Raw genomic sequence first — 71,035 nt, forward strand, 5'->3', positions numbered from 1 at the left:
CCATTCAATGAGATCATGGCTGATCATCCAAATTCAGTACCCTGTCCCTGCCTTCTCCCCATATCCCTTGATCCTTTTGGCCTTAAGAAATATATCGAACTCCTTCTTGAATATATTTAATGAATTGGCCTCTACTGCCTTCTGTGGTAGAGAATTCCACAGGTTCACCACTCTATGGGTGAAGAAATTCCTCCTAATCTCTGTCCTAAATGGCTTACCCCTTATCCTTAGACTGTGACCCCTGGTTCTGGACTCCCTGACCATTGGGAACATCCTTCCTGCATCTAGTCTGTCTAGTCCTGTTAGAATGTTATAAGTTTCGATGAGATCCCCTCTCATTCTTCTAAATTCCAGCGAGTACAAGCCCAATCGACCCAATCTCTCCTCATACGTCATTCCTGCCATCCCAGGTATCAGCCTGGTGCATCTTCGCTGCACTCCTCCCATGGCAGGAACATCCTTCCTCAGATAAGGTGACCAAAACTGCACACAATACTCAAGATGTGGTCTCACCAAGGCCCTGTACAAATGCAGAAAGACATCCTTGTTCCTGTACTCAAACCCTCTCGCTACGAAGGCCAACATACCATTTGCCTTCTTAACCGCCTGCTGCACCTGCATGCTTACTTTCAGCGACTGGTGCACAAGGATGCCCAGGTCTCCCAATCTATTGCCATTCAGATAATAATCTGCCTTCCTGTTTTTGACACCAAAGTGGATAACCTCGCATTTATCCACATTGCATTGCATCTGCCATATCACCCAACCTGTCCAAATCATACTGGAGTTCCTTGGCATCCTCCTCACAGCACACACGTCCACCCAGCTTTGTGTCATCTGCAAACTTGGAGGTATTACATCTAGTTCCCTCATCCAAATCATTAATATATATTGTGAATAGCTGGGGTCCAAGGACCGATCCTTGCGGTACCCCACTAGTCACTGCCTGCCACTCGGAAAAAGAGCTGTTTATTCCAACTCTTTGCTTTCTGTCTGCCAACCAGTTCTCTATCCAAGTCAATACCTTGCCCCCAATCCCATGTGCCTTAATTTACACGCTAATCTCTTATGCGGGACCTCATCGAAAGCCTTTTGAAAATCCAAATACACCACATCCACTGGTTCTCCCTTATCACAGAATCACAGAAACCCCACAGTGCAGATAGAGGCCATTTCGGCCCATCGAGGCTGCACCGACACATATCCCACCCGATCCCTGTAACCCCTACACCAACACATATCCCACCCTATCCCCGTAACCCCACGTATTTAATCCCCCCAACACTAAGGGTCAATTTATCATAGCCAATCAACCTAACCCGCACATCTTTGGACTGTGGGAGGAAACCGGAGCACCCGGAGGAAACCCACGCAAACACGGGGAGAATGTGCAAACTCCACACAGACAGTCACCCGAGGCCGGATTCGAACCCGGGTTCCTGGCGCTGTGAGGCAACAGTGCTAACCACTATGCCACCGTACTATTTTACCAGTTACATCCTCAAAAAATTCCAGTAGATTAGTCAAGCACGATTTACCATTCACTTCGTACCCTGCACTTTGCCTATCTCATTTTTTTTTGGAACACAGGTGCATTTTGGTTAGGAATAAGAAGGAGGCCACACACTGCTTGGATAATAAGTCTAAATGGGGTAGAGGAGCAAAGTTAGATATATTTCTTAAGGCTAAAGGGATCAAGGGATATGGGGAGAAGGCAGGGACAGGGTACTGAGTTTGGATCATCAGCCACGATCTCATTGAATGGCGGAGCAGGCTCGAGGGGCCGAATGGCCTGCTCCTATCTTCTATGTTTCTATGAATGAAAAGGAGGCCACAGACTGCTTGGATAATAAGTCTAAATGGCGTAGAGGAGCAGAGAGATCTGGGGGTACAGATACACAAATCACTAAAAATAGCCACACAGGTTAATAAGGCCATAACAAAAACAAACTGGGGTTCATTTCTCGAGGGATAGATTTGAAAAGCAGATACTTTACAGAATCTTGGTTAGACTGCAGTTGGATTACTGCACACAGCTCTGGTCTCCATCTTATAAAAAATATATCGAGGTGTCGGAGAAGGTACAAAAAAGATTCATAAAGATAATACCAGAACTGAGAGGTTTACTTATCCGGAAAGTCTGAAACAGGCTGGGGCGCCGTTCTCTAGAAAAGAGAAGGCTGAGGGGTGACCTGATCGAAATCTTTAAGATTATGAAAGGGTTTGATAGGGTAGATGTAGCGAAGCTGTTTTCACTTGTGAGGTGAGTCCAAAACTAAGGGCCATAAATATACGATAGTCACTAATAAATCCAATAGAGAATTCAGGAGAAACTTCTTTACCCAGAGAGTGGAAAGAACATGGAACTTACTACCACAGGGAGTGGTTGAGGCAAAGAGCATAGATGCATTTAAGGGTGAGATAAAGAGGGGGTGGGAGGAGGCTCGTGTGGAGCATAAACACCGGCACAGACCAGTTGGGCCGAATGGCCTGTTTCTCTGCTGTAGTCTCTATGTAACTATGTATAGGAACAGGAGGAGGCCAATCAGAACCTCGAGCCTGCTCCACCATTCAACTAGATCATGAATGACCTGCTCCTCAACTCCATTTTACCCGTCTTAACTCCATATCCTTTGATACCCACACCTAACAAAACTCTATTGATCTCAGCCTTAAAAACTCCAATTGTTCCTCAGCATCCACAGCCTTTTGGAGGAGAGAATTCAAGGTTTCTACGACCCTTTGTGTGAAAAACTGCTTCCCTCCTAAATGGCCGTAGCTCTAATTTTAAGATTATGTCGTCCTGTTCTCGATTCCCCCACCAGCAAAAATAGTTCCGCTGTATCTACCCTGTCAATCCTTTTAACATTTCAAACATTTTTACAATTTCTTTTTTTATAAGTGATAATGGGTTCTTCATCCACCACGGTTTCTGGTCGAGCATTTCATCCCCTGAACACTCTGTAACAACATCCCCCTTACCTTTCATTTTATCCTTTTGGTGAGGATCTTAAATATATACCCCTAGTTACCAACTCACTGACTAGTGGAAATAGGTTCTTCCCTATTTAGCTATCAAAACCTTTCATAATTTTGATATAATGCACTGGTCCAACTTCACCGGATTCTATGTGCAATTTCCAAGGGATGAAAGAAATAAACAAAAATGAACTTGGACGCACCAAAGTGCATCATGGCCAATGAATTATTGGGAAGTGTATTCACCGTTGCAAATGTGGCAGCCAATTTGTGCACAGCAAAGGGCCTACAGACAGCAATGCGATAAATGATACATGATAAGCTGTTTTATAGGGGTATTGGTTGAAAGATAGGACAATAGGAGAACATCTTTCAGATCGGACGTCAAACCGAGGCCCCGTCTTCTCTTTCAGGTGGACGTAAACGATCCTATGTCACTATTCGAAGAAGAGCAGGGGAGCTATCTCCAGGGTCCTGGGGCCAATATTGATCCTGCAACCAACATCACTAAAACAGATCATCTGGTCATTGTCACATTGCTGTTTGTGGGAGCTTGCTGTGCGCAAAATTGGCAGCTGCGTTTCCTACATTATAACAGTGACTACACTTCAAAAAGTACTTCATTGGCTGTGAAGCGCTTTGGGATGTCCGGTGGTTGTGAAAGGCGCTATGTAAATGCAAGTCTTTCTTTTTCTTTTTAACATAGAAACATAGAAGATAGGAGCAGGAGTAGGCCATTCGGCCCCTCTAGCCTGCTTCACCATTCAATGCGATCATGGCTGATCATCCAAATTCAGTACCCGGTCCCTGCTTTCTCCCCATACCCCTGGATCCCTTTAGCCGTAAGAAATATATCCAACTCCTTCTTGAATATATTTAATGAATTGGCCTCTACTGCCTTCTGTGGTAGAGAATTCCACAGGTTCACCACTCTCTGGGTGAAGAAATTCCTCCTCATTTCTGTCCTAAAAGGCCTACCCCTTATCCTTACACTGTGACCACTGGTTCTGGATTCCCCGACCATCGGGAACATCCTCCCTGCATCTAGTCGGTCCAGTCCGGCCAGAATTTTATAAGTTTCAATGAGATCCCCTCTCATTCTTCTAAACTCCAGCGAGTACAAGCCCAATCGACCCAATCTCTCCTCATACGTCATTCCTGCCATCCCAGGTACCAGCCTGGTGAATCTTCGCTGAACTCCTTCCATGGCAAGAATATCCTTCCTCAGATAAGGCGACCAAAACTATACACAATACTCAAGATGTGGTCTCACCAAGGCCCTGTACAACTGCAGCAAGACATCCTTGTTCTTGTACTCAAACCCTCTCGCTATGAAGGCCAACATACCATTTGCCTTCTTAACCGCCTGCAGCACCTGCATCCTTACCTTCAGCGACTGGTGCACAAGGACACCCAGGTCTCGTTGCACTTCCCCTTCTCCCAATCTATTGCCATTCAGATAATAATCTGCCTTCCTGTTATTGACACCAAAGTGGATAACCTCACATTTATCCATATTATATTGCATCTGCCATGCTTCTGCCCAATCACCTTACCTGTCCAAATCATACTGGAGTTTCTCGGCATCCTCCTCACAGCACACACGCTCACCCAGCTTTGTGACATCTGCAAATTTGGAGATATTACATCTAGTTCCCTGTCTAGATCATTAATATATATTGTGAATAGCTGGGGTCCAAGGTCTGATCCCTGCAGTACCCCACTAGTCACTGCCTGCCACTCGGAAAAAGACCCGTTTATTCCAACTCTTTGCTTTCTGTCTGCCAACCAGTTCTCTATCCAAGTCAATACCTTGCCCCCAATCCCATGTGCCTTAACTTTACACGCTAATCTCTTATGCGGGACCTTATCGAAAGCCTTCTGAAAGTCCAAATACACCACATCCACTGGTTCTTCCTTATCTATTTTACTAGTTACATCCTCAAAAAATTCCAGTAGATTAGTCAAGCACGATTTACCTTTTGCAAATCCATGTTGACTTTGTCCGATCCTTTTTTCTTTGAATAGTATTGTGGGATCTTTTACACCCACCTGAGAGGGTAGTCAAGACCTCAGTTTATCAAAAGAGAGCACTCCCTCACTACTTGACAGCCACGGTGACTTGCTTAGGTCCTGGAGTGGAGTACCCACAACCTTCTTACTCGGGGTAAGAGTGCAACCAATAGGCCAAGGCTGTTCCTGAGCAGTTAGGACAAGCTATAAGGAAAGAACAGCTTAAGGTCTACGGTCTAGATAGAAGGTTGTTAACAAATAAGTTAATTGAGGTATCTAAAATCTTAAATGGCACAAATAAGACAAACCCAAAATATGGCCCTGAAAATGTTGGAATCATGCCTGTAAAGACATTTGTTTCCTAATCACGGAACTAACACTAAAAAAGAGCAGTGAGTTCTCTCAGTGATCCTCGACAACAGGCCTGGCTCAACCAGTAGCACAGACACAGGTTAACTGTTCAACAAAACATGGACTGCAGCGGTTCAAGAAGAAGGCTCACCACCACCTTCACAAGGGCAACTGGGGACCGGTAACAAAGGCCGGCCTTGCCAGTGACGCGCTCAACCCGAGAATGAATTTTTAAAAAGTAAGACGAGGAATTCTTGCTCCACTGTTGGGGGTGGGTAAAGGAAGCTTTACTCAACAGCCCCTGTGCCGCGCATGGCATGAAGCAGATAGAAATACATAAAAGTTACAATATGGAAACAGGTCATTTGTCCCAACCAGTCTGTGTTGGCATTCACCCTCTGTGCACGGTGGTATTCATAGAATCATAGAATCATAGAATGGTTACAGCACAGAAGGAGGCCATTCGGCCCGTCGAGCCCGTGCCGGCTCTCTGCAAGAGCACTTCAGCTAGCCCCACTCCCCCGCACTTTCCCCGTAGTCCTGCAATTTTTTTTCCTTTGGGTACTTATCCAATTCCCTTTTGAAAGCTACAATTGAGTCTGCCTCCACCACCCTTTCAGGCAGTGCATTCCAGATCCTAACCACTCGCTGTGTAAATTTTTTTTTCCTCAAGTCGCCTTTGGTTCTTCTGCCAATCACCTTAAATCTGTGTCCTCTGGTTCGTGACCCTTCTGCCAATGGGAACAGTTTCTCTCTATCTACTCTGTCCGGACCCCTCATGATTTTGAACACCTCTATCAAATCTCCCCTCAACCTTCTCTGCTCCAAGGAGAACAACCCCAGCTTCTCCAGTCTAGCCACGTAACTGAAGTCCCTCATTCCTGGAACCATTCTTGTAAATCTTTTCTGCACCCTCTCTAAGGCCTTCACATCCTTCCTAAAGTGCGGTGCCCAGAATTGGACACAATACTCCAGTTGAGACCGAACCAGTGTTTTATAAAGGTTCATCATAACTTCCTTGCTTTTGTTGTTGAAAATTTCTTCATCACTGTCACCTCCCCCTTAATGCATGACAGCAAATACACTGAAATTATAGTGGATAATATTTTGTTATAAAGATGATTTTGAACTAACCAAAATATGATTGATTACAAGCTACTGGTTTATATATTCCCATATTTGGAAGTGTTATAAAACATTTCTACGTAAGTTTTGAAATTCCTGTTGGTGATATCAGGATGAACACTTTGGCCCCGATTTTCGGCTTGTGTGGGAAATGGTCGGGTTTCCCCGAATGTGGGGTTTCTGACACACATAAAAAAGTGTCAGCCAGCTCCACGCAATTTTCCCTCAAGTGGCCAATTAATTCCCAGCATGTGGGAAGCCTTGCTAATTGTCCAATTCGAGTCAGAAATCCCCACAGTATGATGTCATCATTCGTGGTGCTTTCAAGGTCCATAGCAAGCACTGCATCCTCTGAAGGCTTCCAAACGAACCATACCGGATGGCAGAGGAGCCTGCAGCAGCTGTGGCCAGTGCCAGACCCCGAGCTGTCTCCAAATTCAACGAGGCTTCACTGCAGGCATTATTGGATGGGGTTAGGGCCCACAGGGAGGTCCTCTTCCCCAGGGAGGAAGAGACCTCCCACTGAGACCAATGCTGCATGGATGCAGGTGTCAGCAGATGCCAACTCGCTGTGAGTCACCAGAAGAACCTTGGCATTACATCTCTAACTCCTTCCTTTACTCCCCCACAGTGCCATCCAGAGCCCCCGTCCTCACTGTGGAGGAGGAAGAGGCTGTGCAGCCAGACTCCTCAGAGGAAGCTCCTCTGAGGGCGCAGCATCAGCAGAAGTAAGCGCACCCAGCACCAGCGCAGACACTCACACCTAGGGGGGACCTTTGGGACATAGAGTAGTGTTGTCACCTGGTGTTTCACAGCTCACAAGTGAGCCTCAGCAGATTCTGGAGACAGGAACAGCAGTGGAGAGTCCTCATCGGAGGGCGCAGGACTCTGCCAGCTCAGCTCAGCTGCGCTGCATGTCGACCCTCTGCCTCTGGGTCCATCCGCAAGAGAAGAGGTGATGGATCTCCATGCACAGATGCAGGAGTCTCTGGCAGGTTTTGTCTCCAGGGTCGCTGCGAGTGTGGAGCGAATGGAGGAGTCCATAGTGACCATGAGCAGAGCCTTTGTGGAGTCATTGGCACATGAACGCATCACCATGGAAAGGTTGGCAACCTCCATGGAGGAGATAACTCGCCAGGGTACGGAAAACATGGTGAGTGCTCATAAGAGAATGACATCTCTTGAGGAGCGTTGGCCATCTGTTGAACAGAGAAACCAGATCTTCATGGAAGTCCTTCTGAGTAGGACTGCCAGTGCAGATACGGGTCCCCATGGCCCCCTAAAGCGCAGCAAGGAGCTCTCAAGCCACTTCCAAGCGCTGGCTCCTTCTGGCCTGTGCAGCTTCAGGTGAGTGAGCAGCAGCCTGGTGCTCCTGGTGCTCATCCTGCTGTTCCTGGTTCTGCTGCTGCCGCCTCTGCTGCTGGAGATCCTCTAATGGCAAGAAGGGAAGGAAAAAAGGCGTCCCATGCTTCTCGTAGATGCCTCCGCTGAGGAAGCGCTGAGAGGGTGGTGAGAGGGGCTTCCCAGGAGATCGCATTGGAGAAGTGTGTGAGGCTCCAACCTTCCACAGCTTTGCCTAAGCCTTGAAGAAGTAGCCCCAAACCTGCAACAACAAGGTCCTTCAACATAAATCGCAGCTTCTCCGATTGACCTGCAGCTGACAGCAAGCAAGCCGGCAAGCTTCACGCCAGGTCTCATCAGCGGGGTTCCCCACAGGTGTGTTTGATGTGGGGAAAGCCCCAAAGTTGCAACGGCCCCGGAGTAACTACCTCAACAAGCTGATAATTGGTAATTAGTGTGCCGACGACCATTCCCGCCAGCGGCGGCCGGGACTGAAGCGGGTCGCGGGGAAACGGCGGTCCGAAAGTCGGACGGGGCGGGGAATCAGGCGGAGGGGGGGGGGTCCTGACCCGCTTTTTCGCCGATTTTTGGCCCCCGGCAGCATGAAAAACCGCCCGATGGCGGCCAGAAAATTGACCCCTTAGTGTATTTGCATTACATTCCTTTGCCCATTATTTTAGCACAGACCTTAACTTGTTTAAGTGTGAAGATGTCCTTTCTAAAATAGAGGATGGAGGAATGCCATATGAAGATGAAAAGTATTAGGAGCGTAGGAACAAGAGGAGGCCATTCAGCCCCTCGAGCCTGCTCTCCTGTTGAATTAGCATGTGGCTGACCTGTATCTGAACTCCATTTACCCACCTTTGCTCCATATCCCTAATCTTACAAAAATCTATTGGCCTCAGTCTTGAAAGCTCCAATTGGTCCCCAGCATCTACAGACATTTGCGGAAGAGAATTCCAGATTTCCACTACCCTTTGTGTGGAAAAATGCTTCCTGATTTCCCTCCTAAACGGCCTAGCTCTAATTTTAAGATTATGTTCCACGTTTCTTGATTTCCACCAGCAGAGGAAATAGTTTCTCTGTATCTACCCTACTGAACCCTTTCAACATTTTAAACACCTCGATCAGATCTCCCCTCAATCCTTTATACCTAAGAGAAGAATACAAGTCAAGTTTATGCAACCTGCCCTCATAACTTACCACTCTATGCCCCGGTATCATTCTGATGAAATTGCGCTGCACTCCCTCCAAGGCCACTATATCCATCCTGAGGTCCGGTGCCCAAACCTGAACGCAGTCACTCCAGACGTGGTCTCACCAAGGCTCCGCACAACTGAAGCATCACTTCCTCCACTTTGTACTCCAGCCCTCGTAACATTCCATTATCCTCTTTGATTGTTTTCTGTACCTGTCTACGAGCTTCAAATGGTTTGTGTACTTGGACTCCCCAATCTCTCTGCACCTCTACAGCTCCTAGTTTCTCACCATTTAGGAAATACTCGTGTTTAACTTTCCTATGTCAAAATTAGATGCCCTCACATTTGCCCACATCTGCTATTATTGGCAACAATATATTTCTTAGCCTGTATCATGTTTTAGATGAGATAGAATCATAGAATAGTACAGCACAATTCGAGTCTGCGCCGGCTCTTTCGAAGAGCAATCCAGTCAGTCCCACTCCCCCGCTCTTTCCCCATAGCCCTGCAAAGTTCTCTCATTCAAGTATTTATCCAATTCCCTTTTGAAGGCTACTAATGAATCTGTACCCACCACCCTATCAGGCAGTGCATTCCAAATCCTAACCATTCGTTCCGTAAAAAGTTTTTCCTCATGTCGCCTCTGGTTCATTTGCCAATCACCTTAAATCTGTGCCCTCTGGTTATCGACCCTTCAGCCACTGGAAACAGTTTCTCTTTACTTACTCTATCTAAACCCTTCATGGTTTTAAACAGCTCCATCAAATCTCCTTTTAGCTTTCTCTGCTCCAAGGAGAACAACCCCAGCTTCTCCAGTCTATCCAGGTAACTGTCATCCCTCATCCCTGGAACCAATGTTCTCTCTAATGTTTTTTGGGCTGCGTGGCCCCTTTAACGGGCTGTGTGGCCCATTCAAAAATCCGCACATGTGAAGTTTGTGCATTTAAAAGCCAGTGAGCTGGCTACGCAGTCTAGAGGGAAGATTGCCTGGAGCCATTCTAGTAAATCTCTACGGTACCCTCTCCAAAGCCTTCACATCCTTCCTAAAGTGCGGTGCACACAATACTCCAGCTGGGGACAAACTAATGTTTTATATCAGTTTACCATAACTTTTTTTTACTCTATGGGCTAGATTTTCATTGAGGAGGCGGGTAGGAGGTGGGACTACAACTTTCGGGGTTGTAGTCCCGCCTCCATCGAGTTGTAGCCAACCCATGCGATTTTGACTTGATTGACCTTGTTGAGCCCGCCCAGCGGGCTCAGCAGGCCTATTAAGGGCCACCCGGCAACAGGTGACGTCACAGATTGATATTTCATCTGTCACGAGCTTTTGACAGATGAAATATCAGCGTTCAACAGCTGTTTGAAGCTGTCAAACACTGACAATCTGTACTCCAAGTTAATTCATTCCTCTCAGGCTGATTTAGAGATCTCTCCAGAACAGAAAGCTGAATGCTGCAATTTTTGACAGCTGGCGGCCATTCTGCTTTCTGTACCAGTGAGATGAGGGACTCCCGAGACCTGAAGAAAGGAAGGCTGTAAAGGTAAGTAAAACTTCTTTAAACACTTTAAACACACCAAACACACTTACCTCTGCACTCATGCACCCATCACTCACCTGAACACCGGACATCTCAACCCCTCCAAGCCCTTCAGCCCGACGGCTCGCCTCGCTAACTTGGCGTGGTTTGGAGCTGTTGGGAATCCCACACTTCAAGAATGAAAATAGGGATTAGGCTAAAAGCTGCCTGTTAACTACCAGTTAACAGACAGTTAATTGGCACTAATCCCCTTCCCGCCTCGGGGAGGCGGGTCCCAGTGCGGGGCGGGTACCCGCCTCCTTTGAAACTGGCATGGAGGTGGATTGGGGGCGGGATGGGTTCATGCCCCCCGATTTCGGGATTTTAACCCCCCACATGCCTCCAATCCCGCCTCCACGGCCCAATGAAAATCCTGCCCTATATGTCTCTATTTATAAACCCCAGTTTCCCATTTGCTTTATTAACTGTTTTGTTAACCTGTCCTGCATCCTTCAAAGATTTGTGCACAAACACCCTCAGGTCTCTCTGTTCTTGCGCCCCCTTTAAAATTATATGTTTTAGTGTGTATGGTCCCTCTTCATTCTTCTTACCAAATTGTATCACCTCACACTTCCCTGCGTTCAATTTATCTGCCATGGGTCCGCCCATTCCACCAGCCTGTCTCTGTCTTCTTGAAGTCTATTACTATCTTCCTCACTGTTTAACTACACTTTCAAGTTTTGAGCTATCTGCAAATTTTGAAATTGTGCCCTGTACCCCCAGGTCCAAGTCATTAATGTCTATCAGAAGCAGTAGTGGTCCCCGTACTGAACCTTGGGGAACGCCTCCATTCCGAAAAACAGCCATTCACCACAACTCTCTGTTTTCTATCCCATAGCCAATTTTGTATCCATGCTGCTGTGGCCCCTTTTATCCCATAGGATTCAATTTTGTTAACAAGCCTACTTTATCAAATGCCTTTGGAAAGTCCATATATACAACATCAACTGCACTGCCCTCATCCACACTCTCTGATACCTCATCAAAAAACTCAATCAAGTTAGTCAAACATGATTTGCCCTTAACAAATCCATGCTGGCTCTACTTTATTAGTCCACACGTGTCCAAGTGGCTGTTAATTTTCTCCCGGATTATTATTTCTAAAAGCTTCCCCACCACCAACGTTAAACTGACTGGCCTGTAATTGCCAGGTTTATCCTTCTCCCTTTTTTTGGAACAAAAATTATCCCCCTTTCTGCACCCATGGAATATCGAGTGAATATATTCATCTTTCAAAAATATAATTGATTGTTATTGGAAAGTAGGTAGCAATTCTTTTTAAATTCATTCTCAGGATGTGGGCGTCGCTGGCAAGGCCAGCATTTATTGCCCATCCCTAATTGCCCCTTGAGAAGGTGGTGGTGAGCCATCTTCTTGAACTGCAGCAGTCCCTGTGGTGTGTCATAGCAGTTTGATACAACTGAGTGCCTTGCTGGGCCATTTCAGAGGGCAGTTAAGAGTCAACGGCCTAGAAATTCATTGTAGCCACTTTTGGGGCGTTAAAGTCGGGCGGCCGCTAAAGTTTGCGCCCGCCGCCAAATCGAGGCCACTTCTCCGATATTCATTAGCTTCACCCTAAGAGTTTGCTCGAGCGCTAAAACTGGTGCTGGACGCCTCTCTTTAGGCGCTAAGCCGGAGGTGCTGAGCGAGAGCGCCCAGGCCGGGCGCAGCGCAGGTGCGGCCATCTCGTGATTGACAGCAGACACCCTGGCGCCGGCCAGCTCTTAAGGGGGAAGGGTCGACTTTGTCTGCTGCCACGCCCTGGATAGTGGAGCCCTCCAGCTAGGCCTGAACACTGCTGCTGGACCCAAATAGCGCCTGAAGCCATGCAGAGGGCCCGTGAACGAGCGCAGCGCTTCTCAGAGCGTGATCTGAGTGTGCTGGTTGGTGGTGTGGAGAAGAGGCGCCATATTTTGTACCCGGACAATGGCAGGAAGGCGCCGGTCCGCGCCTACCAGAGAGCCTGGAGGCATGTCGCCAGCAAGGTGTCAGCCAACAGCGAGGTCCCCAGGACCGGTTTCCAATGCCGCAAAAAGTTTAATGACCTCACGCGGATTGTCAGGGTGAGTACCCTTTCCAGTGACCTCCTCATCCTTGCATGTGCACCTCACATTACGGGCAAAGGGACCTGAAAGCCCTAATGGACAGCCCTCATCCAGCAGCTATGGAACAGGCATGAACATCAATTGCACATTCTGCACTTAACACACTGGCCAAGCTATTCCACCATGGGAGGCAGTGCACACAAGATCAGGGCGACACACTGGCCAGGCTATTCCACCATGGGAGGCAGTGCACACAAGATCAGGGCGACACACTGGCCAGGCTATTCCACCATGGGAGGCAGTGCACACAAGATCAGGGCGACACACTGGCCAGGCTATTCCACCATGGGAGGCAGTGCACACAAGATCAGGGCTACACACTGTACTTAGAGGCCGTCCTTTCTCTTGCAGGCCAAGCTGGCCAATAACAAGAAGAGCCGGACTGCGACTGGGGGAGGCCGACCCCTGATCCAGCTGCTCACCGAGCTGCAACATCGCGTGGAGCGCATCATGGGTGGCCGGGTGATTGGCCCCGTTGCATGTGGAGATGCCGACCCTGTTCTGGGCACCAATGGTAAGGACATCAACGTTTGGACCTCTCTCGTCCCACTTGCGCATCAGATCTACATCCTTTGCCACTGTCCGACCAATGCGCTGAATGCCACCACTCATGCATCCCTCGCTGACGCCCTCTCTTCACTCTAAAGCTACTCTTGTGCTTTCCTGCTTTCAGATGGTGAGGAGGAGGTCCCTGAACTTGCCAGTGACAGCCCCTCAGAGGAGGAGGAGGAGGAGGAGCAAGAGGAAGGCGGCCCATCAGGGGAACCCTCAGCCGTGGCAACCCATGCCAATGTAGGGGACACGTCTTCCCTGGAGGGGAGCATCGCGGAAGTGTCGGAGGGGAGGGGAGCTCATGGGACCTGCGGCCTGCAGAAACGCGGGAGGGGGGTGCCAGCTCGGCGGCCTTCTCCCCAGAGGGGGGAAGGGTCAGAGGGGAGTCCAATTGCTGGGCCCAGCGGCGTCCAGCAACGCAGGAAGGGTCGGCCAGCTCGGCGGCCTTCTCCCCAAAGGGAGAGTCCGGCCTCCAGTCCGGAGATGGTCTTCGCCGAGGAGATGGGACGCCTCGAGGACTTGTCCGCGGACTCGGAGCGCCGGCACACGGAGCTCATGGGGGTAGTGGCACGGTTGCCTGAGGCCATCGAGTCCCTCTCTTGGAGTGTCACTGACGTCGGGGCCTCACAGGCCATCAGTTTGGCGGAATTCGGGGCAGAGCAGGCAGCGAGTCGGGCGGCATTCGGGGCAGATCAGGCAGCGAGTCGGACGGCATTCGGGGCAGCTCAGGCAGCGAGTGGGCAGCTGATCAGTGGTGCCGTGCAGTCACTGGGTGCTCTGATGAGGTCACTGAACAGGTCAACATGGGCACTCACTGCTGCCACACTCGCTGTGTCAGCCAGGCATCGCCAGGGCACCCGGCGCGCTGCAGCAGCACAGCGGTCTGTCCCTCGGCAGATTGGTGCGCATGCTGCAGTGCTGGCCCGGGCGAGTGCCAGTGTCTCAGGCGACCAGCGAGCGCCTGCCATCCGCCAGCTTGCCCCCATTCCTCCAGCCGCCACTGCCACTCCCCCAGTGGAGCTGCCAGGAGCTGCTGCAGCGACTGATGCTGGCCAGCCACAGCTGCAGCATTCAACAGCCGCCCGCTCGACGGCCAGACCTCGACTAGGCCGACCCCCAAGGGCATCTGCCGTCACGACATGTGCCCCTCTGGAGCCTGCCCCCAGCCTTGCAGCAGCCAATGGCCTTACTTTGAGGAGGAGCAGCAGGGCGGGCAGGGGCCACACAAAGATGGCCAAGGCATCACCCTAGCGGGCCAAAAAGTCGAATGTGTGGCCAGTTGTGTTTGTTTTTTGAGGCCGAGAATTGGATGTTTGTTTTTTGAGGCCGAGAATTGGATGTTTGTTTTTTGAAGGCCGAGGATGTGATGTTTGTATTTTACGAAGTCCGAGGATGACGGCCATTTTAGTTGCACTGTTTTGTTAATCCTCTCCAGGTTGTGGGAGCGAGTAATGTGTTTGAGTGTTTTTTGGGGGTTTCGTCTGTTTTTGGTTTTCATGTGGGAAGGGCCCTGAGTTTGTACAATAAAGCATTTTATTTATTAACATTGTCCATGTTTGATCTTTGAAGTGTTTGTTGCTTTAACCGGCTGAGGGCTTGCAGAGCGGCTGCAATCATGTTCTTTCATTGGCACAAGCCATTCCCTGACAGGGGGCCTAGAAATGACGTTCAATAAGCCGCCGACGGGCGGCCCTTGGACCTTGTGCCTCCCTCCTGGGCTGGTACTCCTCGTCCTCCTCCTCCTCATGCTCCTCCTCCTGAGGTGGGGGTCCAATGTGAGGTGGCAGTGCCTGAGTCCTGCGGATAGCCAGGTTGTGCAGCATGCAGCAAACGACGACGAATTGGGAGACTCGCTCCTGCGAATACTGGAGGGCTCCCCCGGAGCGATCGAGACAGCGGAACCATTGCTTGAGGACGCCGATTGTTTGTTCTATGATGTTCCTAGTCGCTTGATGGCTCTCGTTGTATGCCTCTTCAGCAGGGGTCGTGGGCGCGCGGAGCGGGGTCATGATCCAGGTACACAAAGGATAGCCTTTGTCCCCTATAAGCCATCCTCTTGGGGGAGGCTGTGCCTGGAACATGTCAGCCACAGTTGTCTGTCGCAGGATAAAGGCATCGTGGCTGCTGCCTGGAAAGCGGGCATTGACAGCTAGGATGCGCTGCCTGTGGTCACACACCAGCTGTACGTTGAGGGAATGGTAGCCCTTCCGGTTGCGGTAATCCTCGGCATGCTCCAGAGGTGCCCGCAAAGCCACATGCGTGCAGTCAATGGTGCCCTGCACCATGGGGAAGCCCGCTATTCTTGCAAATCCCACTGCACGCTGCTGCTGCTTGTCCAGGGTCATGGGGAAGGAGATGAATTGATGTCTCCTTCTGAAAAGGGCTTTGGTCACCTGGCGGATGCAGCAATGCACGGCGAACTGGGAGATGTTAGCGATGTCCCCAGCAGCGGATTGGAAGGAGCCGGTGGCATAGAAGTTGAGAGCCACCGTCACCTTCACTGCCACCGACAGAGACGTCCTGCGCATCAGCTGTGGCTGCAGATCTCTCTGAAGCAGCTGGCAGATGTCTGCAACCACCTCCCTTCTGAATCGCAGCCTCCTTACACACATCGCGGCAGACATGGTCAGATAGGAGGACTGCTGGCGGTATACCCTGGGTGGGTAAGGCCTCAGTTGGCGACGCCTGTTGCCCCCTCTGCATCTAGCCAGGGCTGCCACTCTCTCACGGCATCTGTAAGCCCTTCTGGCATAAGGCTGAAAGTCAGCGTTGGCACCCAATGCAGCCCCCATTATATGCTGGCAAACAATGAGCTCTCAATGAAGGCAAAGATAATTGCTAAGCTCTGGCCTGAGCCAAAAATACCTGTCCTAGTGTTGGTCCAAACCAGTAAGCTCTCCTCCTTGGTCTCTCTCCAAAAAACCGTTGCACAAGAGTGAATGCTGCAAAATGGCTGCCCTTTATAGTGCAGGGTAAGTGCCCTTTAATTAGCGCTCCCTGTGGCCCGCCTCGGCTGTGTACCGTTCCACTTCACAGTCATTAGGGCCGCCCGGCGCACAATGGCCCGGCGCGAGTGAAGTTCCGGTTCGGGGCGCACAAAGGGCGTTGCACTAGTAAATGACGTCATGATCTGCGCGCGCAGCAGGGTGCGCGCTAAGACTTTGCGCCGGCGCTAAATGTGTACTGAAGTTGGGGCGAGGCGCAGATCGCGCTGCACCCGGGCGCTAAGCGCCTAGCACTCGAGATCTACTCCTCCTAAGGCGCTAACGGCTGGCGCGCCCAACTGAATTTCTAGGCCAACCACTTTGCTGTGGGTCTGGAGTCACATATCGGCCAGACCGGGTAAGGACGGCAGATTTCCTTCCCTAAAGGATGTTAGTGAACCAGATGGGTTTTTTACAACAATCCAATAGTTTCATGGTCACCGTTACTGATACTAGCTTTTTATTCTAGATTTATTTAACTAACTGAATTTACATTCCCCAGCTGCCGTAGCGGGATTTGAACTCACGTCACATGGATCATTAATCGCGGCTTCTAGATTACTAGTCCAGTAATATACGCTACCATTCCCTGCAAATGTCTGGGTTTATTTAAGGTCTCCCAGAAGACAACAGTGGCCAAAATTATTAATGTAAGTGTTGACACCAAGATGTAGGTTTTGAAATAAAGGGGGCACAAAATGGAGCAGTGGTGGAGCGACTGCCCTTTATACAATCCGCCCAATTGTCCTTACCACTGAAGTGAAGGGAACAGAAAATCCAGTGAGGTGTGTAGCAGCCAGCTGATCCACTAGCGCCCAGTTTGTGCCTCCCCCCCAACTGAAGTTGAATTTTACCCCAAACCCCAATAAGATATTCAGACCTTGAAATTACACTGGGAAGATGAGCCTAAAATACTTAGCACATCCAGATGCAATTCCTTTACCAGAGGCATTTAATTCGATGGACATCTTCATTAAAACAGTGGTTAATGAATTGCACACAAATCTGGTGTAGGGGTCGCAAAATCCCCTCAGCCCCCGAAGATCGGGAAATATTAATCCACATCGTGGACGAAGACTTGTGTGATTTAAATTGTCTCTAGGTTGGACAATGTTTTAAAACATACCCAGAATCGCAAAAAGGCTGCGTTAAAAAGCTCGTAAGCTAGGCGGCAATTGGACACTGGAATCAAAGAACTTTGTGAAAATCGCACACTTTAAGATTGTACATTTTATTAAAAGATGTGCTCTTGAGTTTTGGACTGTTAAAAATGGCTGAACAGACCTCATGGAAACAGAATTTCAAAAGGGCAGACAGGCTGTTAGCATATGAATGGAGCCCGAGCTGTCAGTCACCCTGTGGTATTGGGCGGGTCCGGTAACCTACTAGCTGCTTGTTTGCACTGGGGAGTAGCCCATTTGAATCTGCCAATCAAAGGCAGTTCGGGAAGTTAGATAATCGATTTGTTTACAGAAACTGCTACTTTGTGTACACAAGGAAGTAACCACTTGAGACTGCAGTCTCAGTTGACCACAGAACAATAACTTTCTGTTTACAATACCTTCAAGGCTATTTACTCAAGCAAGCAAGGAAATAGCTTTATTCGATGGCCCATCACAGACAATCAAGAACACATTCAAACCACTGCAGCTTTATTCGAAAGCCCTCACAGACAATGGACACATTTAAACTGCAACTTTATCCAAACCCATCCCAGACAAGTGGACAGTTTGGATCTCTTTTGTTTTAGCCCAGAAACATCAGATCGGGGAGGGCCCCAAAAAAAGGCGTATAAAAGATAGCTTCCCAGAAGCATCGCTCTCTTCTCTTTTACTCTTTGGACTGCAGGTGAGCAAGGCTTCTGACCCACTAGCAAGACAATCTAGTGAGAAGTAAAGGGGTGGTAATTTAAGGGAAATGTTGCTAAGATTGTAAGGTTAACATTGTAGCCATTTATCCCTCATTTTTGCCATCTGCCTTCCCCGTTCAGCAATTTTACCGTGATTACTTTGATCGTGTGTTGTAGTTTCTTTAGTTTTAATAAAATTCGACTTTCTTGCATCCAGACCATTTGTCCGTTTGTAATATATCATTAATTATAAGTTCCTCCAGTCAGAACTGAAAGGGGAGGTTTAGCGATTCGAAACCGCTGATTGGAATTGGTCACAGTGCAGTGGCAAAAGGCTGCCTGACCAGGTAAATTACCATAAACCAGGTAAAGGATGCCCCCCTACACTGGTAAGTGGATTTACATTATACTCCATCTGCCACCTTACTGTCAACAATTGAGTGAGCAGTAAGGTGGCAGATGGAGTATAATGTGGGGAAATGTGAGGTTATTAACTTTGGTAGGAAGAATAGAAAAACAGAATGGGGGAGAAATTCGGTGGAGCCGTAAATTACCGCTGCGATCGGAGCAGTTGCGCCCGCCAGAAATTCATCTTGAATGCCCCAAGAGGGACGCCCCACGCCCCTCTTAGGGCGCTGAAACTGAATATCGCAGCGCAAAGTGCCGCAGCGCCACACACTGCAGCATGGTGCGCTGCGATACTGCAGGTCTTCCTGCCCTTCTTAAGGGGGAGGGGCCTGCACCAGTGCGATGAGCGATCACGAGTGCCGGCAAAAGAGCCCGGCACCGAGGAGAAGTGCCGGGCTCTCAGAACACAGCCGACACTGCCCGGGGGAGGATCAGGAGGCCGGGGACGGAGGTGCTGGCAGGCGGCCACTGAAAAAAATGGCCGCCCCGCACATCCACCTTAATTTGCGCCACTGCCGCCACAGGTAGGCCGCGTGAACCGGGCGCGATTTGCGACCGGTGTTACAGAGGTGGGCGCTAACAAATATCGCAATCGGGGTGGTAGCGGGGCGCTGCGCACACCAATGACGTCATCAGTGGCGGCGCAGCGCAACAGGCTAACGCCGCCACTAGCGCCCCGCTAAATATCGCGGGAGGCGTGGCCAGTGGTGCTAAAGCCACTGAGTGCCCTCTTTAGGCGCTAACTGGTGGCGCAGCCCACCGACTTTCTAGGCCAATATTTTTAAATGGTGAGAAATTTTCAAATGTTGGTGTTCAGAGAGATCTGGGCGTCCTCGTACAAGAAACACAGAAAGCTAGCATGCAGGTACAGCAAGCAATAAGGAAGACAAATGGCATGTTGGCCTTTATTGCAAGGGGGTTGGAGTATAACTGTAAGGAAGTCTTGCTACAATTGTACAGGGCTTTGGTGAGACCTCACCTGGAGTACTGGGCACAGTTCTGGTCTCCTTATCTAAGGAAGGATATACTTGCCTTGGAGGCGGTACAACGAAGGTTCACTAGATTGATTCCTGGGATGAGAGGGTTGTCCTATGAGGAGAGATTGTGTAGAATGGGCCTATACTCTCTGGAGTTTAGAAGAATGAGAGGTGATCTCATTGAAACATACAAGATTCTGAAGGGGATTGACAGGGTAGATGCTGAGAGGTTGTTTCCCCTGGCTGGAGAGTCTAGAACTAGGGGGCATAGTCCCAGGATAAGAGGTCAGCCATTTAAGACTGAGATGAGGAGGAATTTCTTCACTCAGAGGGTTGTGAATCTTTGGAATTCTCTACCCCAGAGGGCTGTGGATGCTGAGTCTTTGAGTATATTCAAGGCTGAGATCGATAGATTTTTGGACTCTAGGGGCATCAAGGGATATGGAGATCACCGGGAAAGTGGAGTTGAGGTCGATGATCAGCCATGATCTGATTGAATGGCGGAGCAGGCTCGAGGGTCCGTATGGCCGACTCCTGCTCCTAATTCTTATGTTCTTATGATATTTGGAAGGATGGGTGACTTGTATTTATATTGTGCCTTTCTTCACCTGAGGACATCCCAAAGCGTTTTACAGCCAATGAAGTACCTTTGAAGTGTAGTCACTGATGTAATGTAGGGACTTAATGTTGTAATTTGCCCAATAAAGTGCCTTAATATTTTTAATTTTGCCTCCATTAGGTATTGTCAACATTTATTTTAAAGCTTTTGTATTAGGGAAATATAAGCACGTTGATGATCGGTTAATCAGTACAATGTGTGCTTCATACTGTATCCTTGCCATTACTTAGTCAAGCTGTCTTAAGGCAAACATTACTGGTTCAGAGCTGTAACCATACAAGTGTAGTTACTAATGTCTACCTGTTCAGATTGGTATTTTGTGCGAGGGTCAGTTATCTGCGTTGATACAAGAAATCCTGGCAGCCTAGAGAGAATAGAATATGTGATCAATGTCTGGCCGGCGAGGTTGAGACAGAGATGCATTTCCTCCTAAAATGCGAAAAATTCAACACATCAAGAAACATATTATTTGACAAGCTCAGCCAAACAACCCCAGATTTCAAGGAATTGGATGACCTGTCAAAATTAAGATTAGTCCTGGGAGAAGGAGACAGACCATACCTTGGTGCCAAATATGTAACAACATGTCACAACCTGAGGACTGTTTAAAATTAATACTGAATGTACCCAATGATGTACAAAGACTGTTTAAATTAATATTGTTTAAAGTAATATTGTATGTACCCAACGAAGGTCAAAATTGTTTGACACCAACAGAATGTTGGAAAACTGTACTTTTTGTTATGTAAGCTTTGGCAATATGGCTCCCTGTAAACTTTCATGCCAATAAAGCATTTGAATTGAATTGAATTGAATTGAGTGTGCAGGTCAGCGAGACCACTGTAAATGTTCAATATCCCACTCAGTTTGAATCCCATTTGTGTTGTACTTGATCTTTTCAACGTGATTTAAAACATCACAGGGGATGATTTCCATTTGAGGAACGATCTGATCGAGGAGTTTAAAATATTAAAAGGATTTGGATAGGGTAGATACAGAGAAATTATTTCCTCTTCTGTGGGGGGGGAGTCAAGAAGGAGGGGACATACTCTTAGGGGGAAAAATTCAGTTGTTTGCGCCTCCGGTTAGCGCCTTAAGAGGGTGCCAATTGGGGGGCGAAGCAACTAGAGGCCGGGCGCGGCGATGTTTGCGCCACTCGCGAAATTAACTAGACGTTTTGCGGCGGCGCTAAACACTACCGCCACGATCTTCTGCGCCGGCAGATTGTGACGTCAGTGGAGTGCGCAACGCCCCGTTAGCGCCCCGGACTGGATATTGAGTGGCGCCCCCTGCCTTACCGCCTGCCGCTAGCAACGACAGGTTGAGGGGAGCGTTATGCTGTCAGAAAGGGACTGGGGGAGCGCTATTTAAAGGCGACCGCTTCCTGCCTTTTTTTGTCGGTGACGTTTTTGCACCACGCATTCTGAGAGAGAGAGAGAGACTTCTGGAGAGATTCAATGCTGTGTGAAGGAGTTTTGAGTACTGAGCAGCACTTTATGCAGGTTTATTTTGATTTGCCCTGCCTTGCTTCGCCAGCGCTCTGAGGTAGCGCCTCGCTCCTCGGCCTTTGCACCTTAAGACAGATGTGAAGCGCCTGATTTAGCGCTCTAATCACCTCCAGGGGCGATAAAAGCCAAGTTTGCTGTCAGAGGCGATAATTAGCGCCAGGCGCTAAACTTTGCGCATGGCCGATAATGACGCCCCAAATGGGGCGATACTGAATTTTTCCCCCTTATAGTTAGAGCCAGGTTGCTCTGGAGGGAAATCAGGAAGCATTTTTTCACACGAAGGGTAGTGGGAAATCTGGCACTTACTGCCCCAAAAGGCTGAGAATGCTGGGACAATTGGAGCTCTCATGATTGAGGTTTATTGATTTTTGTTAGGTAAGGGTGTCGAGGGATTCGGAGCAAATGCGAGTAAATGGATTTGAGGTAGAGATTAGCCATGATCTGATTGAGCAGGCTCGAGGGGCTGAATGGCCTACTCCTGTTCCTATGTTCCTATGTCTCTTTGTGTTAGTGACTTGTTAAACAGTGAGTGAATTTTTTCTGGTCTTTATAGAATTGGTAAACTTCTCCGAGTCACTACTTATCAATGACATGGTAAATATATTAAAGCATTTTCCTCTGGTCTCTATAGGTTGGAACTATGGTAAACAGCGAGGAGTTTTCCTCTGGTTACTATTGAGAGCAATATCTGAAGGCTGCTCTTTTAGAATGCTTTCCTGATTTTGTTAGAAAGCCAGAGGAGATCTGCTCACTTTATTTACAACACTCAAAACCCCTCCCCCAACAATACCTAATATTTTGGAATAAATACAAAGTACGTAAAATCTCTGTGCATTTCACAAATTTATTACTAATGTTGCAAATGGTCAGGTATAGAGTATGAGTTTTATTTAATGATACCCAACAAGAACACACCACACTGCATTTACAATCAATGGCGATGCTACATCAGTTGTTATAAGGAAACATTGCTGTGTATGTTATTTCAAATCTGTACATGAAATTTCACATTTTCTTACTAAAGACTTGCATTTCTATAGCGTCTTTCACGACCACCGTATGTCCCAAAGCGCTTTACAGCCAATGAAGTACTTTTGAAGTGTAGTCACTGTTGTAATGTAGGAAACGCGGCAGCCAATTTCCGCACAGCAAGCTTCCACAAACTGCAATGTGATAATGACCAGATAATTTGTTTTAGTGATGTTGGTTGAGGGATAAATATTGGCCCCAGGATACAGGGGATAACTCCCCTGCTCCTCTTCGGAATAGTGCTGTAGGATCTTTTACGTCCACCTGAGAGAGAGCAGACGTCTCTTGGTTTAATGTCTCAGCCGAAAGACGGCTCCTCCGACAGTGCAGCACTCCCTCAGTGCTGCTCCTCCGACAGTGCAGCACTCCCTCAGTACTGCACTGGGAGTGTCTGCTTAGATTATGTGCTCAAGTCTCTGGAGTGGGGACTTCAAACCCACAACCTTCTGTCTCAGAGGTGAGAGTGCTGCTCACTGAGCCAGGGCTGAATCATACTAACATGATAGCAAAATACTGCGGATGCTGGAAATCCGAAATAACAACAGAAGACGCTGGAAAAACTCAGCAGGCCAGGCAACATCCTTGGAGAGAGAAATAGAGTCAGCATTTCAGGTCGAAACCCTTCTTCAGAACTGAGAGAAAAGGCAGGAAATGAAACAGATTAAAAGGCAGTTTGGGGGCTGGGAAATGGGGGAGGGGATGAAAGAAGAGACATTAAGAGATATTCAAGGTGAGACGAGATGGTAATAGGACAGGTAAGTGTTAAGTCCGTGAACGATTGAGACACGGACCAGCAGGAGTGAAAACAAACAGATCTTTACTGGTGGAAGTCAATAGCGAAACTAAACAGAGGCTCTCTAGCGCCTTTTATACAGGGGTGGTCACTGCCGGTACTGCAGTCCGAGACCAGTTATTCTCTTAAAGGTACATACACAACAATTCCTCCCCTTTTAGATAAACAGTACATAACATTCATTTAACAACTAAATGATAACGAATTACAATCACAATTACTGTTGCTAGATACATTGGTTAAGTTTAAGCAATTATAAGTTCAGTCTTTGAGGAGGCTTCCTGATTCTGTCTGGATAACGCCTCTTTGGGGTATCAGGTTCTTCTGGCAATGTTGAGTCGGGATCAATGTCGTTGTTTGGTTCATCTGCTTCCAATATTACCGGTTCTGCGGTAGCTGCAATTGGAACGTCGATTTCATTACCAGGTGTATCAGATCATGGTGTGGAGTTGACGTTTTCCAGTGACTCTAGAATCTGGTCAGCATGGCGTCTTACAATGCTCTCCCCAACGTCCACGGTATACATGAGAGGTCCTTGTCGTGTACAAATCGTTCTTGGCTGCCATTTCTCAGTGCGGTAGTCCCGAGCCAAAACTGGTTGACCTATCTTAAAACTCCTGGTCGGTCTTTCATTCATATTCTGAAACTGCCTGTTCTCCACATCTCTTTGGACATTTGGCTTAACCAAATCCAAGCGGCATCGTAGTCTTCGATTGAAGAACATCATGGCTGGAGTTTGGTTGGTAACCGCATGTGTCGCATTCCGGTAGGCAAACAAGAAGTTGTCCACCTTGTGTTGTAGGGGTATATCTTCATTACACATTGCCTTGATAGCCTTCTTGAATGTTTGGACAAACCTCTCGGCCAATCCATTAGTGGCTGGATGATATGGGGCAGATGTGTAATGCTTAACACCATTGTTCTTTAAGAACCTCCGGAACTCTTCAGACACAAACTGTGGTCCATTGTCAGAGCAAATCTGTTCAGGCAGCCCATTCCTGGCGAATATGGTTCGTAAAACTGTGATAGTTTTTTCCGTGGTGGTTGAGGACATTTTTATTACCTCTGGCCACTTTGAATGTGCATCCACCGCAATTAAAAACATCGAGTCCATGAAGGGACCAGCAAAATCAATGTGCACCCTTTGCCATGGAGATGAGGGCCACTCCCATGGATGCAGAGGAGCTTGTGGTGGAGCGTTTTGGACCTTCTGGCATCCTGCACAGCTCTTGGTCATCTCTTCGATTTCTCTATCAATTCCCGGCCACCACATAAACGCTCTGGCTAAGCTCTTCATTTTTACCCTACCCAGATGACCCTCATGAAGCTCATTGAGCACTCTATCCATCAACTTAGGTGGAATTACTACTCTGGATCCACACATCAAGGTTCCTCTGCACACTGACAGCTGTTCTCTTCTCGGCGAGAATGCTGGCAGCAGTGGTTCGCCATGTGCTGGCCATCCCTTCACCGTTAAATCATAGACCCGTGATAGTGTCGGGTCATTCCGTGTTTCCTTTTCTATGTTTGCATTCGTCACAGGGAGACATTCGACTATGGTCAAGTGGAATAACTCCATTGGATCCACTGCAAGGTCTTCTTCTTCCACTGTCGGCAACGGTAGACGTGACAATCCATCAGCATTTCCATGCTGTTTAGTTCCTTTGTACTCGATGTCATATTGGTGTGCCCCTAGGAAAAGGGGCCATCTCTGTAGCCGTTGTGCTGTCATTATCGGTACGCCCTTCTGAGGGTTGAAAATGGAGACAAGAGGTTGATGATCGGTTAGTACAGTAAATTTTTGACCGTGCAGATAGTGATTGAACTTCTTCACCCCCACACTAGGCTGAGGGCCTCTCTGTCAATCTGGGCGTAGTTACGCTCGGCAGAAGTTAACGAGCGTGACGCAAAAGCTATCGGCCTCTCTAGACCATCAAGGAATTTATGTGACAGTACCGCCCCAATGCCGTAGGGAGATGCATCACACGCCAGCCTGATTGGCAGTGCTGGGTTGTAGTGAGCCAATACTTCCCTTGAAGTGATTAAGTCCTTACTCTTCTGAAAAGCACGCTTACAATCATCGTTCCATTTCCATGCTACCTCCGTTCGTAGCAGGGCGTTCAGTGGGTGCAGAATTGTCGACAAATTCGGCAAAAACTTATGATAGTAATTCACCAACCCGAGGAATGACCTCAGTTGCGACTCATTTTCAGGCGCTGGGGCCTTAACAACCGCTTCAATTTTGTCAGGGGACTTATGTAACCCCTCTTCATCAATCACGTGGCCACAATACGATATCTGTTTCTTAAAAAATTCGCACTTGGGGCGGTTGGCTCGCAGCCCATGTTCCCGTAGTCTAGTGAGCATCTGTTCTAGGTTGTTAAGGTGTTCACTGTCATCTTCACCTGTTACAAGGATGTCGTCCAAGTAACACTGAGTCCCCGGAATCCCTTGCAGGACTTGTTCCATCGCTCTTTGCCATATCGCCGGAGCCGATGCTACTCCGAATACCAATCGATGATACCGGTAAAGACCTTTGTGAGTGTTTATCGTGAGATACTTCCTAGAGGACTCTTCAACCTCCATCTGCAAATATGCTTGTGCTAGGTCAATTTTTGTAAAACGCTTCCCTCCAGACAGTGAGGCGAAGATGTCTTCTTTCCTTGGAAGAGGATATTGTACTGTGTGAAGGACAGGGTTCACTGTCACCTTGTAATCCCCACAGATGCGAATCTTCCTTGGCTCTCCGGACTTATTGCTTAACGTTTTCTTCATGACAGGAACGATGGGTGTCACCCACTCACTCCAGTCGACCTTAGACAACACACCCGCCTTCTCCAGATTCTCCAGCTCTGCCTCGATGGCTGGGCGAATTGCATATGGTACCGGTCTCGCTTTGAAAAACTTGGGAACTGCATTCTCTTCTATTTTTATCGAGGTGGTTACGCCTTTAAGCGTGCCCAGTTCTTGTTGAAATACCTCTTTGGCGTTAGCTAAGATTGTTGACAATCGTCCAGGAGTGAAGTCTTCATCTTTTTTACCGTCCACCGTCATTGCATGAATGGAATGCCAATCTAAGTTTATCTTCCTGATCCATTCCCGTCCCAATAACGGTGGTCCACCATTTGGCAGTATGTAGAGATACAATTTCCGTATTTTCTTGCCATTGTATTTGACAGGCACCCTTATTTTTCCTCTGGGGTATACTTTTTGCCCCGTATACGTCATCAAGACGATGGATGTCTCTCTCAAGGGTATGTGTGAAAATAACCGCTCGTAGTCTCGTCGATTCATGACGGTTAGCGCTGATCCTGTATCCAATTCCATTTTAACTTGGGACCCTGCTATCGTGAGAGTGACCCAAATGGTTCGGTGATCCTCTTTTGCGATTACATTGTGAAGTTTGAGACAGCTTAGTCTCCTGTTTCCGGATTCACTATCGCTCATCTGGTCTTCGGAACTACTGTCCGTCATCTTTTGTACTTTCTTGTACGGTTCCTTAGTAGCTTTTTTGTTGTCGCTGGTCTTCTTCCCAGACCTACAAACTCGTGCAATGTGTCCAATCTTCCCGCATTGTCTGCATATTTTGTCTTTGGACCAGCAGTCCTTCTGGTCATGGTTAGTTCTGCCGCAGCGATAACATTTTGCAAATCCCCGTGTCATTTCATAGGTGCCGTATTTCTGTGGTTTTTGTTGAATTTCTGCAGCTCCCCTGGCTGCTGCTTCATACGATACTGCCACGCTGAAAGCCTTATCTAGCGTCAGCTCTTTCTCTGAGAGTAACTTCTTCTGTGTTCCTTCACTCAGGAGTCCACAGACAAATTTGTCCCGTAGGGTATCTGCCAGTCCTGCTCCGAACTGGCAGTGCTTTGATAGCTTGCGTAGTTCCGTAAGATACTCAGCATTGCTCTCATCTTTGTGCGGAGTTCTCCTGTGGAATTTAAATCTTTCTGCTATCAACAGCGGTGCAGGGTTTAAGTGTCCCTGTAGGACAGCAACAATTTCATTAAAACTCTTCGCCTTCGGTTTGGCTGGAGTAATCAGATCCCGCAATAGGCCGTACGTTCTAGCGCCCATTAAGTTTAGCAATATCGATGCCTTTTTCCCCTCCGCTATTTCGTTTGCCTCGAAATATACCTCGACTCTTTCCACATACGTGGTCCAGTCCTCTAATGTATTATCAAAAGCAGTGATACAGCCAGTCTTCGGCATCTTGCAAATCTAAAATGGCGCCTCCCGCGCTTTGCCTTCTTCCCTGATTTAACAAAATGGCACCTCCCGCGCTTTTTCTTCTTCCCCGCTGCTGTTAGCGCTGCTTTCCACGGTTTCCTGCGCGTTTAATATTGATTCTTTTTTCTTTTATTATTTTCCCGTCGTGGAGCGGACCCTCTGGGACACTTCCCTCCCTCTTCTTAGGTCCGAACGCTGCCCGGCTTCGAAGCACTGGCCGCGCCCTGTGTGCTCCACCCTCTCTCTCTCTCTTTGCTTCCCGACTCGCTGCCCGGCCCCGTTGAAAAGCCACCCGATCGAGCTTCAGCCCGCCGCAGCCCAGGAAGGATCAGAGCACTACCTGCCACCAGCCCGATTAGCTGGGAAACCACAGACCGAGGAACCCAGCCTGGCTTTGGACAGTCTCTCCTGCAAGTTTTTAAACCGATGATTGACGGTCGACGCCCGTTTCTCGAGTTTCAATGGCCTCTATTTTTATTTTTTTTAAATTCTGGCTCCGACCTTCAACAATGTCGTCAGAGCTGCTGCTGAGTTGCAGGTAAGTTCGTTTCTTACTCGTCGCCAGTGTTAAGTCCATGAATGATTGAGACACGGACCAGCAGGAGTGAAAACAAACAGACCTTTACTGGTGGAAGTCAATAGCGAAACTAAACAGAGGCTCTCTAGCGCCTTTTATACAGGGGTGGTCACTGCCGGTACTGCAGTCTGAGACCAGTTATTCTCTTAAAGGTACATACACAACAGTAAAGAAACAAACAATGGCTCTAGATGAAGTGTGAAATGCGCTGGCAGAGTGAAAGACAGCATGCATTTTTTAAAAATTAAATTGAAGTGATGCCTTTCTGAGTGTTGCATCAAGATAGCCCAAAAAACTGCAACTAGTCGATTGATACAAAGCATTGGACAGTTAGCATGACATTTGCGAGCTACATTTTCTGGAGAGCGCTCAGTGTTTTTTTGCGTGCGATCTCTTCATTAAGTATTTCTTGGTGTTTTTTTCCGGTTGAAACAAGATGATGTAACACTTGGGGGCAAAAATGCAGAAAAGCAGACTGAAGCTGGAGGCCAGAATCGCAAACACTTCCACGGCCACCGTGTACTTGCCAGGGGAGCTGACGTAAGCCGGGACGAAGGTTATCCAGACGGCGCAGAATATCAGCATGCTGAAGGTTATAAAAGTCGCCTCGTTGAAGTTGTCGGGTAGTTTCCGAGCTAAAAATGCGAGTGCACAGCACAGACACGCGAGGGCGCCGATATAACTGAACACACAACAAAAGCACACCAAGGACCCAATGTTACATTCCAGTATAATGATGGCCTTGTAGTACTTAGTGCTTCTCACAGGGAAAGGAGGGGAAGTGGTGAGCCAGATCATGCATATGATCGTTTGGACAGACGTGAGGGCGAAAACATTCAACCTCTGGTGCATAGGACTGAACCACTTGATCATTTTACGGTTGGGGAGTCTGGTTTTGAAAGCCATCAACACAACAATTGTCTTCCCCAGAATGCAGGAGAGACAGAGGACGAAGGTAATGCTGAACACGGTGTGGCGTAACATGCAGGACCAGACCGAGGGCCGGTCAACAAAGGTCAGAGAGCAGAGGAAGCAAAGGGTGAGTGCAAAAAGCAGCAGGAAGCTTAACTCTGAATTATTGGCTTTGACAAGAGGAGTCCCTTTGTGCTTATGAAAGATAAGAGCTGTGGCCACTGTTAAACAGGCTCCAATCACTGCAAGCGTCACAAGGGAAGTTCCCATTTCATCGTCAAAAGAAAGGAATTCGATTCTCTTTGGCACACATTGGGTCTTCAGCCGATTGGACCAGGATTCTGGTGGGCACTTTGAGCAAGATACTGAATCTAAAAGAGAAAGCAATATAATTGTTGGTATTTCAAAGTCATACATGCAAAGTGCTTCTTAAGACTGTTAAAGGGCACCGTGTCAGGCTCCCCGAATGGCTGAGCTGGTTAGTGCAGTGACTGACCCGCCTACCTTGACCAGCAAGATCCCATGTTTGGTCCCCCAGACTGTGCTGCTCTAAGCGGAGGGAGCCTGACAGGTGTTGCATTTAGGGCCTGTGCCCCTGGATTAGGGAGGGAGGCAGGCCAAGAGCTGGCATTTATAAAGTGCATTCACCAGAGTCCCAAAGAGCTTCACATGCAATGAATTCTTTTTGAAGGCCAGTCACTGTTGTCATGCAAGCAAGAGATACAGGGGGGATGTGAGGAAAAACTTTTTTACACAGCGAGTGGTGAGGACCTGGAACTCGCTGCCGATGGAAGTGGTGGAAGCGGAGACACTCAATGTTTTCAAGGGGAGACTGGATAGGCACTTGAGGGAAATAAACTTGCGGGGCTACGGGGATAGAGCGGGGGAATGGGACTAACTGGATTGCTCTACAGAGAGCCGGCATGGACTCGATGGGCTGAATGGCCTCCTTCTGTGCCGTATGACTCTATGGGCAGGATTTTCATTGAGGAGTCGGGTAGGAGGCGGGTCTGCAACTTTCGGGGTTGTAATCTCGCCTCCATCGAGTTCTAGCCAACCCACGCAATTTTGACTTCATTGACCTTGTTGAGCTCGCCCAGCAGGCTCAGCAGGCCAATTAAGGGCCACCCGGCAACAGGTGACGTCACAGATTGAAATTTCATCATTCAAGACCTTTTGACAGATGAAATGTCAGCGTTTCACAGCTGTTTGAAGCTGTCAAACACTGACAATCTGTACTCCAAGTTAATTCCCTTCCTCTCAGGATGATTTAGAGAACTCTCCGGAACAGAAAGCTGAATGCTGCAATTTTTGACAGATCGCGGCCATTCTGCTTTCTGTGCCGATGAGATGAGGGACTCCCGAGACCTGAAGGAAGGAAGGCTGTAAAGGTAAATAAAGGTATGTAAAACTTATTTAAACACTTTACACACACCAAACACACTTACCTTTGCAATCATGCACCCATCACTCACCTGAACACCGGACATCTCGACCCCTCCAAGCCCTTCATCCCGACGGCCCGCCTCCTCTAACTTGACGTGGTTTGAAGCCGTCGGGAATCCCACACTTCAACCTTAAAAATAGGGATTAGGCTAAAAACTGCCTGTTAACTACCTGTTAACAGGCAGTTAATTGGCACTAATCCCCTTCCCGCCGTGGGGAGGTGGGTCCCAGTGCGGGTCGGGTACCCGCCTCCTTTGAAACTGGCATGGAGGCGGGTTGGGTGCGGGATGGGTTCGTGCCCCCCCGATTTCGGGATTTTAACCCCCCACACGCCTCCAATCCCGCCTCCACGGCCCAATGAAAATCCTGCCCTATGACTAAGTAAAACAGCCATGTTGTACACAGCAAACTCCCAAACGCAATAATAAGCTGAATGTGGAACGAGAGGAGGAAACCAGTTTGGATTCTTGCTCCTGATTGCTATTCTACTGCAAGTGGATGTTGGAGGATGGAATCCGGCTTGACTGTGATCCCTCTTGTCCCCCTCCCTCTATCATTGAATAATCTGCCAATATGCCCATAGAACCAAGCCTTAGCAAGACTTTAATGTCTTCAGTAGGGAAGGGGAGAAAATTAATGATCAGAGGCAAAATACACATCTATATTCATTTGAAAAATTCATTCAAGGCAAATGGGCATCGCTGGCAAGGCCAGCATTTATTGCCCATCCCTAATTGCCCTTGAGTGGCTCACTAGGCCATTTCAGAGAGCAGTTAAGAGTCAACTACATTGCTGGGTCGGGGGTCATATATAGATGGGTAAGGATGGCAGATTTCCTTCCCTAAATGACATTAGTGAAATAGATGGGTTTTTCCCCAATAGTTTCATGGTCACCATTACCGATACTAGCCTTTTATTCCACATTTATTTAATTAACTGAATTTAAATTCCCCAGCTGTCATGTTGGGATGTGAACTCTTGTCGCTCAATTACTAGTCCAGTAACATTACCACTATGCCACCTATTATATTGCTGATCGCACCGTCAGCACACTGTATCCACACACACACATCTAAAGTGATTTACCGGAATGGTACCAGGCATGAGGGAATTCAGTGATGTGGCGAGACTAGAGAAGCTGGGATTGTCCTCCTTAGAGCAAAGAATCTTTAAGGGGAAATTTAATAGAGGTGTTCAAAATTATGAGGAGTTATGAGAGAGTAGAGAGGGAGAAACTGTTTCCACTGGCAGGAGGGTCGGTAACCAGAGGACATGGATTTAAGATAATTGGCAAAAGAACCACGGGGTTCGGGGGGGGGGTTTGGGAGTGAGGGGTTCGGGGGGGGTTCGGGAGTGGGGGTTTGGGGGGGGGGATGAGGAGAAATTTGTTTATGCATTGAGTTGTTGTGATCTGGAATGCGCTGCCTGAAAGGGCGGTGGAGGCAGATTCAGCAGTAACTTTCAAAAGTGAATTGGATAAATACTTGAAAAGGGGAAAACTTGCAGGGCTCCGGGGAAAGAGCGGGACTAATTGGATAGTTTTCAAAGAGCTGGTAAAGTCACGATGGGCCGAATGGCTTCCGTCTGTACTGTATATTCGCAAACATTTAGCACATTGCTGATCTTACCAACATTGGAGTGCATGTCCACAGATCCCTGAAGGCAGCAGGATAGGTAGATAAGGTGGTTATGAAAGCATATGGGATACTTGCCTTTATTAGCCGAGGCATAGAATATAAAAGCAGGGAGGTTATGCTAGAACTGTATGAAACACTAGTTAGGTCGCAGCTAGAATACTGCGTACAGTTCTGGTCACCACATTACAGGAAAGATGTGATTGCACTAGAAAGGGTGCAGAGGAGATTTATGAGGATGTTGCCAGGAGTAGAGAATTTTAGCCCTGAGGAAAGATTGGATAGACTGGGGTTGTTTTCTTTGGAACAGAGGAGGCTGAGGGGAGATTTATTTGAGGTGTATGAAATTATGAGGGGCCTAGATAGAGTGGATAGGAAGGACCTATTTCCCTGAGCAGAGAGGTCAATAACCAGGGGCATAGATTTAAAGTAATTGGTCAGAGGTTTAGAGGGGAGTTGAGGTGAATTCTTTTCACCCAGAGGGTGGTGGGGGTCTGGAACTCATTGCCTGAAAGGGTGGTAGAGGCAGAAACTCTCATTGCATTTAAAAAGTACTTGGATATGCACTTGAAGTGCCGTAAACTACAGGGCTACGGACCAAGAGCTGGAGAGTGGGATTAGGCTGGATAGCTCTTTCTTGGCCGGCACAGAAACGATGGGCCGAATGGCCTCCTTCTGTGCCGTAAACTTCGATCATGCTGTGATTCTATCAGCACACGGTATGCACACACCTGTCACATTGCTGATCTCACCATCAGCACACGGTATGCACACACCTGTCACATTGCTGATCTCACCATCAGCACACGGTATGCACACACCTGTCACATTGCTGATCTCACCATCAGCACACGGTATTCACACACCTGTCACATTGCTGATCTCACCATCAGCACACGGTATGCACACACCTGTCACATTGCTGATCTCACCATCAGCACACGGTATTCACACACCTGTCACATTGCTGATCTCACCATCAGCACACGGTATGCACACACCTGTCACATTGCTGATCTCACCATCAGCACACGGTATGCACACACCTGTCACATTGCTGATCTCACCATCAGCACACGGTATGCAGGTAAAACAACACACAGGCTTTTCTTTTTTGACTGTTTTCCATGTGCCAGGGAGACAACTGTCAGAACAAACTCCACGGGGTACCTGGGATAAAAGATATAGTACTTTGCTCAATCCAGCGACCTCTAAAAGATGAAATCACTTAATATCACAACATTTGATTATCTTGTACCAGGCTGTATTACAACAGGCAATAAGTGCTCTCTACAGCAGGTGATCAAAGTAAGGCATGTCTTTGATATCTTTAGGTTTCATTTAATACAATTACCAATGAATAAAACTCTAGTTGCAATTAAAGTGGTAAAATTAGAATCAACATTTTGAAAAGAAGATGTGACCCCAAAACCTTTTTAAAAATTCATTCACGGGATGTGGGCGTCGCTGGCAGGGCCAGCATTTATTGCCCACCCCCAGTTGCCCATTGAGAAGGTGGTGGTGAGCTGCCTTCTTGAACCGCTGCAGTCCGTGTGGTGAAGGTGCTCCCACAGTGCTGTTAGGAAGGGAGTTCTAGGATTTTGACCCAGCGACGATGAAGGAACGTCGATATATTTCCAAGTCAGGATGGTGTGTGACTTGGAGGGGAACGTGGAGGTGATGGCGCTGCCATCCACCTACTGCCCTTGTCCTTCTAGGTGGCGGAGTTTCTGTGTTAATATATCCATTAAATTTGTAGAGGAAGAGATTTCATATGAACCCATTATGTGATGATACCCTAGGACCCTACAATTTAATTCCAAGACCACTGTGTACAATCTGGAGTTAGCACGTTTTTAAGATGAACTTACCTCCTTTTTCCCATCTATCCAAATAACATTCTCTTTGTTTATGTATAACCTTTTCTCAAAAGCTAGAAGTCCATCATAATGTCCAACTGTCACAACATGAGCAACACCTTCAGAATTCATCTGCCAGTTAACCAATTCATATAATGGGACTGTATCTAAGTTTAGATCGAAGTATATACTTTCTCCATTCTTAGCTGTAAAATTCACGACATACATATGATGAAGTAGCTTGAATAAAGGAGGAAAAAGAGAAAATTACTTACAAGTCATTGGTGAGGTTATAATTTGCAACGCAACTTGTTGAGTAACCTTAAATCAAAATTAGAAGCCATTTTATAACCTTCTCCCCAATCAAAACATACAAAAAGATCTTTCAGGAAATTGGAAAGCTGGATATAAATGAGTACTTTTTCAGTTTTTTAAACATAATTCAGGGTCTTTCTGCAGAGTGGAAGGTTTGTTCTGGGCGACATTGTGAGCTTGGCAGAAGATTTTGACCAACATCATAAACGCTTCTATAAAGAGCGATCAGAGGTGATCTACTCACTGTGCTTACAATGCCATTGACACACAGCAAGTAGGTGAACCCCTCCCTCCTATCTATGAATTATATCAAAGGTTTCAGCAAGGCAAAAAACAAAAATACAAATTGTTGGCAAAAGAGCCAGAGGGGAGATGAGGAGAAATGTCTTTTACACAGCGAGTTGCTATGACCTGGGATGCGCTGCCTGAAAGGCTGGTGGAAGTAGGCTCAATAGAAGCTTTGAAAAGGGAGCTGGATAAATACTTGTAAAGGAAAAGTATGCAGGGCTGTGGGGAAAGGGGTGGGACTAATTGGAGAGCTCTTTCAAAGAGCCAGCATAGGCACAATGGGCCGAATGACCTCTTTCTGTACTGTAAGATTCTATAACTCTATGAAATTCTGGAAATCAGAAATCTAAGCAGAAAATGCTGGAAATACACAGCAGGTTTGTCATTAATTGTAAGAGGAGAGAGAGATTAACCTTTCAGGTGTGGACCTTGCATCACAACTCAAAGAAACATTTTTATCCTGAACTACTTCAAGCCCATGACATCCTGTACCCATTGCTGTGCTTGTTACAGTCCTGGGTTAAATGTTACATTATACGCTGGGGGAGGGTGAGAATTGTTAGAGTCATAGAGTTATACAGCACAGAAAGAGGCCCTTCGGCCCATCATGTCTGCGCCGGCCATCAAGCCCTGTCTATTCTAATCCCATTTTCCAGCACTTGGTCCGTAGCCTTGCATGCTATGGTGTTTCAAGTGCTCATCTAAATGCTTCTTGAATGTTGTGAGGGTTCCTGCCTCTACCACCCTTTCAGGCAGTGAGTTCCAGATTCCAACCACCCTCTGGGTGAAAAAGTTTTTCCTCAAATCTCCTCTAAACCTCCTGCCCCTTACCTTGAATCTATGCCCCCTGGTTATTGACCTCACTACTAAGGGGAAAAGTTCCTTTCTGTCTACCCTATCTATGCCCCTCATAATTATGTACACCTCAATCAGGTCCCCCCTCAGCCTTCTCTGCTCTAAGGAAAACAACCCCAGCCTGTCTAGTCTCTCTTCATAGCTGAAGCGCTCCAGCCCAGGTAACATCCTGGTGAATCTCCTCTGCACCCTCTCCAATGCAATCACATCCTTCCTATAGTGTGGTGACCAGAACTGCAGACAGAATTCCAGCTGTGGTCTAACTAGCATTTTGTACAGCTCCATCATAAACTCCCTGCTCTTATATTCTATGCCTCGGCTAATGAAGGCAAGTATCCCATAAGCCTTTTTAACCACCTTATCTACCTGTCCTGCTGCCTTCGGGGATCTATGTACATGCACACCAAGATCTCTCTGATCTTCTGTCCTTCCTAGGGTCCTACCATTTATTGTGTATTCCCTTGCCTTGTTAGTCCACCCAAAATGCATCACCTCACACTTTTCAGGATTAAATTCCATTTGCCACTGTTCTGCCCATCTGACCAACCCATCTACAGTCCTGTAGCCTGAGGCTCCCCTCCTTGCTATTTACCACTCCACCAATTTTCGTGTCATCTGCGAACTTACTGATCATACCTCCTACATTCATATCTAAATCATTAATGTACACTACAAACAGCAAGGGACCCAGCACCGATCCCTGCGTTACACCACTGGACACAGGCTTCCAGTCACAAAAACAACCTTCGACCATCACCCTCTGCCTCCTGCCACTAAGCCAATTTTGTATCCAATGTGCCAAATTGCCCTGGATCCCATGGGCTCTTAGCTTCTTGACCAGTCTCCCATGTGGGAGTTTCTCAAAAGCCTTACTGAAGTCCATGTAAACCACATCCACTGCACTACCCTCATCCACACACCTAGTCACCCCCTCAAAAAATTCAATCAAATTGGTTAGATATGATCTCCCCCTGACAAAGCCATGCTATCCTTGATTAATCCTTGCCTCTCCAAGTGGAGACTATTTCTGTCCCTCAGAATTTTTTCCAATAATTTCCCTACCACTGATGTTAGGCTCACTGGCCTGTAATTCCCTGGTTTATCCCTACTACCCTTCTTGAATAACGGTACTATGTTAGCTGTCCTCCAGTCCTCTGGCACCTCCCCTGTGGCCAGAGAGGTTCTGAAAATTTGTGTCAGAGCCCCTGCAATCTCCTCCCTTGCCTCACACAGCAGCCTGGGACATCTCGTCTGGGCCTGGGGATTTATCCACTTTTAAGCCCGCTAAAACCGCTAGTACCTCCTCCCTGTCAATATTAATTTGTTCAAGTATATCACAATCCCCCTGCCTGATTTCTATGCCTGCATTGTCCTTCTCCATAGTGAACACAGATGCAAAATATTCATTTAAAACCTCACCCACATCTTCTGGTTCTACACACAGATTGCCACTTGGATCCCTAATGGGCCCTACTCTTTCCCTAGTTATCCTCTTACCTTTAATATACTTATAAAACACCTTGGGATTTTCCTTTATTTTGTCCGCCAGTGTTTTTTCATGCCCCCTCTTCGCTCTCCTAATTTCTTTTTTAAGTACCCCCCTGCACTTTCTATACTCCTCTAGGGCTTCCACTGTTTTTAGTCCTTTGTATCTGCCAAAAGCCTCCCTTTTTTTCCTAATCCATTCTTGTATATCTGTTCTGCTTGACATGTCTACCAACATCTAAAATGGATTTGTGAAGATTTGCTTTGTGGGTTGTTTCTAGTGATGACCATCCAAGGATGCATTGACATTGCAGCTACCAATCTGAGACCGGTAACTGCACCTCTAGTGCCAGGCTCATGTCTGGGTGGAAGTGCAGCAGTTTTGCCCTTCAGAGGCTGCTGTGCGTGCCTCTCTTGCAACATACCAACATACAAGATTGACAGACAGGAGAAGACCAGCTGGTCCATCAAGCCTGCCCCACACAAGGCAGCAGCTAAAAATGTATGGGCTCGAACTTCCACCCGGTCACCCACCCCAACTTTGGCGCAAGATCGGCGGAACCCCAGAGAACCGGCACAAACGGTGATTTACACCGCTTAGCTGAGATTTCGGCTGATTTTCTGCCGAGAGAGCGGGAGAAACCCCACTGAAATTGGCGGATTACATGTTTAGAATGGGAGGGGATGATCCCTGCTCTCCATCCATTTAAAGTGCGGTTAGATTGGTTGATTGAATATGCCGGGGGTCCAACGGTTCCCCGAACCTTCTTGTAAACCAGGTGTGACACCCCACTGGATTTACACTCTTATCAGGTATTGAAGCGAAATAATGGGAAATTGCCCCCGACCAAAGATTCTCACTCCACCTATCCAAAGACAGACTCCTGATTTACAATGCCAGCTTAGCAACAACAACAGCTTGTTTTTATACAGCACCTTTAACATAGTAAAACGTCCCAAGGTGCTTCACAGGAGCAAAATTTGACATTGAGACACATAAGAAAGAAAGACTTGCATTTATATAGCATCTTTCATGACCACCGGACGTCTCAAAGCGCTTTACAGCCAATGAAGCACTTTTGGAGTGTGGTCACTGTTGTAAGGAGATATTAGGACAGGTGACCAAAAGCTTGGTCAAAGAGGTAGGTTTTAAGGAGCGTCTTAAAGGAGGAGATGGAGGCAGAGAGGCGGAGAGGTTTAGGGAGGGAATTCCAGAGCTTAGGGCTCAGGCAGCTGAAGGCACGGCCGGCAATGGTGGAACGTTTCAAATCAGGGATGGTCAAAAGGCCAGGATTGGAGGAGCGCAGAGATCTCGGAGGGGGTTGTGGGGCTGGAGGAGATTACAGAGATTGGGAGTGGTGAAGCCATGGAGGGATTTGAAAACAAGCATGGGTCAGGGTATGGGGCCAAGTCTCTTGGCACGGGTATCAAACTGGGTGTCTTAATGCAACCTATGAAGTTGCAATGTGAATCGAGAGTCAGGATCAGACCTACATTAAAACTTTAGCCTGAATCCAATGGTTTAGCATCCACATGATAGCTATGGGTATGTATACAGTCTAAAAAAAATTATGAGACAGATAACATTTTCAGAAAGGCGTGGGACCAGAATTTTCACCCGAGAAAGTGAACTTTCTAAAATATAAGCAGATTTCCAGGAAATCTAGAAAATTAAAACGTCCCACCTCCCAAAGGTCAAGTTGCGTATAGGTAAAGTTTGTTTTTGACAGCATGTTGTTGAGCGAGTGAGCGATTGCATACACCGCTTTGTAGACGTTGTAAGCGATCCTCAGCTGCGATGTATCGGTGTACTGATTATCAACTTCTTCCAACTTTTCATCTCCAGTGCAGAGTTTGACCTGAGCATCGCTGTCGAGCTGTCTGTGGTTCTCCGGTTTTTGCAAGAGGCATTGAAATGTGGTTTCCCAAAACTCAGCCACGAAAACATTTCCAGGGTATTTCGATGGGTGAATTCCAAGAAGAAATTCCTTTAGCCCCGGCAGTATTGCCTTCGGGACGGCGAAGCCCAGTGTCCCAGCCAGGAATCTCGCCTCTTCTTTGGGGGAGAGGTTGGGCATTGTGATCCAAGACTCGCTCCCAATCCATTGGATTCCCGTCACGTTCTGGTGAACGAGTTCTTGCAACAGGACTGCCATATCCGCCTGAGCAACAAAGGCAACGATAATCTTCGTGGTGGCTTGCTTGATGATGTCGATGAGACTGAGTAGCTTCGCTTTGGAGTCTGTCTTGTGAACGGCCTCGGAGAAAGCGATGCAAATACCGAAGCTCTCCATACTTTTGAGGATCTCGTCCATAGCCAAGGCACCATAGGTGGAGTTGCTCCTCAGCGTCCCGATCCAATTCCATCCAAAGTATTTGACAAGCTGGGCTAAACCATCCACCTGGTGGTAGTCATTTGGAATCGTTCGGAAAAATGTAGGGAATTCGTACATGTTGTTGAGATAGTCATAAGCGGCGGAATAGCTGAACTAGGGAATTTAAAGGAAAAGTGATAGTTAGATATTCGGATTGCAAATTGGATTTTAAACCCTGACATACTTGCATGTCAAGGACAAGACAATTAGAAACACATCTAAACAATCTTCGTAAAACAAAGATGATACCATTAATTAAAACATCTCCACCGTCCACAAGGTTCAAGTCAGGAGTGTGATGGAATAGGGACCACTGGCCTGGGTGACTGCAGCCTCAACAACACTCAAGGAGCTTAACACCTCCAAGAACAGAGCAGTTTTCTGAGCAGTGCCCCTGCTACTGGACTCAATGGTTTGCAGTCAGGATGACGGTGAATCATCGACGACGAAGTCCAACACCGCCTTCAGTGTGCCAGTGCAGCCTTTGGTCGCCTGAGGAAGAGAGTGTTTGAAGACCAGGACCTCAAACCCGGCACTAAGCTCATGGTCTACAGGGCAGCAGTGATACCCGCCCTCCTGTATGCCTCAGAGACATGGACCATGTACAGCAGGCACCTCAAAGCACTGGAGAGGTACCACCAATGCTGCCTCCACAAGATCCTGCAAATCCATTGGCAGGATAGGCGCACCAATGTCAGTTTTCTTGCTCAGGCCAACATCCCCAGCATCGAAGCTCTGACCACGCTCGATCAGCTCCGATGGATGGGTCACATTGTCCACATGCCCGATACGAGACTCCCAAAACAAGCGCTCTACTCGGAGCTCCGGCAAGGCAAGAGAGCCCCAGGTGGGCAGAGGAAACGCTTCAAGGACACCCTCAAAGCCTCCTTGAAAAAGTGCAACATCCCCACCGACACCTGGGAATCCCTGGCCCAAGACCGCACAAAGTGGAGGAGAAGCATCCGGGAAGGCGCCGAACACCTCGAGTCTCTTCGCCGGGAGCAAGCGGAAGCCAAGCGCAAGGAGCGCACGTCAACCCAAGCACCCCACCCACCCGTCCCTTCAACCACTGTCTGCCCCACCTGTGACAGAGACTGTAGGTCCTGCATTGGACTAATCAGCCACCTGAGAACTCATTTTTAATGTGGAAGCAAGTCATCCTCAGTTCCGAGGGACTGCCGAAGAAGAAGAAGAGGAATTGGCAGCGAATTGCGGTGTAAGCGGAAATCCCAAAGTTGCGGTCTGTCATTCACAGCTCCGACACAGCTGTAGCCCCCTCCCCACCCACTCCCCTCCCCCCGGCACAGAGCCGGCAATCAGTGACATCAGGGAAACTGATGAAAACTTCAGCTCTTCCGCAGTAATTACGCTGTTAAATTCCCCACTAAAAGTTAGACCCGAAGGGACTCGGGTGTAACTGGGGTTTGAACAGCGTATTGACTGCTAAACAAATGTCAAGGTCCTGGCAAACTCATTTTAATTTTGTGCAGTGTGAAATTTATCCATTTTAATAAAAATTAAAATTTTCAAGAAACTTAAAAAAAATCTATTTTTTTGACAAGTTTGTTCATCTTTATTTCATGTTTGCCTGTGCCCCATGTGAGAGCCCCAGTCTTTGTTTTGCTCTCTCTAACATTTTTGAATAGTTAGAGCTTACTCATTTCCTAGTTTGCTGTCTGTGAGAATTCTGCCCTTTGATTGGCTGCTCAGACATATTGTTGATGTCACAATAGCTCGCACTAGGGAATCCCCATTAACTTCCGTTGATTTGAATTGAACGTCGGAAAACCCAAACTTCTCGACACAGAGCTCATGAGATCTTTGTGCAGATCTGACTTCGGGGCCAGTGGCGAAGGTCTTTGCTTTGCCACTGACCGCAAATTCTAGGCCAATATCCACTCCCTCCGCCATGGCGCACCATCTACAGGATGCACTGCTGCAACTCACCAAGGTTACTTGGGCAGGAGCTCTCCCCTCTACCACTGAGAGGGACAAGAGCAGCAACTTCATAGGAACACCATCACCTCCAAGTTCCCTTCTCACCCTGACTGGGACATATACCAGAATTTCTTCAAACCATAGAATTTCCAGTATTTATTAACGACTTAGATGATGGCATAGAAAGCCACATATCCAAATTTGCCGATGATACCAAGATAGGCGGCATTGTAGGCAGTGTAGATGAAAGCACAAAATTACAAAGGGATAGCGACAGATTAAGTGAATGGGCAAAACTGTGGCAAATGGATATCAATGTCGGCAAATGTGAGGTCATCCACTTTGGACCTAAAAAGTATAGAACAGGGTACTTTCTAAATGGTGAAAGGCTAAAAACAGTGGAGGTCCAAAAAGACTTGGGGGTCCAGTACATCGATCATTAAAATGTCATGAACAGATACAGAAAATAATCAAAAAGGCTAATGGAATGCTGGTCTTTATATCTAGAGGACTAGAATACAAGGGGGTAGAAGTTATGCTGTAGCTGTACAAAGCCCTGGTTAGACCACACCTGGAGCACTGTGAGCAGTTCTGGGCACCACAGCTTAGGAAGGATATATTGGCCTTGGAGGGAGTGCAGCGTAGGTTTACCAGAATGATACCCGGACTCCAAGGGTTAAATTACAAGGAGAGATTACACAAACTAGGGTTGTATTCCCTAGAATTTAGAAGGTTAAGGGGTGATCTGATCGAAGTTTTCAAGATATTAAAAGGAAGATATAGGGTAGAGAGAGAGAGAAACTATTTCCGCTGGTTGGGGATTCTAGGACTAGGGGGCATAGTCTAAAAATTAGAGCCAGACCTTTCAGGAGTGAAATTAGGAAACACTTCTACACACAAAGGGTGGTAGAAGTTTGGAACTCTCTTCCGCAAATGTTACAGAATCAGAGATTGATAGCTTTTTGTTAACCAAAGATATTAAGGGATATGGGCCAAAGGAGTTAGGTCGCAGATCAGCCATGATCTCATTGAATGGTGGAGCAGGCTTGAGGGGCTCAATGGTCTACTCCTGTTGCTATGTTCCTGCCTAACACCATTGTGGGAGCCGCAACAGCACAGGGACTGCATCGGTTCAAAGAGGAGGCCTATCACCACCTTCTGAGGGCAATAAATGTGGCCTTGTCAACATACAGTCATTAGGGGGAAAATTCAGTTGTTTGCGCCTCCCGTTAGCGCCTTAAGAGGGCGCTAATGGGGCGCAAAGCAACTAGCGCCCGGGCGCGGCGATGTTTGCGCTGGTCATGAAATTAACTAGACATTTTGCGGTGGCGCTAAACACTACCGCCACAATCTCCTGCGCCGGCAGATCGTGACGTCAGTCAAGTGTGCAACGCCCCAGACCGGATATTGAGTGGTGCCCCCTGCCTTACCACCTGCCGCTAGCAACGACAGGTTGAGGGGAGCGTTTTGCAGTCAGGAAGGGACTGGGGGAGCGCTATTTAAAGGCGACCACTTCCTGCCTTTTTTTGTTGGTGACATTTTTGCACCACGCATTCTGAGAGAGAGAGAGCGAGAGACTTCTGGAGAGATTCAACGCTGTGTGAAGGAGTTTTGGGTACTGAGCAGCACTTTGCAGGTTCATTTTGATTTGTCCTTCCTTGTATCGATTTAGAAGAGGCTGTGGGGGCTGCACTCTGAGCTCTTTCCCTGGGTCTCTCCATTGTTCTTTCCAGCAGATTTGATGTACAGGTCTCTCCAGGCCGAGATTCAAGGCTGCAATGAGCAGGGTGTGGCTGGAGAGCAAGATCGACCTTCCCCTTTAAGAACTGGCCGGCGCCAGTGTGGCTGTGTTCCATTGCTGACTGACATCACATGAGCTTCACCAGCGCTCTGAGGTAGCGCCTCGCTCCTCGGCCTTTGCGCCTTAAGAGAGGTGTGTACCACCTGATTTAGCGCTCCAATCAACTCCAGTGGTGATAAAAAACAAGTTTGCAGTTGGAGGCGATAATTAGCGCCAGGCGCTAAACTTTGCGCATGGCCGATAATCGCGCCCCAAACGGGGCGATACTGAATTTTTCCCCCATAGAGTTATACAGCACAGAAAGAGGCCCTTCAGCCCATCGTGTCCGCGCCGGCCATCAAGCCCTCTCTATTCTAATCCCATTTTCCAGCACTTGGTCCGTAGCCTTGTATGCTATGGCATTTCAAGTGCTCATCTAAATGCTTCTTGAATGTTGTGAGGGTTCCTGCCTCTACCACCCTTTCAGGCAGTGAGTTCCAGATTCCAACCACCCTCTGGGTGAAAAAGTTTTTCCTCAAATCTCCTCTAACCCTCCTACCCCTTACCAAGAACAAATTTGAAAAAAGGCCAGTTCACAAATATTTTATTGGGTACTGAGCAGCACTTTGCAGGTTCATTTTGATTTGCCCTTCCTTGTATCGATTTAGAAGAGACTGTGGGGCAGTCCAGCGCCAGCAGCGAGAGCGGTCCTGGGTGGAGACTGAGTGCGGTGACCGAGGAGTTAAAGAGCGGGGAGCGAGAGCGGCCCAGCCACACTGGCGGCAGCAGCGAGAAGTAAAAAGTAATTGAAGTGTGACGTCACCAGAAAGCAGGTAAGTGATTGGTGAGTATTTCTCTCTTTCTTGCTTTTTTCCAAACTTAATTTTTGTAGTTTAAAGTTTCTAGGGTATCTGTTGTGTAGCAGGGAGTGGTAGTAAACAAGGGCCCTTGAGTATATCATTTAATTGTAGTGTAATTAGTGGTATTGATTTGATTGAATTTAATTTGAATTAATTAAAGGGTAAGTCATGGCAGCACAGCTCGGTCCCGTGGCATGCTCTTCCTGCACTATGTGGGAAATCAGGGACACTTCCTGTGTCCCTGACAACCATGTGTGCGGGAAGTGTATCCAGCTGCAGCTACTGACAGACCGCATTGCGGCGCTGGAGCTGCGAATGGATACATACTGGAGCATTCGCGATGCTGAGGACATCATGGATAGCACGTTTAGGGAGTTGGTCACACCGTAGGTAAAGGCTGCACAGGCAGGAAGGGAATGGGTGACCACCAGGCAGAATAGTAGGCGCAGGCAGGTAGTGCAGGGGTCCCCTGTGGCCATCCCCCTTTCAAACAGATATACCACTTTGGATATTGTTGAGGGAGATGGCTTATCGGGGGAAGGCAGCAGCAGCCAACTTCCTGGCACCATAGTGATAGGGGAATAAGAACATAAGAACATAAGAAATAGGAGCAGGAGTAGGCCAATCGGCCCCTCGAGCCTGCTCCACCATTCAATAAGATCATGGCTGATCTGATCCTAACCTCAAATCTTCTATCACTCTGCATCCACCCGAACCCATGTGATCTCCCGGGAGAGGCGAAAAACCAGATAAAGACCCAATGGCCAACTTGGGAGAAAAAAATCTGGGAAATTCCTCTCTGACCCATCTAGGCGATCAAAATTCTTCCAGGAGATCACTCTGTCCCTATATTTTCTACAGTACTTACCTTCTGTAAAGGCGATCTCCACCCCAGCCAGGAACAGGAATAAAACCATCTCCTGAAATCTAACACAGAATTAGAACACAGTAGGAGCAGAACCAGGCTACACGGCCCCTGGGCCCACTCCACTACCCACAGGGCCATGACCATTCCGAACCTAGACTCATGTCCAATTTCCTGCCTGCTCCCCGTAACCCTTAATTCCCTTTACTTCTAGGAAACTATCTATTTCTGTTTTAAATTTATTTAATGATGTAGCTTCCACAGCTTTCTGGGGCAGCAAATTCCACAAACCAACCACCCTCTGAGTGAAGAAGTTTCTCATCTCAGTTTTGAAAGAGCAGCCCCTTATTTTAAGATTATGCCCCCTAGTTCTAGTTTCACCCATCATTGGGAACATCCTCACCGCATCCACCCGATCAAGCCCCTTCACAATCTTATATGTTTCAATAAGATAGCCTCTCATTCTTCTGAACTCCAATGAGTAGAGTCCCAATCTACTCAACCTCTCCTCATATGACCACCCCCTCATCCCCAGGATTAACCGAGTGAACCTTCTTTGTACTGACTCGAGAGCAAGTATGTCTTTTCTTAAGTATGGACACCAAAACTGTATGCAGTATTCCAGGTGCGGTCTCACCAATCTATTGTAAGGGGAATAGATAGGCGTTTCTGCGGCCGCAAACGAGACTCCAGGATGGTATGTTGCCTCCCTGGTGCAAGGGTCAGTGATGTCTCGGAGCGGCTGCAGGGCATTCTGGAGGGGGAGGGTGAACAGCCAGTTGTCGTGGTGCATATAGGTACCAACGATATAGGTAAAAACTGGGCTGAGGTCCTAAAAGCTGAATATAGAGAGTTAGGAGGTAAGTTAAAAAATAGGACCTCAAAGGTAATTATCTCAGGATTGCTACCAGTGCCATGTGCTAGTCAGAGTAGAAATAGAAGGATATTTCAGATGAATATGTGGCTAGAGGAATGGTGCAAGGGGGAGGGATTCAAATTCCTGGGTCATTGGAACTGGTTCTGGGGAGGTGGGACCAGTACAAACTGGACGGTTTTCACCTGGGCAGGACCAGGACTGATGTCCTAGGGGGAGTGTTTGCTCGTGCTGTTGGGGAGGGTTTAACCTAAAATGGCAGGGGTTTGGGAACCTGTGCAGCGAGACAGAGGAAAGGGAAACAAGGATAGAAACAAAAGACAGGAAGGAGAAAAGCAAAAGCGGAAAGCAGAGAAATGAAGGGTGTGAATCAAACCGGGCCACAGCAAACAATAATTCTAAAAGGACTAAGAGTGTTAAAAAATCAAGCCTGAAGGCTTTGTGTCTTAATGCGAGGAGCATTCGTAATAAGGTGGATGAATTAGCTGCACAAATAGATGTAAATGGATATGATATAATTGGGGTTACGGAAACATGGCTCCAGGGTGACCAAGACTGGGAATTCAACATCCAGGGGTATTCAATATTCAGGAAGGACAGGAAGAAAGTAAAAGGAGGTGGGGTAGCATTGCTGGTTAAAGAGGAGATTAACACAATAGTAAGGAAGGATATTAGCTCTGATGATGTGGAATCTGTATGGGCAGAGCTGAGGAATACCATGAGGCAGAAAACGTTTGTGGGAGTTCTATACAGACCCCCAAACAGTAATGCTGAGGTTGGGAATGGCATTAAATGGGAAATTAGAGATGTGTGCACAGCAGTTATCATGGGTGACTTTAATCTACATATAGATTGGGCTAACCAAATTAGTAACAATACTGTAGAGGAGGAATTCCTAGATTGTATAGGTAAAGTAATAAAAAGGGCAAAAGCAGGAACTAAGTGTCACAAAACATATTTGAAAGTTCTCTATCTGAATGCACGTAGCATTGGTAACAAAATAGACGAGTTAATGGCACAAATAACTACATATGGGTATGATCTTGTGGCCATTACAGAAACATGGCTGCAGGGTGACAATGCCTGGGAATTAAACATACCAGGTTATTTAATGATCAGGAAGGACGGGCAGGAAGGAAGGGGAGGTGGGGTGGCTATGTTAATAAAGGAAGGAATCACTGTAATACAGAGAAATGACATTGGGTCAAAAGATCAGGATAATGAAACAGTTTGGGTGGAGGTAAGGAATAATAAGGGGAAAAAAACACTAGTGGGCGTAGTCTATAGGCCTCCGAACAGTGGCAACTCTGTTGGACGGAGTATCAATCAGGAAATAGTTGAGGCTTGTAATAAGGGAACATCTATAATTATGGGGGATTTTAACTATCATATTAATTGGACAAATCAAATTGGGCAGGGCTGCCTTGAGGATGAGTTCATTGAGTGTATTAGGGATGGGTTTCTTGAGCAGTATGTAACTGAACCGACCAGGGGGCAAGCAACCTTAGATCTAGTCCTGTGTAACGAGACAGGATTAATTAAAAATGTCCTAGTAAAGGATCCCCTTGGAATGAGTGACCATAACATGGTTGAATTCCATATTCAATTAGAGGGTGAAAAGGTTGGATCTCAAACAAGCATGCTAAGCTTGAATAAAGGAGACTATGAAGGTATGAGAGTGGAATTGAGTAGAGTGGATTGGGAAAATAGATTAAAGGGTGAGACGACACACGATCAGCGGTGTACATTTAAGGAGTTATTTTACAACTTCCAAAAAATAAATATTCCACTGAGAAGAAAAGGGTGTAAAAGAAAAGACAGCCATCCGTGGCTAAGTAAAGAAATTAAGGATAGTATTCGACTAAAAACAAGGGCATATAAGGTAGCCAAATCTAGTGGGAGGATAGAGGATTGGGAAAACTTTAAAAGACAGCAAAAAATAACAAAAAGATTGATTAAGAAAGGGAAGATAGATTATGAAAGTAAATTTGCAAAAAATATAAAAACAGATAGTAAGAGTTTTTATAGTTATATAAAAAGAAAAAGGGTGGCTAAAGTAAATGTTGGTCCCTTAGAGGATGAGACCAGGAAATTAATGGTGGGAAATATGGAGATGGCAAAAACACTGAATGAATATTTTATATCAGTCTTTACAGTAGAAGACACTAAGAATATCCCAACACTGGACAAACAGGGGGCTAAAGGGGGGGGGGGGAGGAGCTAAACACGATCAAAATCACTAAGGAAGTGGTACTCGGTAAAATAATGGGACTCAAGGCGGATAAATCACCTGGACCTGATGGCTTACATCCTAGGGTCTTGAGGGAAGTGACGGTAGGGATTGTGGATGCATTGGTAATAATTTTCCAAAACTCCCTGGACTCGGCAAAGGTCCCGGCAGACTGGAAAACTGCTAATGTAACACCCTTATTTAAAAAGGGCAGTAGACAGAAGGCTGGAAACTATAGACCGGTTAACCTAACAACTGTGGTAGGTAAAATTTTGGAGTCCATTATTGAGGAGACAGTAACAGGACATTTGGATAATCATAATTTAATAGGACAAAGTCAGCATGGTTTTATGAAGGGGAAGTCATGTTTGACAAATTTGCTGGAGTTCTGTGAGGAAGTAACATATAGGGTGGATAAAGGGGAACCAGTGGATGTAGTGTATTTAGACTTCCAAAAGACATTTGACAAGGTGCCACACAAAAGATTATTGCTTAAGATAAAAAATCACGGGATTGGTGATAATATTCTGGCATGGATAGAGGATTGGCTATCTAACAGAAGGCAGAGAGTTGGGATAAATGGTTCATTCTCAGACTGGCAATCAGTAACTAGTGGTGTTCCGCAGGGGTCAGTGCTGGGTCCCCAACTCTTTACAATCTATATTAACGATTTGGAGGAGGGGACCGAGTGTAACATATCAAAGTTTGCAGATGATACTAAGATGGGAGGGAAAGTAGTGAGTGAGGAGGACATAAAAAACCTGCAAGGGGACATAGACAGGCTAAGTAAGTGGGCAGAGATTTGGCAGATGAAATACAATACTGGAAAGTGTGAGGTTATGCACTTTGGCAGGAAAAATCATAGAGCAAGTTATTATCTTAATGGCAAGAAACTGGAAGGTACTGAAGTACAAAGGGATCTGGGGGTCCTGGTGCACGAAAGTCAAAAGGTTAGTATGCAGGTGCAGCAAGTGATTAAGAAGGCCAATGGAATGTTGGCTTTCATTGCTAGGGGGATAGAATATAAAAATAGGGAGGTATTGCTTCAGTTGTACAAGGTATTGGTGAGACCGCACCTGGAATACTGCATACAGTATTGGTGTCCATACTTAAGAAAAGACATACTTGCTCTCGAGTCAGTACAAAGAAGGTTCACTCGGTTAATCCCGGGGATGAGGGGATGGACATATGAGGAGAGGTTGAGTAGATTGGGACTCTACTCATTGGAGTTCAGAAGAATGAGAGGCGAGCTTATTGAAACATATAAGATTGTGAAGGGGTTGGATCGGGTGGATGCAGGGAGGATGTTCCCGATGATGGGTGAAACTAGAACTCGGGGGCATAGTCTTAGAATAAGGGGCTGCTCTTTCAAAACTGAGATGAGGAGGAACTACTTCACTCAGAGGGTGGTAGGTCCATGGAATATGCTGTCCCAAAAAGCTGTAGAAGCTACATCATTACATAAATTTAAAACAGGAATAGACAGTTTCCTAGAAGTAAAGGGAATTAAGGGTTACGGGGAGCGGGCAGGGATTTGGACATGAGTCTAGGTTCGGATCGGTCATGGCCCTGTGGGTAGCGGAGCGGGCCCAGGGGCCGTGTAGCCTGATCCTGCTCCTATTTCGTGTGTCTAATTCTGTTAGATTCAGGAGATGGTTCTGTGATAGTGGATTGGCGGTTAGGATCAGATCAGCCATGATCTTATTGAAAGGCAGAGCAGGCTCGAGGGGCCGATTGGCCTACTCCTGCTCCTATTTCTTATGTTCTTATGTTCTTATGTTCTTATGGTTTCCTGGACCAATATGTCGAGGAATCAACTAGAGATCAGGTCATCTTAGACTGGGTATTATGTAATGAGAAAGGATTAATTAGCAATCTTGTTGTGCAAGGCCCCTTGGGGAGGAGTGATCATAATATAATAGAATTCTTCCTTAAAACGGAGAGTGAAGTAGTTGACTCAGAGACGAGGGTGCTGAATTTAAATAAAGGAAACTATGATGGTATGAGGCACGAGTTGGCTAGGATGGATTGGGGAACGTTACTTAAAGGGTTGACGGTGGATAGGCAATGGCAAACATTTAAAGATCGCATGGATGAACTATAGAATTTGTTCATCCCTGTTTGGCATAAAAATAAAACAAAAAAGGTGACTCAACCGTGGCTAACAAGGGAAATTAGGGATAGCATAAGATCCAAGGAGAGGACATATAATTTGGCCAGAAAAAGCAGCAAACCTCAGGATTGGGAGCAGTTAGGATTCAACAAAGGAGGACAAAGGGATTAATTAAGAGGGGGAAAATAGATTATGAGAGTAAGCTTTCAGGGAACATAAAAACTGACTGTAAAAGCTTCTATAGATATGTGAAGAGAAAAAGATTGGTGAAGTCAAGCGTAGGTCCCTTGCAGTCAGAATCAGGGGAATTTATAATAGGGAACAAAGAAATGGCAGACCAATTAAATACATACTTTGGTTCTGTCTTCACAAAGGAGGACACAAATAACCTCCCAGAGATGTCGGGAACATAGGGTCTAATGAGAGCGAGGAATTGAATGAAATCAGTATTTGTAGGGAAATAGTGTTAGGGAAATTGATGGGATTGAAGGCCGATAAATCCCCAGGGCCTGATAATTTACATCCTAGGGTACTTAAGGAAGTGGCCCTAGAAATAGTAGATGCATTGCTGGTCATCTTCCAAAATTCTATAGACTCTGGAACAGTTCCCATGGATTGGAGGATAGCTAATGTAACCCCACTATTTTAAAAAGGTGGTAGAGAAAAAACGGGGAATTATAGACCGGGACGCCTGACATCGGTAGTGGGGAAAATGCTAGAGTCCATTATAAAAGATGTAATAGCAGAGCACTTGGAAAACAGTGACAGGGTCGGACAAAGTCAACATGGAATTACAAAAGGTAAATGATGCTTGACTAATCTACTGGAATTTTTTGAGGATGTAACTGGTAGAATAGATAAGGAAGAACCAGTGGATGTGGTGTATTTGGACTTTCAGAAGGCTTTCGATGAGGTCCCGCATAAGAGATTAGCATGTAAAGTTAAAGCACAAGGGATTGGGGGTAAGGTACTGTCTTGGATAGAGAACTGGTTGGCAGACAGGAAGCAAAGAGTTGGAATAAACTGGTCTTTTTCCGAGTGGCAGGCAGTGACTAGTGGGGTACCGCAGGGATCGGTGCTAGGACCCCAGCTATTCACAATATATATAAATGATCTAGACGAGGGAACTAGATGTAATATCTCCAAGTTTGCAGATGACACAAAGCTGGGTGGGCGTGTCTGCTGTGAGGAGGATGCAGAGAAACTCCAGTACAATTTGGACAGGTTGTGTGACAAATGCAGTAAATTGTGGATAAATGCGAGGTTATCCACTTCGGTGGCAAAACAGGAAGACAGATTATTATGTGAATGGCAATAGATTGGGAAAAGCGGAAGTGCAACGAGACCGGGGTGTCCTTGTGCACCAGTCGATGAAGATAAGCATGCAGGTGCAGCAGGCGGTTAAGAAGGCAAATGGTATTTTGGCCTTCATAGTGAGAGGATTTGAGTACAGGAGCAAGGATGTCTTGCTGCAGTTGTACAGGGCCTTGGTGAGACCACACCTTGAGTATTGTGTGCAGTTTTGGTCACCTTATCTGAGGAAGGATGTTCTTGCCATGGAGAGAGTGCAGCGAAGATTCACCAGACTGATACCTGGGATGGCAGGAATGACGTATGAGGAGAGATTGGGCCAATTGGGCATATATTCGCTAGAGTTTAGAAGAATGAGAGGGGATCTCATTGAAACTTTTAAAATTCTAACAAGACTAGACAGACTAGATGCAGGAAGGATGTTCCCGATGGTCGGGGAGTCCAGAACCAGGGGTCACAGTCTAAGGTTAAGGGGTAAGCCATTTAGGACTGAAATGAGGAGGAATTTCTTCACCCAGAGAGTGGTGAACCTGTGGAATTCTCTGCCACACAGGGCAGTTGAGGCCAATTCATTAAATATATTCAAGAAGGAGTTAGATATATTTCTTGAGGCTAAAGGGATCAAGGGATATGGGGAGAAGGCAGGGACAGGGTACTGAATTTGGATGATCAGCCATGATTTCATTAAATGGCGGAGCAGGCTCGAGGGGCCGAATGGCCTACTCCTGCTCCTATCTTCTATGTTTCTATGTAACCTTTGCAAATCTATAAATGGCATTCTACTTAATTTCCAAATGTAACGCTTATTCTTGACTATTTCAGCTCTCAGAATGCCCATGTACCTGTGTCAGTAAAAAATAACATGGGGTGACCTCCCGTGAATTGGGGAGGAATAAGAGACTTTTTCGGGAGACTTTCAAAAATTCCACCACAGGTGTAGGAAACATCCCTCGATATTTTATATGGTTGCTGAAGGTTTCATCTGCTGCCTAGCTATATAGCTGCTCCGTATGTGAAAGAGAACATTTAGGATTTTGCAAGTGATAAAAAAGCATTTAAGATATCAGAGCAATTCTTTCTTTCATTCCTCCCTCACTGTGGTGACAACGGGCCTGAACTTGCGATCGGAGACTTCCGATCATCAAAAAATCTACACATTTACCTGGTGGTCCGGGAGATACGGAGGCTTGCGATCCTGGGCCTCTCCTGGTAGAAATGCGTAGAGGCCGAGGTATTCGAGGCGGGTGCACGCAGTTCACAAGCGCCCCTGGGATCACGTGGGCCGCCCAACCAATGAAAGAAGGGAATTCCCATTCATACTTATGCGAGTTCCGTACATACAGAACTGTAACAAGTGTGAATGGGGATGACTTAAAAAATATGAAAACACATGAAATAAATAATAAAAACAATTACATATATAAAATTAATTAAAATGGTATTTAATTATATATTTTTTTAACAATGTAATTTTTTGAAATTTTTTAAAATATGTTTTAACAGGGCAAAACATAACCTTACCTTATTGGACAGGGTTTTTAATGTATAAGTGAGTGATAAAATTTAATTTTTCTATTTTTTAAACTCTTATGCTGGTAAAAGCAGGCCTTATGCCTGTTTTTACCAGGCATAAGAATTCCACGGTCTTTCAGCGGCCGGAAGTTGGGCAAATAGCTCAACTCTCCGCCCGCAGAGGCCCGTCTCCCGGGGACGCGAGTTCCAGGTTTCAGCGCGTGCGTTTCGCATGCCTAAACCCGGCACTTGCGCGGCCCCTACGGGCGCGTGCGTACCTCGTACGCACCCACGGGGGTCGTAAAATACGGCCCATGATCTCTTAGAAACTTAGCGCCAGAGCTTCAAAATGCCGACTTTTAGTTGTCTTTATTGAAAGTCTTTTAATAACGTTACTTATAGCAGAAGATTCTGACACAAAGGTACAGATGGGGTATCTGTCTTTACCGTCACCTCCGTCGCCTCCAGTCCAGATCCAAGGTCGTCCCATCCTCTGTCATCGAATTACAGTATGCAGACGACGCTTGTGTCTGCGCTCACTCGGAGGTCGAACTCCAAACCATCGTCAACACCTTCACTGAAGCGTATGAGAGCATGGGCCTTACACTAAACATCCTTAAGACAAAGGTCCTCTACCAACCTGCCCCCGCCACACTGTACTGCCCCTCGATTATCAAAATCCACGACAAGGCCTTGGACAGCGTGGAGCACTTTCCATACCTCGGGAACGTACTGTCAACAAGGTCAGACGTCGATGACGAAGTCCAACACTGCCTTCAGTGTGCCAGTGCAGCCTTCGGTCACCTGAGGAAGAGAGTGTTGTAGACCAGGACCTCAAACCCAGCACTAAGCTCATGGTCTACAGAGCAGCAGTGATACCCGCCCTGCTGTATGCCTCAGAGACATGGACCATGTACAGGAGACACCTCAAAGCACTGGAGAGGTACCACCAACGCTGCCTCCACAAGATCCTGCAAATCCATTGGCAGGATAGATGCACCAACGTCAGTGTTCTCGCTCAGGCCAACATCCCCAGCATTGAAGCTTTGACCACGCTCGATCAGCTCCGATGGATGGGCCACACCGGCCGCATGCCTGATACGAGACTCCCAAAGCAAGCAATCTGCTCGGAGCACCGACACGGCAAGAGAGCCCCAGGTGGGCAGAGGAAACGCTTCGAGGACACCCTCAAAGCCTCCTTGAAAGAGTGTAACATCCCCACCGACACCTGGGAATCCCTGGCCCAAGACTGCACAAAGTGGAGGAGAAGCATCCGGGAAGGCGCCGAACACCTCGAGTCTCTTCACCGGGAGCAAGCAGAAGCCAAGCGCAAACAGCGGAAGGAGCGCACGTAAACCGAAGAACCCCACCCACCCACCCCTTCAACCACCGCCTGCCCTACCTGTGACAGAGACTGTAGGTCCCGCACTGGACTCATCAGTCACCTGAGAACTCATTTCTAGTGTGGAAGCGAGTCATCCTCGGTTCCGAGGGACTGCCTAAGAAGAGATCCACAAATCAGAGTTTGATTGACACCTTTCGTTTACTGTGTACAGTTTTGATCTCCTCACCTAAGGAAGAATATACTTGCCTTAGAGGCGGTGCAACAAAGGTTCACTAGATTGATTCCTGGGATGAGAGGGTTGTCCTATGATTCACAAGAACATAAGAAATAGGGGCAGCCGTCGGCCATTTGGCCCTTCAAGCCTGCTCCGCCATTCAATAAGATCATGGCTGATCTTCTACCTCAACTCCACCTTCTGCACTATCCCTATATCCCGTAATTCCCTTAGTTTCCAAAAATTTATCGACCTTTGTCTTGAATATACTCAATGACTGAGCATCCACAGCTCTTTGGGGTAGAGAATTCCAAAGTTTACAACCCTTTTGAGTGAAGAAATTTCTCCTCATCTCAGTCCTAAATGGCCGACCCCTTATTCTGTGACTGTGACCCCATGTTCTAGATTCCCCAGCCAGGGGAAACATTTTCCCAGCATTAACCCTGTTGAGCCCCTTAAGAATTTTATGTGTTTCAATTAGATCACCTCTCATTCTTCGAAACTCTAGTGAATATAGGCCTAGTCTACTCAATATCTCCTCATAGGGCAACCCCCTTATCGCAGGAACCAGTCTAGTGAATCTTTGCTGCACTCCCTCTAAGGCAAGTATATCCTTCCTTAGGTAAGGATACCAGAACTGTACATAGTACTCCAGGTGTGGTCTCACCAATGCCCTGTATAATTGTAATAAGACTTCTTTACTCTTATACTCTAATCCCTTTGTAACAAAAGCTAACATACCATTTGCTTTCCTAATTGCTTGCTGTACCTGCATGTTAACTTTCTGTGATTCATGTACAAGGACACCCAGGTCCCTCTGAGTGCAAATATTTCCCAGTCTCTCACCATTCAAAAAATATTTGCTTTTTTGGTTGTCCTACCAAAGTGGATAACTTAACAGTTCCCCACATTGTATTCCATTTGCCATGTTCTTGCCCACTCAATCAACCTGTCTATATCTCTCTACAGCCTCTCTGTTTCCTCCTCACAGCTTATTTTCCCACCTAACTTTGTATTAGCAGCAAATTTGGATACGTAACACTCAGTCCCTTCATCTAAGTCATTAATATAGATTGTAAATAGCTGAGGCCCAAGCACAGATCCTTGCGGTACCCGCTATGTACAGCCTGCCAACCCGAAAAAGTCCCGTTTATTCCTACTCTTTGTTTTCTGTCCATTAACCAATCCTCAATCCATGCTAATATATTACCCCCAATACCATGAGTCCTCATTTTCTGTAATAACCTCTTGTGTGGCACCTTATCGAATGCTTTTTGAAAATCCAAATACACCACATCCACTGTTTCCCCGTTATCCATCCGACTAGTTACACCTTCAAAAAAATTTAACAGGTTTGTCAAACACGATTTCCCTCTCATAAAACCATGTTGACTGCAGCTGCCTAGTCATATTGTGATTTTCTAAGTGCCCTGTTACCACGTCTTTAATAATAGATTCTAGCATTTTGCCTACTACTGACGTCAGGTTAACTGGCCTCTCATTCCCCGTTTTTTCTCTTCCTCCTTTCTTAAATAGCGGGGTTATGTTTGCTACCTTCCAATCCTTGGGGACTGTTCTAGAATCTAGGGAATTCTGGAAGATTAACCCCAGTGCATCCACTATCTCTGCAGCTACCTCTTGTAAAACCCTAGGATGCAGGTCATCAGGTCCAGGGGATTTGTCACCACTGAGTCTCATCAATTTCTCCAGCACTATGTCTCTACTTTCTTTAAGTTCCTCATTCTCTCTAGACCCTTGGTTCCCCATTATTTCTGGAATGTTTTTTGTGTCTTCTACCGTGAAGACAGATACAAAGTATATAGAAACATAGAAAAATAGGAGCAGGAGTCGGCCATTCGGCCCTTCGAGCCTGCTCCGCCATTCAATATGGTCATAGCTGATCCTCTATCTCAATACCATATTCCCGCTCTCTGCCCATACCCCTTGATGCCTTTTGTGTCTCGAAATCTATCTATCTCCTTCTTAAATATATTCAGTGACTTGGCCTCCACAGCCTTCTGTGGTAGAGAATTCCACAGGTTCACCACCCTCTGAGTGAAGACATTTCTCTTCATCTCAGTCCTAAATGTCCTACCCCATATCCTGAGACTGTGACCCCTCGTTCTAGACACCCCAGCCAGGGGAAACATCCTCCCTGCATCCAGTCTGTCTAGCCCTGTCAGAATTTTATACGTTTCAATGAGATCCCCTCTCATTCTTCTAAACTCTAGTGAATACAGGCCTAGTTGACCCAATCTCTCCTCATACGACAGTCCTGCCATCCCAGGAATCAGTCTGGTGAACCTTCGCTGCACTCCCTCTATGGCAAGTATATCCTTTCTTAGGTAAGGAGACCAAAACTGCACACAGTACTCCAGGTGTGGTCTCACCAAGGCCCTGTACAACTGCAGTAAGACTCCCTTGCTCCTGTACTCAAATCCTCTTGCAATGAAGGCCAACATACCATTTGCCTTCCTAATTGCTTGCTGCACCTGCATGTTTGCTTTCAGTGACTGGTGTACAAGGACACCCAGGTCCCTTTGTACATCAATATTTCCCAATCTATCTCCATTTAAATAATACTCTGCCTTTCTGTTCTTCCTACCGAAGTGGATAACTTCACATTTATCCATATTCTACTGTTTTGTTTAATGTTTCTGCCATTTCCTTATTGCCCATCATAATTTCTCCTGTCTCTGTCTCTAATGGGCCCACATTTACTTCCACTAATCTCATCCTATTTACATACCTATAGAAACATTTGCAATCTGTTTTTATGTCTCTTGCTAATTAACTCTCATATTCTTTTTTCTCTTTCCTTATCAATTTCTTGATCCTCCTTTGCTGAATTCTAAAATCCTCTCAATCCTCAGGCTTATTATTCTTTTTGGCAACATTATAAGCCTCTTCCTTTGATCTAATACTATCTTTAACTTCTCTTGTTAGCCACGGTTGGACCACGTTTCCTGTGGGGTTTTTGTGCCTTAAAGAATATATATTTGTTGTAAATTATGTATTAATTCTTTAAATGCTAGCCATTGCTTCTCTACCATCATACCTTTTAATATAGTTTCCCAATCGCCCCTCATACCTACGTAGTTGGCTTTGTTTAGAATGAAAACCCTGGTTTCGGATTTAACTAAATCACTTTCAAACTCAATATAAAATTCTATCATATTATGGTCACTCTTCCCAAAAGGCTCCTTTACTACAAGGTTATTAATTAACCCTTTCTCAATGCACAATATTAGATCTAAAATAACCTGTTACCTAGTTGGTTTCCTCAACATACTGATCTAGAAAACTATCTTGTTTACATTCCATGAATTATCCTCCACACTAATACTGCAAATTTGGTTTGCCCCATCTATATGTAGATTAAAGTCCCCCATGATTACTGTATTAACCTTGTTACATGTACCTTTAATTTCCTGATTTATACTCTGCCCTACATTACAACTACTGTTTGGGGTCCTATAAACAACTCCCACCAATGTTTTCTGCCCCTTGCTGTTTCCTAGCTCCACCCAAACTGATTCTACTTCTTGATTTTCGGAGCTAAGATCCTTTCTCTCTGCTGTCTTTATCCCATCCTTTATTATCAGGGCTACCCCTCCTCCTTTTCCATTTTGCCCATCTCTTCTAAAAGTTAAGTATCCTGGAATATTTAGTTCCCAACCTTGGCCACATTGCAACCACGTCTCCGTAATGGCTATTAGATCAAACCTATTCATTTCTATCTGCGCTATTAATTCATCTATTTAGTTGCGAATGCTTTGCACATTCAAATATAGTGCCTTTAGCTTTGACTTATTTCTATTTTTCCCTGATGTCACCTTAGTCACTGATGCCCTATGACCTTTGTTACTCTCTGTCCCTTCCTGACCCACTGTGCTTATTTGTACCCAAAACTCTGCTCTGCTCTAGAGCCTTGACATTTCTTTCACTTTACTCTTTCCTGAATCCTCCCACCCATTCTCTGGCATTTAGAGGAATGAGAGGTGATCTCATTGAAACATATAAAATTCTTAGAGAGCTTGACAGGGCGGATGCTGAGAGGTTGTTTCCCCCTGGCTGGAGAGTCTAGAACCAGGGGTCACAGTCTCAGGGTAAGGGGTCGGCCATTTAGGACTGAGATGAGGAGAAATTTCTTCACTCAGAGGGTGGTGAATCTTTGGAATTCTCTACCCCAGAGGGCTGTGGAGGCTCAGTCGTTGAGTATATTCAAGACAGAGATCGATAGATTTTTGGATATTAAGGGAATCAAGCGATATGGAGATCGGGCGGGAAAGTGGAGTTGAAGTCGATGATCAGCCGTGATCTTATTGAATGGCGGAGCCAGCTCGAGGGGCCGAATGGCCGACTCCTGCTCCTATTTCTTATGTTCTTATTACCTTCATGGGGTTTGATCAAATTGAAACTGTGTGAGGTTTAGGTGGTAGCATTTCATCTATTTTGAATGTTATTAACTCCTCTGGACAATATATAAAGAGAGCATATGATGATCTAAAGATAAATCATAGGAACAGGAGGAGATCATTCAGCCCCTCAAGCTTCTTCCTGCATTCAATTAGACCAGGGTTGATCTGTGTCTTAATGCCATCCACCCGCCTTTGTTCCACAGTCTGAATACCCTTGCCTAACAAAAATCTATCTATCTCAGTTTTAAATTTTCAATTGACCCCCAGCCTCCACCCCCTCCAGCCTCCACCGCTTTTTGGGGTAAAGAGTTCCAGATTTCCACCACCCTTTGTGTGAAAATCAATATTTAAAAAACGTATCACTTTTAAGATAAGCATAGCAAAACATAACTGTACCGTGTACAGTTCTGGTTGCTATATTATGAAAAGGACGTAGAGGCACTGGAGAGGGTGCAGAGAAGATTTACAAGGATGATACCTGAACTGTGAGGGGATACCGAGCAGGAAAGGATGAACAGGCTGGGTCTCTTTTCTCTTGAAAAGAGAAGACTGAGGGGTGACCTAATAGAGGTCTTTAAAATCATGAAAGGTTTTGATAGAGTGGATACAGAGAGAATGTTTCCACTTGTGGGGAGGATCAAAGCTAGAGACCATCAATATAAGATAGTCACCAAGAAATCAAATAGGATTCAGGAGAAACTTCTTTACCCAGAGAGTGGTGAGAATGTGGAACTCGCTACCACAGGGAGTGGTTGAAGCAAATAGTATAGATGCATTTAAGGGGCGGTTAGATAAGCACATGAGGGAGAAGGGAATGGAGGGTTACGCTGATAGAGTTAAATGAGAAAAGACGGGAGGAGGCTCGATTGGAGCATAAATACCGGCATGGACTGGTTGGGCCGAATGGCCTGTTTCTGTGCTGCATATTCTATGTAATTCTATGTAAAACGCACCCATCTACGCAAGGAGCAGGTCCATGTATCATGCATTTATATAGTGAATTGGGTTGACTCCTGTTTGGAATTGTATTTGGAAGCATACCGACTTTGAAATCCAGCACCAGCCTACAGTATACAGGAACACCGTTTCTGACCTGGATACCGCCAGTGTACAGGGGGAAGGTGCTGAGACTAAGTCCTACCATTGTGACATTGAAGGGGGTAATGACTCTCGCCACTGCCACCGATTGCATGGACTCGGCATCTGTAACTATAGCCGGGATGTTCGAGGTTGTTTTGCACTTCGGGTCAGCAAGGGTGTCCTCCTGTCCGCTGATGAGCAGGGTGGTGACTTTGGTCGACATGGCCGGGTCCCCGCAGCCGTCGTGAATCTGGTAGCCCAGTGTAATATTGGGCAGCAGGATCTGCTTCCGGTTTATTTCCTCGATGGTGTAGATCATGGTCTGAGCAAACTGAAACTGCGTGAAATCAAAACTGTTGGACAAACAGACAAGTTTAGATGGTTAGCGCTCCCCCTTGTTAATCGACTCCAGTTTGTTTCCACGGACGCAGTCTTGAGTTGGAGGAGTGAAGCTGGGAGCCCAACCTACTGGGGGAGCGACGCAGTACACGTGTCTTACCACTACTTGCACTGATTATATTCTGGAGGAGGGAGGGGCGATAAGACTTTCCGCGGTGTAGCGACATGGTAAACTGGCCATGATGGCTTGTTGTGCTTCCCAGAAGTTTACGGCACAGAAGGAAGCCATTCGGCCCATCGTGCCTGTGCTTGTTTGCGATTTCGCTAGTTAGCGATCAAAGCGATTCGTCATCAACCCATTTAGAATTTCGCTACCCTGCGGCCACGATAACTCTGCCCCGCTTGCCTTATTCTAAACCCGGCGACGTGGGCCGCAGCCATCTCTGATTTTCAAGGAATGAATAGAAATGGACTGAAAATAAGAGAGATTTCCCTTTCAACGATGTACTTGGCTCAATAGAGGAAGCAATAACCGAGTCTGGATTGTCCTGACCTGCAGTTACAATCAGGGCAAGAACTGACTGGTCCCATTGGTAAAGGCATTCGGCATCCACTTGGTTAAGACTTGGCTGGAGATAAGGACCTACACATAATGAGTATCTTCCTGCACAGAGCGACCATCTTTCCTCCTCTCCCATCAGGCTACCCTACAATTTCACTTGTCAATAAGGAATTCCTTATTAGCTACAATGGAATTGGGATATTCTGATTTTAGTCAAAGGTAAAACCACAGGTGCCGGAATCCCAGTGAGAATAGGACAGAGACCCCCCAGCCGAAACCTTCTGGCAGCCGCTGGAAATATCCTTTATTTTGAAACTGGCCAAAGTGTTTGGCTCTGCGTCAACAGATCCGCTGCCAAGGAAATTGGCAGAGCCCCTCGCCGCATGCAGCGGGGGGTTCAGTTCTAACTGGTTGCCCACGGGCGGGCACGCAAAGCAGGCGGAATCGCATTTGCCGCCCGTTACAGGACACGCCCGATATTCCGTTCGATTTGCAGTCAATGGAACTGAATATGGGGCGGAGCGCATAACAGGCGACGGATGCGACACCGCCTGGTTTTGCGTTCCCGCCCATGTGTAATTTCACGCCGACATTGTGGTGGGTCAGATCCTGGTCCGGTAATTGATGTTAATCACCTGAATCCATGGACTTTGAGTGAACACATGGCCCTTTATGCGAGGGAGATGCACAAGGCGTTCTGGAAGGTGTAATATGCAGCTGTTATCTTCAATACTAAAACCCAAGGACTAGACTTCAGCTCAACAGCAGTTGTACAGCGATGATCTACGAGTTTATACATTCTCGTCCATCCCAAGCTCCCAACAGTTATTGGATCTTAGTCAAAACACTTTTGATGTACAACTGCTAAATTTGGTTCAAGACGCAATTCTTCAACCCCAGTAGTCTTCATACTTAACACACTAAGCAAACAAGATCGCTTTTATTCGTTTCCTATTTGGAAAGACAGACTGACCTTTTACACTCCGGGGGGCCTGGCGGGGATCTGAAGTCGAGAAATTGCCTCTGTCGGTAGTAGTGAATGTTAAACGACCCGCCGAGAACGATGTCCCCGTCCTTTGATATTCGAGGTAAGTCAAACCTTCCTCGAAGTCGACAGAGTGAATCATTCTGCCCCCAAACAGGGACAGACAAGAGCTGTAACAGAAGGAGGAACCGACACATGACAATAGACCGGTTACAAAGTGCTGGTCTAAAGTATTCCTGAATGGGTTTATATACCCTTGCAGACATCACAAACTCAGAGAGTTGGCCAGCATTGCCATGAATTGATTAAAAATATCAAAGAATTGGAACAATTCCAAAGGAATCAGTTGAAGATTCTGCTCCTCTCTCCAGAGGAGATAAACCCATGTGTGGATATATTCCTTCATGAGCGAGATTATTTGGGGAGAATCTCGAAGGTCCGAGTCCCATCTGTGTTCCCACGTATTGCAGGCTGAGCATGTTACACAGCAACCAGTTAAAGGGCCAGGGTAGCTTGACATGATTCCATCGGCCATGTAGTCACTCAGTGGATTGGGCTCACCATTAACTCGCTCCGAGTTGTTGCGACTTGATGTCGAGTGTTCCTGTTGGCTCTGCGGATTCACACATACACTGTAACACCCAGGTACATTGTCACTCCAATGGTGGTGCACGAAGCTTGGACACTTCCCAGTGATTACATAGTATGTGCAGCACCGAAACAGGCCATTGGGCCTGACCAGTCCATGCCGAGCCTCCTCCCACCCTTCTTCATCTCACCCCATCCACATAACCTGCTATTCCCTTCTCCCTCATGTGCTTATCTCGCTTCCCCTGAAATGCATCTCTGCTATTCACCTCAACCACTCCCTGTGGAAGCGAGTTCCACATTCTCACCACTTCCTGGGTAAAAAAGTTTCTCCTGAATTCCCTATTGGATTCATTAGTGACTATCTTATATTTATGGCCTCTAGTTATGATCTTCCCCACATCTTACATAGGGTAACATACATCGGATATACGGCACAGAAACAGGCCATTTGACCCAACCAGTCTATGCCGGTGTTTATGCTCCACTCGAGCCTCCTCCCATCTTTCCTTAATCTAAATCTATCAGCGTAACCCTCTATTCCCTTCTCCCTCATATGCTTGTCCAGCCTCCGCTTAAATGCATCTATACTATTTGCTTCAACCACTCCCTGTGGTAGCGAGTTCCACATTCTCGCCACTCTCTGGGTAAAGAAGTTTCTCCTGAATTCCCTATTGGATTTCTTGGTGACGATCTTATATTGATGGCCTCTAGTTATGCTCTTCCCCACAAGTGGAAACACTCTCTCTGTATCCACTCTATCAAAGCCTTTCATAATTTTAAAGACCTCTATTAGGTCACCCCTCAGCCTTCTTTTTTCAAGAGAAAAGAGACCCAGCCTGTTCATCCTTTCCTGATATGTATACCCTCGCATTTCTGGTATCATCCTTGTAAATATTCTCTGCACCCTCTCCAGTTCCTCTATATCATTTGTATAATATGGCGACCAGAACTGTACGCAGTACTCCAAGTGTGGTCTAACCAAGGTTCGATACATGTTTAGTATAACTTCCCTACTTTTCAATTCTATCCCTCTAGAAATAAACCCTAGTGCTTGGTTTGCTTGTTTTATGGCCTTGCTAACCTGTGTCGCAACGTTTAGTGATTTGTGTATTTGTACTCCGAGATCCCTTTGTTCCTCTACCCCACCCAGACTCGCACCCTCCAAGTGATAAGTGACCTCCCTATTCTTCCTACCAAAATGTAATACCTCACATTTATCTATCTTGAACTTCATTTGCCAATTATATGCCCATTCTGCAAGTTTATTAATGCCCTCCTGTAACTTGTTGCAGTCCTCCTCAGTGTTGACTATCACCCCCAAATTTGTGTCCTCTGCAAATTTAGACATTTTGCATTTTTGATTCCAGAGTCTAAATCATTAATGTAAATTGTGAACAGCAGTGGTCCCAGCACTGATCCTTCTGGAACACCACTACCCACCTTCTGCCCCTGTGAATAGCTACTCTTTACTCCCACTCTCTGCTTTCTGTCCTAAACATAGAAACATAGAAGATAGGAGCAGGAGTAGGCCATTCGGCCCCTCGAGCCTGCTCCGCCATTCAATGAGATCATGGCTGATCATCCAAATTCAGTACCCTGTCCCTGCCTTCTCTCCATATCCCTTGATCCCTTTAGCCTTAAGAAATATATCTAACTCCTTCTTGAATATATTTAATGAATTGGCCTCTACTGCCTTGTATGGTAGAGAATTCCACAGGTTCACCACTCTCTGGGTGAAGAAATTCCTCCTCATCTCTGTCCTAAATGGCTTACCCTTTATCATTAGACTGTGACCCCTGGTTCTGGACTCCCCGGCCATCGGGAACATCCTTCCTGCATCTAGTCTGTCTAGTCCTGTTAGAATTTTATAAGTTTCAATGAGATCCCCTCTCATTCTTCTAAACTCCCGCGAGTATAAGCCCAATCGACCCAATCTCTCCTCATACGTCATTCCTGCCATCCCAGGTATCAGTCTGGTGAATCTTCGCTGCACTCCCTCCATGTCAAGAACATCCTTCCTCAGATAAGGTGACCAAAACTGCACACAATACTCAGGATGTGGTCTCACGAAGGCCCTGTACAACTGCAGCAAGACATCCTTGTTCCTGTACTCGAACCCTCTCGCTATGAAGGCCAACATACCATTTGCCTTCTTAACCGCCTGCTTACCTTCAGCGACTGGTGCACAAGGACTCCCAGGTCTCATTGCACTTCCCCTTCTCCCAATCTATTGCCATTCAGATAATAATCTGCCTTCCTGTTTTTGCCACCAAAGTGGATAACCTCGCATTTATCCACGTTATATTTCATCTGCTATGCTTCTGCCCAATCACCCAACCTGTCCAAATCATACTGGTGTTTCTTGGCATCCTCCTCACAGCACACATGCCCACCCAGCTTTGTGTCGTCTGCAAACTTGGAGATATTACAACTAGTTCCCTCATCTAGATCATTAATATATATTGTGAATAGCTAAGGCCCAAGGACCAATCCCTGCAGTACCCCACTAGTCACTGCCTGCCACTCGGAAAAAGACCCGTTTATTCCAACTCTTTGCTTTCTGTCTGCCAACCAGTTCTCTATCCAAGTCAATACCTTATCCTGAAGCCAGCCAGCAATCCATTCTGCTACTTGTCCCCTGACTCCGTATTCTCTGACCTTGTTCATCAGTCTATTATGGGGTACCTTATCGAAGGCCTTTCGAAAATCCAGATAAATCACATCTACTGCATCACCATTGTCTACTCTCTCTGTTACCTCTTCAAAAAATTCAATAAGGTTGGCCAAGCAAGACTTTCCCTTTTGAAATCCATGCTGACTATTCATTATTATATTTTTGGTTTCTAGATGTTCTTCTATTTTCTCCTTTAGTAGGGATTCCATTATTTTTCCTACCACCGATGTTAAGCTGACTGGTCTATAATTCCCTAGACATGTTCTATCCCCCTTCTTAAATATCGGCATTATGTTAGCTATCCACCAGCTATCTGCTTAGCTATCTTCTCTATGTCTACCCTATCAAACCCTTTCATAATTTTATAAACCGCTAACAGGTCACCTCCCAGTCTTCTCTTTTCTAGAGAAAAGAGCCCCAGCCTATTCAATCTTTCCTGATAGGTATAACCTCTCAGTTCTGGTCTAATTCTAGTAAATATTTTTTTGTACCTTCTCCAGTGCCCCTATATCCTTTTTATAATATGGAGACCAGAACTGTTCACAGTATCCCAAGTGTGGTCTAACCAAGTGTCGATACAAATTCAATATAAAGTCTCTACTTTTCAATTCTATCCCTCTAGAAATGAACCCAGTGCTTTGTTTGCTTTTTAATGGCCTGGTTAACCCGCGTCACTACATTTAGTGATTTGTGCATCTGTACCCCCAGATCCCTCTGCTGCTCTACTCCAGTTAGACACACTGGAGTATGTGGCCGCCTTATTCTTGCTACCATAATGTACCACCTCAGACTTAATGATATTGAAGTTCCTTTGCCAATTACATAACCATTCTGCAATCTATTAATATTTTTGTGATAATTGATTAATAACGTGGATCCGAACAGCACGTGCTTTGATTAGAGAAGTACCTGACTCTCATGTCCAATTCTCAATCTTACTTTAATCTAATAATCACTGGTTTGTTGAGCTTCTCCAATGAGCGCGTTTCTCGTGTCAACCCTTTTACTAACTTTTGTATTCGGGGGCTGTTGAGTGGAGGGGGTTGTTGAGTGGAGGGGGTTGTTGTGTGGAGGGGGGTTGACACTTTCTACGAATAATTTGTCGTTGGGTACCCCCATTCCAAGCCAATTGTTCATTCCATTCTGGTGACACCAAATCAGTCGGCTGATTGGAGCTTCACGCTTATCGGGTGCAGTGCGGCATCATACCGCCAGGTGGCAGATTTGCTGTTCTCCGCAGCAAAGTGTTGCTCCCCCAGACTGAGCTCTCTGTGTGTTTCCCAGCACACAGACCACTGTCACTTCTAGCTTGTGTCCTTCCCTTTCTCTTCTTTTGTTGTTTGTTCGAACTTCTGCAAGCACAAGAAGGTGTCAGCCGTGGCTCAGTGGTTTGCCTCCGAGTCAGACGGTGGTGGGTTCAAGTCCGCACTCCCCAGGCTGACACTCCAGGTCAGTGCAGTACTGAGGGAGTGCTGTACTGGCAGAAGCGTGTTTGTTGTCTTTCAGATGAGACGTTAAACTGTGTGCCTCTCAGGCGGATCCCATTGCGCTATTTTGAAGAAGAACAGAGGAGTTCTCCCCGGTGTCTTGGCCTAATATTTATCCCTCAACCAATATCACTAAAAACAGATTATCTGGCCATTATCACATCGCTCTTTGTGGGAGCTTGCTGTGCTCTCACATGGACATGAACCATGTACAGCAGGCACCTCAAAGCACTGGAGAGGTACCACCAACGCTGCCTCCGCAAGATCCTGCAAATCCATTGGCAGGATAGGCGCACCAATGTCAGTGTTCTAGCTCAGGCCAACATCCCCAGCGTCGAAGCTCTGACCACACTCAATCAGCTCCAATGGACGGGTCACATTGTCCGCATGCCCGATACGAGACTCCCAAAACAAGCGCTCTACTCGGAGCTCCGGCGCGGCAAGAGAGCCCCAGGTGGGCAGAGGAAACGCTTCAAGGACACCCTCAAAGCCTCCTTGAAAAAGTGTAACATCCCCATCGACACCTGGGAATCCCTGGCCCAAGACTGCACAAAGTGGAGGAGAAGCATCCGGGAAGGCGCCGAACACCTCGAGTCTCTTCGTTGGGAGCAAGTGGAAGCCAAGCGCAAGGAGCGCACGTCAACCCAAGCACCCCACCCACCTGCCCCTTCAACCACCGTCTGCCCCACCTGTGACAGAGACAGTAGGTTCCGCATTGGACTCATCAGCCACCTGCGAGCTCATTTTTGATGTGGAAGCAAGTCATCCTCGGTTCCGAGGGACTGCCTAAGAAGAAGACGATATTGGCTGCCGCGTTTCCTACATTATAACTGTGACAACACTTCAGAAGTACTTCATTGGCTGTAAAGTGCTTTGGGACGTCCTGAGGTAGTGAAAGGCGCTATAGAAATGCAAATCTTTCTTTCTATTTCTTACTGTGCCACGCACCAACACTCTGTGCCCTCTCCCACTGCCATCTTAGCCTTCAGCCTGTGGGTTGGTCCAGGGTCGCGTCTGTCTCCCTGGACATAACCGACTATGTTTTCGGCTCAAGCTTGGTGAGGCTGAAACAACGTCTAATTTAACTGAAATAAAATGTATAAAATTATGAGGGGCCTAGATAGAGTGGATAGGAAGGACCTATTTCCCTTAGCAGAGAGGTCAATAACCAGGGGGCATAGATTTAAAGTAATTGGTAGAAGGATTAGAGGGGAGTTGAAGAGAATTTTTTTTCACCCAGAGGGTGGTGGGGGTCTGGAACTCACTGCCTGAAAGGGTGGGAGAGGCAGAGACCCTCATCACATTTAAAAAGTCCTTGGATATGCCCTTGAAGTGGTTTAACCTACAGGGCTACAGACCGAGAGCTGGACAGTGGGATTAGGCTGGAGAGTTCGTTTTCGGCCAGCTTAGGCACGATGGGCCGAATAGCCTCCTTCTGTGCCGTACATTTCTACGATTCTTCTACACGAATCACCTAAATGACAGAATCGACCTTTATTAATCTAAGATTAATCATGAAGTACAAAATTAGATAGTTAAACAATTTTACTCAAAAAAAGGTTTAAACACCCCGATCTACATCTAACATAGTTAACCACAGGACCATTTCACAGCACAGAAAGAGGCTGTGTGTCCCATTTTGTCCGTGCGAGATCCTTTCCAGAGCATTTCAGTGCTATTCCCACTGCTCTGCTCTCCCTCATAGCTCAGTAACATCCTTCACTTCCTTTCCCCATTTTTTTCTTCTTTTCCATTACATTTTTTTTCTGTTTAACTAACAGTCCATCCCTTCTATACCTTTTTTTTTTAAAGCATTTCGATAGCGCCTTTCATGACCACCAGACGTCCCAAAACGCTTTAAAAACAACGAAGTACTTTTGTAATGTAGGAAACGCGGCAGCCAATTTGTGCACAGCAAGATCCCACAAACAGCAAATGTGATAATGACCAGATCATCCTGTTCAGTGAAATAACAACAGAAGACGCTGGAAAAGCTCAGCAGGCCAGGCAACACCCGTGGAGAGAGAAATAGAGTCAACGTTTCAGGTCGAAACCCTTCTTCAGAACTGAGAAAAAAGCAGGAAATGAAACAGATTAAAAGGCAAGTTTGTGGGCTGGGAAATGGGGGAGGGGATGAAAGAACAAAGGGGAAGGTCAGTGAGGGGTGAAGAGACATTAAGAGATATTCAAGGTGAGACGAGATGGTAATAGGACAGGTAAAGAGACAAAGGATGGCTCGAGATGAAGTGTGAAATGCGCTGGCAGAGTGAGAGACAGCTGCCATGTGGGAGAGAGAGAAGGAAAAGGCAGAAACCAAAAGTGTGGATAAAAAATATATAAAAATATAACAGGGGCCGAGGTTATGATCTGAAAGTACATCTAAAAAGTACATTATAGTGATGTTGATTAAGGGGCAAATATTGGCCAGGACACTGGGGAGAACTCCCCAGCTCTTCTTCAAAATAGTTCCACAGGATCTTTTACATCCACCTTAGAGGACAGACGGGGCCTCGGTTTAACGTCTCATCCGAAAGGCAGCATCTCCGACAGTGCGGCACCCCCTCAGTACTGCTCTGGAGTGTCAGCCTGGATTTTTATGCTCAGGTCTCTGGCTTGGGACTTTGAACCCACGACCTTCTGACTCGGGAGTGAGAGGTCTATCCAGTGAGCCACGGCTGACACGCTGTCAATGAAAGCCCCCCACACTGTAACCGGTTCTGTGCTTTCTTTCTCCCTCCTCCGGGCTCTCACGGCCCATTGTGAGGAGAGGGAGAGACGGAAAGAAACAGAAGCTCAGCGGGTGAAATTGGTCTTTGCCGGTAGCGTGAAATGGTCAATAATGAACCGACCACCTGGTTCACACCAGGCCTGAGTCGCTTTACCATTGAGGCCAATGAAAAAGTACATCGGGCATGGTGCCAAACAGGCTGCCATTTCTCCAACGCCTTTCACAACCCCAGGACGTCCCAAAGCTCTTTACAGCCAATGAAGTACTTTTTGACGAGTAGTCACTGTTGTAAGGTTGGGAAATGCGGCAGACAATTTGCGCACAGCAAGCTCCCACAAACAGCAATGTAAAGTGAGTAATACGGCTGATCCCCATTGTCAGAGGGATGATGAGTTCTAATATAACAATAGATGCATTTATTTAGCACCTTATCTCATGAAAATGGTTCAAAGCACTTCACAAAGCGATGACCAGATAATCTGTTTTCAGCTGTTGGTTGACGGATAAATATTGGGCACGACAATGAGGAGATCTCCCCCCTGCTCTCCCCCCAGAGAGGGCAGACACGGCACCCAGAGAGGGCAGACACTCCCCCGGAGAGGGCAGACACTCCCCCCGGAGAGGGCAGACACTCCCCCCGGAGAGGGCAGGCACTCCCCCCGGAGAGGGCAGACACTCCCCCGGAGAGGGCAGACACTCCCCCCGGAGAGGGCAGGCACTCCCCCCGGAGAGGGCAGACACTCCCCCCGGAGAGGGCAGACACGGCACCCAGAGAGGGCAGACACTCCCCCCGGAGAGGGCAGACACGGCCCCCAGAGAGGGCAGACAAGGCCCCCAGAGAGGGCAGACACGGCACCTAGAGAGGGCAGACACTCCCCCCGGAGAGGGCAGACACTCCCCCCGGAGACGGCAGACACGGCACCCAGAGAGGGCAGACACTCCCCCCGGAGAGGGCAGACACGGCCCCAGAGAGGGCAGACAAGGCCCCCAGAGAGGGCAGACACGGCCCCCAGAGAGGGCAGACACGGCCCGGGAGAGGGCAGACACGGCCCCCAGAGAGGGCAGACAAGGCCCCCAGAGAGGGCAGACACGGCCCGGGAGAGGGCAGACACGGCCCCGGAGAGGGCAGACACGGCCCGGGAGAGGGCAGACACGGCCCCGGAGAGGGCAGACACGGCCCCGGAGAGGGCAGACACGGCCCCCAGAGAGGGCAGACATGGCCCCCAGAGAGGGCAGACACGGCCCCGAAGAGGGCAGACACGGCCCCCAGAGAAGGCAGACATGGCCCCGGAGAGGGCAGACACGGCCCCCAGAGAGGGCAGACACGGCCCCCAGAGAGGGCAGATACGGCCCCCAGAGAGGGCAGACACTCCCCCCAGAGAGGGCAGACACTCCCCCCAGAGAGGGCAGACACTCCCCCGGAGAGGGCAGACACGGCCCCCAGAGAGGGCAGACACTCCCCCGGAGATGGCAGACACAGCCCCCAGAGAGGGCAGACACGGCCCCCAGAGAGGGCAGACACGGCCCCCAGAGAGGGCAGACACTCCCCCCAGAGAGGGCAGACACTCCCCCGGAGAGGGCAGACATGGCCCCCAGAGAGGGCAGACACGGTCCCAGAGAGGGCAGACACTCCCCCGGAGAGGGCAGACACGGCCCCCAGAGAGGGCAGACACTCCCCCCAGAGAGGGCAGACACTCCCCCCAGAGAGGGCAGACACTCCCCCCAGAGATGGCAGACA

At 47.1% G+C, this 71,035-nt stretch overlaps 1 protein-coding gene across 1 annotated transcript; it reads right to left on the bottom strand.

Moving 5' to 3' along the window:
* Nucleotides 1-28,588: 28,588 nt before the first annotated feature.
* Nucleotides 28,589-60,267, bottom strand: LOC147081004 (extracellular calcium-sensing receptor-like). Its single transcript, XM_085980994.1, has 5 exons — nt 59,993-60,267; nt 38,699-39,502; nt 34,083-34,310; nt 33,258-33,381; nt 28,589-29,502 (listed from the first exon to the last, which is right to left on the bottom strand). The coding sequence occupies exons 1-5, from the start codon at nt 60,248-60,250 to the stop codon at nt 28,589-28,591; spliced, it is 2,328 nt and encodes a 775-aa protein (XP_085837120.1). The 5' UTR covers nt 60,251-60,267.
* Between the last annotated feature and the right edge of the window lie 10,768 nt (nt 60,268-71,035).

The sequence above is a fragment of the Somniosus microcephalus genome, unplaced genomic scaffold, assembly GCF_052327205.1.
Source record: "Somniosus microcephalus isolate GS21.2 unplaced genomic scaffold, FLI_Smic_1.0 scaffold890, whole genome shotgun sequence".
In the NCBI taxonomy this organism is placed as follows: Eukaryota; Metazoa; Chordata; class Chondrichthyes; order Squaliformes; family Somniosidae; genus Somniosus; species Somniosus microcephalus.

What these genes read in the sequence shown, in the direction of transcription:
- LOC147081004 (XM_085980994.1), bottom strand. Translation starts at nt 60,250, where the DNA reads ATGATCTACACCATCGAGGAAATAAACCGGAAGCAGATCCTGCTGCCC. An exon ending in CGCAACTTGACCTTTGGGAG is followed by an intron (nt 34,311 to 38,698) that starts GTGGGACGTTTT and finishes CCTTTATTCAAG; the next exon opens with CTACTTCATCATATGTATGT. An exon ending in TGAGATCAGCAATGTGACAG is followed by an intron (nt 29,503 to 33,257) that starts GTGTGTGCATAC and finishes TTTCTCTTTTAG; the next exon opens with ATTCAGTATCTTGCTCAAAG.